Genomic DNA, 58,734 nt, shown 5'->3' with positions numbered 1-58,734 from the left:
TACATTCGGATATACACACATTTGCTTAAGGGCTGCAAGTTATTTGTATAAACAGAAACATTTCTATCATAGTACTTATTTAAACTTCCACCAGTTTAGCCTGAATGCTGGTAACCCCAGGAGAGCAAACAGATACCAAACTTTAGAAATAATTAATGAACCGAATCTACATGAACAATTCACCCTTAAGGAGTCCCTTCAGCTAAAACGAAATGTAGACTGTGGCTTGAAATTTGCAAATTTGACTTGTAGAACATCCGCGTTGTTGGAAACCACTAACTTCTGGCTTTCCTTGCCTACTCAAGGCAGAATATCTGAATATGCTTTTGTTACTAATGAGAAAAGATGATTTCTTTTGTCTTGTAAGTGTTCAATGTTTCAAGCAGTGTTCCTTTTTAGCTCATTAACCAGAGACAGAGATCGTCAGATCTTACCTTTTTGTCAGAAAATTTGTCTGCTTTTGTGTTATTAATTTATCTATATGGTATTTCTAATCCTTGCTATAGATATTAATAGAAAATTAACATTTACGTTGAATAAGTCGCTTTCATCATAGAGATTTTCAGCTTAAATTTATAGCATTTGTACCCTTTTTTAAATTGGAATGAGTAAAATAGCATTTGTATATTATTGGAAAATATTGAGCTCCAAAAGCATGTAATTCCTTTCTGTATCTGTGAAGGGTTTGTTTCAGGACCTTCCTTGGATATCAAATTGCAGATGGACACTCAAATCTCATATAAAATGACATATTATTTGCATATAACTTACACCATTTTGTATAATCAAAATCATCTCTAGATAACTTACACAGCATACCTTGTTTTGTCCCTCATGTCATTGCCCTTCACAGACAATGCATTTTTTACAAATTGAAAGTTTATGGTGACCCTGTATTGAGCATCTATGTCAGCACCATCTTTCAAACATTTATGTACTTTGTGTCTCTGAGTTGAGTCACATATTAGTAATTCTCACAATATTCCACATTTTTTCAGTATTATATCTGTGATCAGTGATCTTTGATGTACTACTGTTTTGGGGCTTCGTGACCTATATCCATGCAAGATAGAAAACTTGTATGTTCTGAATGCTGCACCAACCAACCATTTCTCCATTTCTTTCCCTCTTCTTGGGCTTCTCTATTCCCTGAGACACAATGATAGTGAAATTGGGCCAATTAATAACCCTACCATAGCCTCATAAGTGTTCAAGTGAAGAGTCCTATGTCAGTTGCTATCAAAAGCTAGAAATGCTTAAGCTTGGTGAGGAATGCACATGGAAAGCTGAGATAGGCCAAAAAACTAGATCTCGTTGTGCCAAACAGCCAAGTTGTGAAAAGTTCCTGAAGGAAATTAAAAGTGCTACTCTAGTAAGTGCATGGATAAAAATAAAAAAAATTGAAACATCCTTCTTATTGATCTGGAGAACATCTGAGTGACCTGCAAAGAAGATAAAATGAATCACAACACACCCTTAAACCAAACCTGAATCCAGAACAAGCCCTTAACGCTCTTCATTTCACTAAGGCTGGAGAGAGGTGAGAAGGCTGCAAGACCAGAAAATATCTGACACTTTATTTCCAGGTTTCAGGTAAGATGATGGAATAGAAGTAGCTTTTGTATTACTGTGCAAGGAAGAAGAGTTAAAGCAACAACGAAGGGACTATATTCCAAAGAGAGAGAGAGAGGAAGAGCTCCAGGAATCAAGAAAAAAGAGATCAGAAAACTAAGCACAGAGAAGCAGAAAGCTATTGAGAGAAAAGTATGAAGTAGTCTGCAACATCAAGCAACTTCCCAGGGAGGAGAGAACCCAATCTGCAAGCAGAAGTTAAGCCTGGAGAGGACCAGCAGCTCTAGGATAAACAGACTAGTAGACAGAAATCCGTGGGTGTTGCATATGTCCTGCAGGGAGATTTGGTCTGAAAGTGACTTCTCTGAAAGTGACCTGGCAGAGTAACTTTGAAGACGAAATCACTGCTGCACTTACCCATATGTTGGAGTTTATCACCAGGAGCCGTGTTGAGATGAAGCTTATTGTTTAGGACTGAGCTGCTCTGAAGATTGAAAATCATGGAACACCCACAACTTAGAATCCCTTGGAAACCCTACTGCAGTGACTCAGTGAGAAACAGCCACTCAAGGCAGCTGTGGAGAAGAGGGGGGTCAGTCAGATTCATGGATTTTAAACAACAGGGAGCCTAGACAGGGTGGTTAGTGGCACCACCCTCTGTGGTGACAAGTGAAACCAATCATATATGGTTTTTTGAGGGGGCTGAGTCTCAAAGCATTAGGATCAAGCCCAACAGATTGCTTAGTTCCGATAGCTGCTCTTCTTCAGCACAGAGGTCAGTGGTCTGCTTGCTTAGCCCACTTTCCAATGGACAGCTCTGCTTATGCATTTGCTATGTGTGCTTCTAGTTGCATTGGGTGAGGGCCGATGAAGGGAGTGGAACCCTGAACAGGCCAACATGCCATGGAGGTAATGGAGCTGGCAGTAGCTGTGAGGGTACAGAAAAAACAAAAAAAAACAACAAAAAACAAAAAACAACCTCTGGAGTGAATGCAGATGTTACACCATCAACCACAGCCTGCCTAGAAATACAGGCCGGAAGGCAGCATTCCAGAAACATCAACCTGGTTGATGGGAACAAAGGTGAAATACAACAGGCCTCCAGTGCAATTCCTTACCTCCCCTCCACACCTGGTAAATTCTAATATTAGAGGTGTTGGAACAGAACACTTCAGCATGGAGGAATATTCTGGACTCGCTTTTCTTTTTCCATTTTTTTGAGTTTTATTTACATTTTCAGTACTCTTTTAATTGAAATTTAAAGTCTACTGCTCCTTTTTCTTTCCCATCTCTTTTGGCCTTTTAAAAATTATTATGTTTCCTTTTTTTGTTTGTTCTTTTCCCCACAACTTTCGCTTTTATTACTTTATTAATATTTTTACCTTTATTAATTTTTAGTATTTCAGTTTACTCTGTATTGTCTTTGTCCTTCTATTATTATTGATGTTGTTGGTTTTAATTGGTTGCTACTACACTTACATGTCTGGTTTGTCTTTGTGTGGTCACTGTTACCACAGTTCATCATTTCCTATCTGAGAAATACTATGGATCAAATCCTCAAGAGAAGCTGCTCTCTAAAAAGACCCTTATATCAAAGTGAAAGAGATACCTATCTCAAAACTTTTACATAGCTTTCAATGATAGCCCTGAATATAAATGGTCCAAAATTTCCAATCAAAACATGCACGCTAGCTTATTGGTTGTAAAATATCAAAATCGAATTGTTTGCTGTTTGTAACAGCCTCTTCTAAAACGTAAAGACATATGCAGACTGAAATTAAAAGAACGGAAAATGACAATCCAATCAAATGGATTCCAAAAGCAGCCAAAGTAAATAATCCATATCTGACAAAATAAACTCCAAGCCAAATTTGGTCAGAAACGAAAACTAAGGTCACTAAATGTTGGTAAAGAAAAAAATTCATCAAAAAGATACAACAATTATAAATATATAGGCACCAAACTTCAGGGCATCCAATTTTATACAAAGAATATTACAGGACATAAATACCACAAGAATAGTGGGTGACTTTCTTTAATAACTCCCTCTCACCAATAGATCTTCCAGACAAAAGTCAGCATCGGAGTTAAATTACACCATACATCAAATGGACTTAACATCCATCTGCAGAGTGTTTCATTCAATAGCTGCAGAATACACATTCTTTTCATCAGCTAATGGAACTTTCTACAATGTAGATCATATTTTACATAAAAACAAATCTTAACAAATAATAAAAGTAATTTTATGAATCTTACCAGACCATAACAGAATAAACCTAGAAATCAAAAGCAAGACAAACTACAGAAAACACAAACACATGGATATTGAAAAATACACTTTGGATCATTGAAGAAACCAAGGAAGAAATTAAAAATATCTCCACAATTAAATAAAAATGGAAACAAAACCTACTAGAATGTATGTGTCACAGCAAAAGCAGATATAAGAAGTTTACAGCTATAAGAAAAATAGATCTCAAATAACATTTATATTTTGAGGGCTTAGAAAATCAAGAAAAAACAAACCCAAAGACAGTAAAAGGAAAAAAAATAAAAAGAGGAAATAAGTGGAAAAAAACCCCCTAAAAGAACAACAAAGTATCAATGAAACAGATCTTTGAAAAGAAAAACAGAATAACAGTTTTAGCTAAACTACTTCAAAGAAAAAGAGAAGAGCCAAGTATATAAAGTTAGGAAGAAGGGGTACTACAACAGACACTACTGAAATGTCATTAGAGGATATTATGAAAATGTCAATAAACTAGAATAAGGTAGAAGAAATAAAAGAAAAATAAAAAGAATAATAATAAAAAGAATAATAATAAGAAGAAAATAATAAGAAGAATAAGAAGAAATAGACAAATTTCTAGGCACATATGATGTACCAAAATTGAACCAAGATGATATAAAAAATCTTCTGAAAAATCAACGTGGTTGATGCAGTAAAAAAGTTTCCCAACAAAGAATAGCGTCAGATAGAATGCATGTTCTGCTGAATTTTACCAGATTTTAAAGAAGAGTCAAAACCAATGCTCCATTCCAAGTAATTCTATGGAACCAGTATTACTCTGCTACCAAAACCTGACAAGGATAAAACAACAATAAGAGAAAAAGAGAAAATTGAAGAAGACTGCAGACTAATATCCTTGAAGAAAATAGATGTAAAAATCCTCAAAAATACTTGCAAATAGAATAATTCCACATCACATTAAAAATACTGTACAGTACAAGTAGGTTTCCTCCTTGTGATAAAGGAATGCTTCAACATACACAAATTAATAAATACAATTCACTATACAAATAGAGTTAAGGATAAAATTACATGATCATTTCAATCTGTACAGAAAAATTTTTTTGAAAAAATTCAACATCTTTAATAATAAATCCCTGAATAAACTAGGTAGAGGAGAATCATACCTAAAATTATAAAGGTTACATATATAAAATCTATAGGCAACATCATAACGAATGAGAAAAAGCTGACAATAAGATAAGGGTTTCCATTCAATACTGTACTGAAAATTAGCCAGAGCTATCAGGCAATAGAATTAAAAGGGATACAAACAGGAAAGAAGTTAAATTATTCCTGTTTGCAGATGCTATGATTCTATACCTAGAAAACTCTTGAATCCACTGAAAGTCTCTCAGAACTGATAAGCAAATTCAGCAAATCAGTGAGATACAACATCAATCGACAAAATAGGTTGCTTTCCCCAAAGCAATAATGAATCTGCTGAGAAGGAAATCAGGAAAATGATCCATTTAAAATAGACTTAAAAACTAAAACACTTAAGAATAAACCTAGTGAAGGAGGTGAAAGACCTCTAAAGTGAAACTTACAAGATACAGAAGAAAGAATTTGAAGAAAAAATTATATGAAAAAGTCTGCCATGATCACATATTGGGACAATTAATGTTGTTAAAATAACCATACTTCCAAAAGTAATCAAAGTCAATACAGATTCAATTATTTTTTTCCCAAATATTTTCCATGCATGGTTGGTTGAATCTGGGAATGTGGGCATTCCAAATACAGAGCCAAGTATATGACAGAATTCCAGTTTCATGATACTCTAGCCAAGAAGAATCTCATAGCAAAGTAAGGAAAATTTTATCTTTATGATAAATTTCCAGTACATATGACCATACTGAGGATTGAGAGAAGCCCTGAAATGAAGAAACCACTTCATCTTTGTTATCCACTGCTTCTCAACTTTGTTTTCCTACCAAGACTTTTTTATTTATTATATCATTTATTATTGCATTAAATAATTTTTGTTTGGAAAACTCTGGGCTATCCCACAGTACAAAGTTTTCAATTCATAAAAATGAGATCATTTGCAAGTTACTTAAAGCAAAAATGATAGTGGTAGCATTTCACCTGTAGGACACAGGGTTACCAGAAACTCACCAATGTGCTGCCTGACTTGGCTCCTGAAAACAACATAATCAGACCTTTTCAATGGAGGATTCTAGTCTTTAAGCCATATTCTATTTTAGGCGATACTGTATAGATCCTTCCTATTTGTCAGATAACTTAATACTTTTAGATAACCCTCATTAAAAAATCTCTTCTCTTTCTGATTTTATTTTTGGTTTTTTGAAATAGGGTTTCGCACAGCAAAATACCAGTGCTTTGGAGGAACTACAGGTAGTGGGATGCTCAGATGAAAGTAACACGCACTCTGCTATAACTATTCCCTTTCCAATATTCACTCATGGTATTTACACCATTCCTTTAATTTGGAGTTCAGCAAATTTTACATGGGGTTGGTGCTTGGCACAGAGGTGGGTGTGGTACAGGAGGGACACTATATCTGAAGGTTTCTGAACTAGACTCCAAGAATATCAGTATATGCATTTAGTTTACCCAGCAGATCAGACCTGAGGGATAAGGTCAGAGAGATAGAATGGAAAACACAAACATGGTGTGCATTCATTCTTCACTAATTTCCCAATCTGCTCTCTGGAAAATCACCAACCTAAGATTTTCCCCAAGGCTCAGGCTGACCAGAGCTGCCTTTTATTCCACAGAGTTACTCTGTTACTCTTTCAGAGTCTGAAAAGGCTTGTCAGGAGCTAGGCCCATGTAGCCTTACAATCAATCTCCTGGCCTCCACATTTTCTCAGGGGAATACTCTGAGTAATAAGAGACATGGAAAAAGTTACACATTCTTCTTTTTTCTCTCCTAGTATACAGAGTTACACAATTTAGCTACAGGGGGTCCTTCATATGCATTCTTTCTCAAAGTCCTGGCAACTTCAAACACTCCTTTCATTTGAATTTGCTAGAAAAATCTAAGAGTTGAATTTGCCACATAAGAATATTTTGGATCTTTACTCAAAATCTATACTTCCATTCTGGCTCCACTGAAATAATTTCAGATAAATGGCACCATTAAATAATTATTTTAATGTGGTAACCACATCTATGTGACTCATAGGTCACTCCTTGAATCACACAGTACTGTTTTGAGAGTAATTTAAAAATATTAAGTCAAATACTCTTAACCATCGTAATCCATGTAGATAATTGATAATTTTTGATCCTTTACAAGAATTACAGGTTTTCTAAAACTTGTTTTAAACTTGGTGGTATGAGAAAATACTGTGCTACAGAATAAAGACAGTAATAGTATTCTAAATGCTTCTGAATGTGCATGTTGAAGGTATTTGCCTTGAAGAACAGACTACAAGATGGTGTAACAAAAGCCTAGTAGTGGTTAACTCTGCAGTCTTGGAAAATAAAAATTTCATTTTGTCCTTCACATGTCATCTACACATTCTGAATGTTCTCCACTGATAAGCCTGTAGTGTTTTCTGATGAAAACACTCAAACACAAAAAATTAGAAAGAATGATGACTGCACACATAAGCCAGAATCACTAGTTATTACACGTAGTAATCAGCATATGGTCAATATTGTTTCTTTTACTTGTACCCTTATCCTCCATTTATCAAACTTAAATTATTCTACTAGTTTAAAGTAAGTCTAAAGTTGGGCATGGTGGTGCATCCTGTAATCCCAGCACTCAGGAGGCTGAGGCAGGAGGATCGCCACAAGTTTGAGCCCACAAGTTGGGCTACACAGTGAGTTCGGGGCCAGCCTGAACTACACAGCAAGACCTTGTCTTAAAAAAAAAAAAAGCACATCTATGACATTGTATAATTTTATCTAAGTTCCTTATAGTTATCTCTGAAAGATTAGAAATCTAACAAACCACATTACTGTCTCATTTAAAAATTAACCATTTCTTAATAGAATCAAATATCTAGCTAACACCTGAATTCCATCAATTTTATCATAATTTTTCCCTTATTTAAAAAATCAGGATCAAACAAGGCCCACATATTAAATTTGATTGTTTTAAATCTCTAAAATATTATTTCCCTTTTCAGTTTTTCTTTTTCTTGCTATTCATGTGAAGAAAAACTAGGTATTCTGTCTTACATAGTTCTGCATTCTGGATTTTGCTGATTGTATCCTGTGCTGTCATTTAACACATCACTCTGTTCCTTGTACTTACTATATAAAAAATAATCTTGTCCTTCAAAGTATGATATATGCATGAATGAATCCCATTACATTGTCCAATTAATATGTCTTAATAATTATTTTAAAAGGTAATATCTAAAGGCTTGACCATATATAGGTTTGATTAGGGGGAGCAAGAAGACTTGGCTGGCAGTAGTATGTTCTTCATAACTGGATCACAGGAAAAAAGCCCATGAACTAGCTGGCTATCTTTTAGTGATGCTGAGTTATCAGTGGTTCACTGCCATCAGTCTGAGCCATGTGTTTTAAAATTCCACCTTTTACTTTCACCAACTCACTTAAAATTATTAATGATTACTGCTAAATCCACTACAAAAATCAAGTGAACATTTTTGAAGAACTGAAATTATTACCTAATGGCACATTTGCTTTTCCATTTGAACTGAACTATTTGTTTCTTTCACAAATGTAGTCATTAAATAACATTTAACATGAAAACCTGATAATAGGCTCTTTCCCTCTCTTTTAGTAATGTGAGATAGTTTTGGAACCTTATGAAAGACATTCAAGGTGCTGTGCTTTTACAAGAAAAGCCAAAATGTTGTTTTTGGAGCTGTTTTTGTTGTGTGTATGTGTACTTTTCCACCATGATGGTCAAGTATGATTTTAACCTTACACAAGTGATCTGTTGATTTGAAATATCATGGGAAAATTTTGACCTAGAACATTTTCAAAGAGGTTAGTTACCGGAAAGACAAGAAAGCTAAGGACACTTGGCAAGGTGGTCATATTACATGCTTTACATAACATTCTTCTTCCTCAAATTTTTTCATTTTAAATTTGGTTCCTCAATTTCCTGTAAACTAAATTTCAAGAACCCTAATTGACATTCAAGGCCTTCTTTTATCTGGCCCCAATGACCATTTCATTACTCTGTTTTGTACATACTGACTTTCAGCCAGAGACAACTATTTCCCTTAGACCTGTCTCCCCAGGAATAAAGCATTTGACTCTAGATAGCAACTTTAGCTCTATTGCTAAAGGTGCTTGTTTCTTTTCTTACAGATTCCCACATACACATCTTATTAGACTTGCCACAGACAACTGTTTCTTGGCCAACACAAATGTTTTCTTACTTTTTAAAAGAAATTGGTGCTTTTGGGAAAATACACTCCCCCACATGGTATCCAACACCAAACAAAAGGTAGTTGTAGGTCCCAAGCTAGATAAATTAAATGACATTTATTCACCATAAAATTTTAATTATGTTCAAAGTGAATGAAAGACTAATAATGCTTCAAAGTGATTAACTGGTACCCAGAGGAGGTTCTCAAGAATTAGTAGCTAACATTTCTTAAGTGCCTGTCAAGTAATTCTTTATGTTATGTATAGAATCCTGGTTGTAAATATAGCAGGCTTAGGTCTTACGTATTTATTTTGTTGTTTTCTGGGCATATCCCATCCTTTCTTCTTTCTCACTTACTGTTAGTTGGCCATTTTTGTTTTCATCACCAGTTCATATTCATTCAAGAACATAGATGCAAAATCAAAACCAAACTCTTAGGTCTAAATTGCCAAACAATTTCTTGAAGGCATACCCATAGTTGATTTTAGGAAGGAGGGAGGGAGGAATAGCAGGAAGGAAGAAAGGAGAAAAGGAGAGAGGAAAGGAGGGAGGGAGAGAAAAGGAGATTAGAATGCAAAGTCACACTAGAGAGGGAGAATGGACAGAAAAAGGAAGGACAAGAACTTTCAGGGTTCTGGAAGAGAGAAAGTTTCCTTGATTTTTCATTTGTAAGCAGGCTGTCATTCAATGGTCCTAGTAATCTATGAGTCCTCCTGAAGAAAGGAGGAAGGGAACGTGGATACATGAACATGAGGGCATATCCAAAACAAAACCAAACCTCTACCTAACCTTGTTAAACTGGAACTGAATAAAATCAGTGAGGAATCACCTACAAATGAGGCAGTACTAGACTCAGTCTTTGTTAACTTTATTTCTTCCTTTCCAGTTAGCTACACCTATCATATTTGTTTTATTCCTAACTGAACTGGTTTCAACTTTTACAGCAATGTTAATGGGAAATGGTTGTGGAAGCCATCTTTGTTATATTTTTAACTTCTATTATGTGTCCATTAAACACAATATTGGCTATTGGTCTAAGATACCTGTTTTCATGTTGAGAAATCATCCTTTTTTTCCCCGATTTTTAACTGCTTTTTTTGACCTGGGTCAATTTCAAAATGTCTCTTGGTGTGTTACTGGGATTAATAAATATCATTTTACTGGTTTTACCAGAATGATGTAATCAGATTTATTAAAATGTAACTACCCATGATACAGCTGGGCACTTTTATTAATGTACGAAATCTGTATTGTTTGTTCACATCTATATTCATAAATGACTGGGTCATAATCTTTAGGTTTTAATTATCAATCCTATTTTCAGAAAATTATGTCTGCTGTGATGTGAATGTGTTCCTTCCCAAAATACGTATGTTGAAATCCTAGCATCCAATGTGTATGAAAAGTTAGGGACTTTGGGAGGGGATTAGGTGGAGCCATCATGAATGGGATTAGTGCTCTTGTAAAAGAGGACCAAGGGAGCTTACGTTTTCCTTCAACGATGTGAGAACTTTATGAGAAGGCAAAATCTGTGACTCTGAATGTGCTAGTACCTTGAAATTGGACTTCTTGGCCTCCAGAGGCATGAGAAATAAATGTTTGATATTTATAAACCATTTAATGTATGGGATTTGTTAATAGCAGCCTGCACAGGATAAGACAATGATGGTACAATATTGTTGTCAATGATATAGGCTACACATATTCACATCCTAGTGTTTAGTGCTTGCCAACAATGTGAACTTTAACATGTTACTTGACCCACAAATTAGAGTGATGGCACAAAATGTAAATGCTATAAGCCTTTACAAAGTAGACATACCATAAGTAACAAATATTGAAAAGGAAAGGAAGAGGTAAATTTGTTATTCATATTTTCACAGCTGGAGACAAAATGCATAATTTAAAGCATACAAATGTATCCATGTATCTATACTTAGATTAATCCATACAAATATCGAAGTCTAAGAAATACACTATCAACTAATATTCAGTCATGGATACAGGGGGCTAAGAGGAAGACCTACTAATTTGATCATTACTCAGAAAAGCCTGTAAGTAGATACTGTCTAAAGAAGGGGTTAACAGATATGGAGCACAGGCTAAATCGGGCCCTCACCTATATCATCTGCAGGTAAAAGTTACTGAAACATAGCCACACTCATTTGTTACATATCTACAGCTGCTGTTCTATAATATCCAAGTGAGATTTAGATTTTAAGAAAATCTGTACTTTAAAATTTAAAGGGTTAATTATGAAAGGAAATTACAAACTAGCAGAGAAGAAAAATTGGGAAAATATCAGAAGTATAATTGAACAAAAGGTATGAAAAGAGAAAAAATAGCCTAGAAATTACAATGTTATCAAAATCTGTGGGATAAGGCTGAAAGGGCACCCAAAGAAAAAATGTATACCTCACGTAAGCAAACTGTTAATTAATCTAGAAAAATTATAATATATGCAAAATAAGAAAAAAGTAAAATTACTCCAATTTGTAGATACAATTTAGAAGAGACTGTATCATTTAGCAGCGAAAAGTATGTAACAGACGAAATGGTTATCTTTTAAGAAAAATGTAAATTGAGTTCAGATGCCAACCTAAGCAGATAAATTAATATAGAAAAAACAAAGTTGTCAAAATGCACCAAGCATGGATTTTTTAATTATTTAATTAAATCTTAAAAAAAGAAAAAATACCACATGACTCTATTTATAGATGCTTAAAAAGCATTTAGTAAAACTTGCTATTATTCTGAAATAGGAAAAAAAGGTCTAAAGGAGTAGGGGAAGTGGGAGGAGTAGGGGAAAGGAAAGAAGGGAGAAAAAAAATATGAGAAAAGGAAAAAAATGGAAACAAAGTCTTTGTAAATAGGGAAGGGTGGAGGGGCTGAAGGGATGGCAGGGGAATGGGGAAAAAAATAAGAACCAAGATACATCATATAAAGGCACAAGATTCCAATGATGAATGTAACTGTATTGTATACCTAAAATGTACCAATAAACTTAATGGAAAAAAAAAAACAACTTGATATTTCACTGAAAGCATTCTTACCACACACAAGAAAGTACAGTTTCATGCTATTTATGTTTTACTAGGTATTTTATGTGGTACTAGGATTTGAATCAGGCAAGGGAAAGAGTTATAAAATAAGAGGAACAGGTAAATTATTAATATTTTAAATGACAAAATTCTGAACCTAACAGTGTGAGAAATAATTAGAAGCAGCAAATAATCAGCATGCAGAAGGTCATAGCCTTCGAATACACTAACAATAATAACCAGGTGGGGGATAAAAGACCAAATACCATATGTAACATGACAAAATCAAATATAGTGTTTGGAAAAAAAATTAAAACGTCAAAAGACAAATGACAAAGTGAAAATTCTTTCAAAATCATGGTAAACAAAAGGCTAATTCTTCTAACATATGAAAAACTCCTGCAAACCAATTTAAATAAAAACAAAAGCCTTAACTACATAAAAGGTCAGAGAAATAAAAACATAAATGGATGGACTGAATGTTTTCACAGTAAATTAATGACAGTAAACCTCAAATGGTTACCAATGCTGTCCAGTAATCATACTGCTTTATCTCAATCACTCTACTATACTTTTCCTAGAGGATTACTTCATATCATTTTCTTTATAATAAAATCCCCATTACTTTCTCTCCTATTCTCATTGTCAACTGCTAACATCCAAGTCCAGGTCACCTTATTTCTCACATGTATCACTATAGTATACTTCTAACTGGTAGCTATATCCACTTGACCACATGAATCATTGATAAACTGTAAGCATTTGTGTATATCCGTATTTATCCAAATATCTGTAGAACATTCAATAAGAAAATACCTAACTATGTAAGTTATACTGTTCAAAGAGGGGATATGGCAGAGAAGGAAACAAATTTCATGCACTTCCAAAGGTTGTACTTTAGGTAAAGGAGGCTGACAACAATATAAACTTATGTCAGCTAAATAATACCATGGAAGAAAAGTAAAGGGAACAGGGAACAATAATCAGTTGGTATTTGATCAAAGACCTGCTCAATTTGGGGAGGGAGTCTTTGGTTATTGAAGTGTACAAAATAAATTCAAGTACTCAAAGAAAGTAAATTCTAGGTATATTAATGTTGCAATTATATTGGTTATAAGTCCTTAATAGTATTAAGGATATTTAACCTTTTCTTTATCAAAGGTGGTGCCTATAATTTAAAAAATCAGAACTCACACCTATTTCAGACATGAGCTAAACTATTTACTGGTAGTATATGTGAAGGTTATGAACTTCTGTCCATGATGGAGCTAAGCTAACTACTGAGTATTCATGCCATGTTTGGTTTAAAAATAAACACAAATAACTCTCCTCCCTTCATCGACCCTCCAAGTTTTGGCTGGCTTTACTGAAAAACATCCTTTTAATTTTATCCTGAAAATAACATGGAGAAGGACTTTCTTTCAAAACAAGTTCTCCCTTGAAGAGAAACACATGTTCAAAGCACAAACATCATTCCAGTATCCAATTTAGGACTACTTAATTTCTGTAGGGTGATATCATCTTTAGGCTACTGAATCTGTTCCTCTAAACACTGTTCTATAATTCTATAACTTAGGCCCATTCACAGAAGCAGACCCAGTTTTTCTATACAACTAACTGGAGAACAACAAAGAGAACACATTTGAAAAACAAATTCCCAGGTTATAAATAATTTCTAAGAGTAGTCAAAAATAGCACCCAACATAATTTTAAAGTAAAATTTGTTTTGTTTTTTTGGTACCCGGGATCAAACTTGGGACTTTGCGCTTGTGAGGCAGGCGGGGGAACCACTGAGCTAAATCCCCAGCCCTAAAGTAAAATTTGATAGGCTGATTTTAAAATTTATTTATAAAGAAAAGGAAAATTTGGGGGATAAAGATTTATGAGTAAGTCAGGCTACTAGTTATCTAAGTAAAATATAAAGTCATGATAATTTAAGTGTAATATTAGGTGAGGTAAAGAGATAGCCAGAAAAGGTCCAGGGACATTTCCATAATTATACGGTAACATATAAGGGGAAGGGGGATAAGTAGAATAAAGTTATGCTATGTACAGAAGAAACCTAATAACCTCAAGAATATGAACACTACATGTCATAAACATGAGTTAAGACTAATACTATCAACAAGAATGAAAATGGGGAAGGGGGATTTAGAGGAGTGAGGGAGGTGAGAGGAAAAGGGAAGGGGATTAAAAAAGAAACAACCTCACGTACCCACTCCCCAAGATGGCTGTAAACTGCATGTACTGCAAACATGAAGCTAAAAAAAAAAAAAAAACCCACAAAAAACAAAAACAAAGATTGATAAGTAGAAAGCAAACAAACATACAAAAAGAATCCCAAAAAGGATTCACCAACAATGAAGGGTTTGCTGCCACAAAGAGTGGGAGGATCACTGAAAAAGCCACAATTACAAGATCCAGTCACAATTCTGTAAGAATCAAAACCACAGAAAAAAATTTAAATAACAAGAGCTCAAAAAATTCTATGAGTTTTTTTTTTTTTTTGAGGAATCTGTTAGAAAATAAACAATCTGAACAAAAGACTGGGGAAACTTTAGAAATTTAGTACTTGATATACTTAATTGAAAATCTAAGATTAAAATAGGGACAGGTAGAAAGATAATGTATAATATAACAATGCTGTTATGTTATATGTTCTAATAAGTAAAAGTAACAACTAAAAATAAGAAGGGAAATAGAGGAAAGTAGAATAAAGTCATTAACTGGTATTTAGGCAATAAAGGAAAGTTTAAGGATTTCATTAAAAGTGGCTAATTCTAGATTCTAAATTCTAAATAGGGAACTAAGGGCATTAAAACATATTAAGCATAAAAATGACCTCATTTGGACATTTGGTTGTTTCTTCTCTTTAACTATTAGGCTATGTACATTCATATTCAAGTTGTAATGTGAACACGTTTTCAATTTTTTGGATACAGAGCTATGAATCACAACTCTAGGTTCCATGTCACTCGTATTATATCTGTATCTTTCACTTTTTTTTTTTGGTCACTGTGAAATTATATCAAAATAATAATTTAAAAGAAAAAAAGTAAAAACAACCTACACTCAGCAAAACAAAATAATTTTCTTTCTGCATATTCTCTTAAATTCCATTCTAGTTATCTAAATTTTTAAACTCTTAAAAAAGATAGAGGTGACTTCTATATTCAGGCTAACCAGATGATCTTCCCTTCCATGAGCAGTACTGACACAGTAAACATGGAATTTAGTTAGCATTGTTTAATCAATAACCTTTCAGATCTTACAGAGTAGTAAAAAATAAAACATTTCAAGTTAAGTTTAAAATCTTGTTTTCCTTTTAAGTAACAGTACTGTAAAATATAAAGCAGCCCTTAGGAGTAAGCTCATAACTTTTCTGCTCAGCCATCAGTGGAAAGGCTTTCAATTCCACCCCTTTCTAGAATTTGTTCTGCAAATTACAACCTACAGCTCTTCAAAAAATGTTTCTATGAGACTAAATGGTCAAATAACTAGATATTACACATTCTTGATTTCATGGAAATACTTCTATACAGTAAAATGCAAAACCGATTTTTGGCTGTGTTTGTACATTTAAACAATTTGCCTAAATGACTGAAATATAATTAAGAAACCAAACATTGTTCTGAAAAACTATTTTAGGATAGTGAAAATGTATGTGAACACAAATAATCAAAACTAAAATAAAAATATTTACTTACATAATATTATCTGTACACCCAGAATAAAAGTTACTGTTTTTTGTTTGCTAACAATAAATTACAACAAAGGTGATCTATTTAAAATAATTATGATTTCATGTATATCTATCATTTCTTTTGTTACCGGGGATCGAACTCAGGACCTTGCGCATTCTAGGCAGGTGGTAGAACCACTGAGCTAAATCCCCGGCCCTTATCTATCATTATTTTAACTATAGTTTGATATTTCAAAGCTGAACTAGGAAAATATAGTTCACAATAAGCCCAAATGAGAAAACCTTAGATTGATTGCTACAATCTCCAAAATCTCTTAAGAAAGTAGTAACTTGGGGCATACCATTAAAATAAATTTAAGTAGGCACTCAATTTATAAAAGGCCTCTATAATCACAAACTCATCTAAAAAAATAAAAAGCAAGCATTCTATAAGCCCTCCAGAGAGAATAAAAAATACAATTTAAAATAATAGATTAGAAAAAAAAAGAAATAATCTATTTGAGATAGGTAATTCACAAAAAGAGGTACTAATCAGTCATCAAATTTAATTTTTTTCCCCTGAAACACAGCAATTTTAGACTGCTGTTCTTTTCGTTTTCTGCTTGCTTCCCATGAAGGATGAAGAGGCGTGTTTAATGGCTGTTTTGTATTTTTAAGTCCTCTTTGTGTGCTGTTTTTAAACTGGTTCTTAATTGGAGGTTCATTTTCTGGAAAATCTATGAAGAGAAAGGAAAAATAATAAAAACTATACCAAAACAGTATGTAAAAGAAACAGATATCATCTTCACCGAAGTTATTAAAGGAAGAAATTTTATTTTAAATACTAAATTTAAAATTGAAATCCAACAGAGAAGTCTGAAATTAAAATTTTACAAATGATCAATAAATTTTGGGACACAGGCTTTCCATCCCTTATAAACACAGGTTTATTGAAGGCCTCCTGACAAATGCTATGCTGATGTTTTAATTATACTGACATTAAGAAAGAGTCTCGCCAAATAAAAGAACCAATACAAATTTTAAATTATACTGATAATTATATGATCTTTTGTTTTAATTTCTGTGGGTACAAATTCATCCAAACTATTAAGCCATTTTTAATGTTTCAACTTGCTAGTTTGCTAAACCATTGCTCATTGTACAAGGATGTCCAGTAGCCATTCATACATACCTGAGATTTTGCTTTTTGGAGCTTGTTCTCTATGCTCCCTAAAAGAAAAAAAACCATCATTATGATTTTTAAAAAGATAAAATAAATTCTCTGAATCTAGGAAAATAACAGAAAATAGATAATAAAACTCATGCACAGAATTATTAAGCTCCCTCATCCAACCAAAAATTAATAAAAGAACCTACATTTTAGCTACATCAAAGATTTGTTAGATTTTAATATTACAACAGATACACAGGGACTATTTCCTTTTCCACTCTTACAGGCACTTCTGTTCATAACTGAAAAAACTGTTCTCTTTTGGTTATCTTGTTCCGGCTCTAAGGGACTATTTAGATGAAGAATTTCACAAGTCTTCTTTTAGGGAAAATGAGACATATAAAACAAAAACTAAGATTTACATTTTGATAGAAGGGTTAGTGGTATGTTAATTTCAAATAAGGAAATACTATAGTCTATTAAGGCAGAATTAGGTTTAAATATTGTAATTACTTTTAAGGTTCCAAAGGTGGTTGTGTTTTTTTCTGTACTCTTACTTTAGATAATATCTCTACCAGATTTCTTATTCCATAAAAGAATATCTCTGACCCATACATAGAAAACAGTTTACTGGAGAAAATAGTTGTTATTGAAGAAATTATCTAACCATGATGTTTACTCCAAAATATGAAGATAGCCTCACTCAGCATAGAATATTAAATGAAATTAAGCTTACAGGTTTATAACAGAATTGTTATGACAAGTGGTGGTTAACGGCAGGGAGGAAGACAGCAATATTACCAAATATAAAGCAGCCTGGAGGAACTCAGTGTTAAGACAAGCAGTATTATGTACTGAAACAGGATTATCTAGTAAAATGATACACAATAAAATTGATGTTTGCAATAATGGTCCTGGGTTATCAAGAAAAATGTTTAAATAGACATGTAAAACATTTTTTTAAAAGTTCTTCGGGGGCCTGGGTTCAGGGGTGCCTTCCTGGCAAACACAAGGTCCTGAGTTCAATCCCCAGTACCCCCCCCACAAAAAGTTCTTCATCTAAAATTAACTCAGAGTTTCAAAACTTTGCTCACTGAAGAAATAAAACAAGTTAGCCAGGCATTTGGCTGTAACATCTCATTTTATGATGAACTAGGGAGAAATGTGGCATTGCCATATGTGTATTTTTTTTTTGGTACCGGGGATCAAACTTGGGTCCTTGCGCTTGCGCAGCAGGCGGTGAAACCACTGAGCTAAATCCCCGGCCCGCATATGTGTATTTTGTATATGTTATCTCACCATAAATTTGGAAAGGCCAAGTCTAAGAATAGGATGAGGTACAAACCGTAACTATCCATCGGAAATAGTTTCCTGCCTCCCTGTTGAAAATATGTAGCTATTTCTTACCTTTAAAAACGATAAGAACTAATAATTATTTCAGAATGAAAAATTACCTTCTAGAACTTTTAGATCCAGATAAAGAGTGAAAAAATACTGATTCTAACTTCCCGGCTTCTGTACTTGACTTGTTTTTGTCATTTCTATTTTTTACATCGCAATCCCAGTTAGTTTCACGGATATCTTCTTTGGGTAACACTTGGTGGAGAGGTTTTTGTTCCTTAGCTGAAGTACGGCAACCACTTTCCTTTTTTCGTGTCCGTCTGGCTTTTCCAATGAAGAAGTCATCACCACTATCACTGTCTTCAGACATGGAAGACTGTTGGTAGAACCTTTCTTCTGTGCTATCATCAAAATATTCCTTTTCTTCTTCAAATAATTCTTCCTCGCCATCACTGTCATCACCAAGCAAGTTATCAGACCCTTTCTTTTTATTTAATGTTCTCATGTGTGGGTCAGCAGGTGTCTTCTGGAACTGAGGGGTAACTACAGAATTGTTTTCTAAAAGCTTTGATAGAGAATTTGGAATGTTCACTGCTTTCGGTCCATGTTCCATTGTGGCCATTTTTTCTTTTGAATTATTTATTGGTTTCTTTGCCTGTGTTTTGGCTTCTTTCAATTTCTGCTCAGTGGTCTTAGTTCTTTCATGCTGTGACTTACTTTCTTCATCATCTGAATACAAAGTGTCCTTAGAATGATTTCCTTCTGTAGTATTAACTTCAGTAGTATTTTGTCTTGCATCTTTAAAGGCTTGGACAGCAGCTGCAAGAAAATAGTACATGACTTGTTTAAGCACTGAAACATATAAATATGAGTTTCAGTATAGTATTTCTTAATTATTGGAAAGTTTTAAGAGAGTAGTTGGAATTTAAATTAAAACATGTTCAAATATACCTATTTTTAAGCTGCCAAGTAAAAAGAACTCTCCCTTTATTCATGTGTTAGAATTAGGGAGAATAGTAAAAATGTCACTGAATATAAATAAAGTAAAATGGTATCTTTAGTATCAGTGGCAATAATGTATTGGATATTACAAAATATGCTTTCATGGGCTGGGGATTTAGCTTGGTTGTTCTGCCACCTGCCTTGCAAGTGCAAGGTCCCGAGTTTGATCCCCAGTACCAAAAAAAAATAGTTTCAGACATAAAAATAATCTGTAATAATAGCACTCAATTCTGTATTATATTTTATATTGTATATTTAAATAAATGTGACACTGGCAGAATCAAAAGTAATGAATTATATCAATATAAATTTACCTTGTATTTGACTTGATCATGTATAAATCACATACAAAATTTATTTTATATATTATACAATATGTGTTAACATACTAAAATTTAAGAAAAAATATGGATTTAGTTTTTCTTCAGACATCAGACACTTCATATTTGCAGGGACTTTCTCATGTATTAACAGTTGAAAGAACTTTATGTTTATAATACAAAATAGTCTAAAGAATTGAAAGAACGAGAAAATATTTAAAATCAATGAACCCTCATTTATTGAAAACCATCTACACAAATGCTCTAGGTATATGACTTAAAAGTCAATTAATTCGTACCTTTTAGTATACCTATTTTTTTCTTTAGAAGAGGATGTTCGGCTAGTCGGGCAATTGCCCTTTCAGTTGCAGAAGAATCTGGCTACAAAGTGAAAAAATAAAAACACAATGATATCAAAACAACTAGTGCTGACAAATGTTATGCACTCCTCAAGAAACTGCCTTTCAGGTTACAAGAGACAAGAAGATACTACTTTGCAGAAGCTGTTTATCCTTAACTGATTCTCACAGTTTCTTTTTCCTGCTTGCAGTTACTACATATTCACTTCAAAGGTAATCTGCAATATAGGAACATCTCTATGTGTAAAACAGATAAATGTGGTTAACTATTCTCATTACATAGGTTAATCTCATCTGTTTTAGATAAGAAATTTCAAAAATGCCAAACAGATTTTGATTAAAAAGTATTCTTACACTATTGTTCAAAAACACATCTACTGTTACTTCTAAATCCCTGCTTCTTAGTTTTAGAAGAGCAATGGAAATACGTGAATGTCTAGTGTTGACTCTGAGTAAAAACTATTTTATTAATCATTTTATTGTCAAGATTTCCTGCCTTAGAAGATGCCTCAGAATATCTGGGATTTAGTAACCTCATTTCAGTAAATTCTATTAAAAAGGCTGTAAAAAAAAAAAAGGCTATAGCATGGTACTATAATTCTAAAATTATGTATAAATACAATAAATGAACATCTTCTAATCTGTTCTTACTCTACAACTGTGGTTTTATGTTGAAACTTTTTGTGGAGAATTATTAATAAGTATTTTGTTGATGGGATAGCTGCTTTTAAGGAGATATGAAACATATTCTGAGGTTTTACATTTCTTAGAAATGTGGCTTATTCATCAGGAAAAGGATGAAGCCTGAAGTTTGGGCATATGACTTCCTGTAATATATTTTGTGTCTCTGGGCAAGTTTTGAATAGCTATAAATCCAAAGTCCAGTTTACATTATGTGTTATAACACATAATTAAACTACTTAATTAAATTACTTCAGTAGGAATATAATTCTGTTTAAGAACAACAGGTAGAGGTTCTTATTCATTTAACTGGGAATCTAACAAAAATGTTATCTGGTTGTTATGTACTATATCTACTTTGCACCATAATGGCATTTGTGTTCAAAGAGTGCTTCTCATTAAAATTAGTGCTTCTAATTAAAAAAAAATTGTTAGTATATTTGGAATATATAATAAATACAATCAGCACAGGGGCTGATTATGTATGTGTGTGTATATATATATGTATATATCGCATCTTAATCCTCTTTACTTCCCCTTTCTCTCTCTTTCCTCTCATCTTCCCTCTTAGATCTCCTTCCCATCTCCACAAAGTCTATCTCCCTGCTTCCTACTCTTATCTGCTCTTTAAATAATTTTTCCTTTGGTGTCAAATCGGAAATTTTTTTGGCTACCATACACCATGGCCAAGCATCTTAGAAAATGAACTATTCCCCTTTATATCAAAATGTAAAAAATACAAAATAGATGAAGGATAAAACTCTTGTTTAGTAGGGCAAGGTTTATGAAACTAACTTTTTGGGCAAAATTAGTATTAACTTCACAGAATGAGCTCTATCATTTTTATCTGATGCAATGACTGAGGGGAGACTAAAATACATTATCAAAACATTTGACTTGGAAAAGTTCCTTGCTACTGAAATGGGGAAAAACAACAGCCAGAGATGGTAAGTAATCTGTGTGAAAGTAATGAAGCTAGTGCCAAAGGAACACTAGTTGAAATGCAAGCTCTTAGGAAACAAGGCTTTTCCCTTTACTAAACAGGAATCTTGGCAGATAGTGAGAACACAACCAATAACAAGAATAGTATCAATCACTTACTAGGAGTGTATAAAAATTGTCAACATAGAAGGAAAAAGTTATGCTCAAGTACCAATTATAATACTATTACTATAACAGTGTAATAAATTATTACAAGTTATAGTTTATATAAGAATTTGTTATAATAATTGAAGCTTTCACTGAAATGAAAATTATCTAATCAAGGCATTCACAAACATCAGAGGTAATTACAATATATATATGTATTTCATATATATCTGCTCTTCAAAGTTCCTTATATTTAGCTGCTAGCTATTTTTGTTTAATTCATATTTGTTCCTGACGGCCTATTACTGATTTTCAAGTCTGAGTTGCTTATAATCTGGAGAATAGAAAAATATCCTAATGGGGAAAAACAGTACAAATGTAAGAACTTACTCACATATGTACATAAATGCTTTGTAAATATTAAGAATTAAATTTTACATTCTTAAAAGACCATACAAAATGTAACATGCATTTCTCAATGTGTTTGTTTTTTTAAGTCTTAGAATATCAATTTTTTAGGTCTTTAGAATATCAATTTTAAATTATAGCAATTATTTAAATAACCTTTTAAAATTCTTCCTGAGTAAAAAGGTAAAATTTAACATTTAAGTCTTTAATTTTAAGAAACAAATTTAACATTTTAAACTTTTCATTAATTTTTTTCTTAAGAAAGCAATTTTAATTTTATTCTTAAGAATTTTATTTGTAGAAAATCCTGCAGTTAACTTTTTAAATTTAAATTTTGACAAGGGCTAAGGGTGATACAGGTCAAAGGTTTTATCTATCAAAAAAGACTGACAATCCAGACTTGATTTCTAATTATTTAGCTAGTTAGGATCAAGATCAGTTTCTGAATTTAGTCAGATGTTCCTAAATTACATTCTAGCCACTTAACTTTCACTTATTACTCAACTCTAAATGCTTCTTTTACATTACAAATTCTGTAAAGCCTTCTTCAAAATTCTTTGGAGGGAAATAAAAACAAACATTAACATAAATAAGCTTGTGAAGCAAGTGGGCTGAATCCTTGTTTTGGCAAAATTTGGGTCTTTGCTGCATTACATAGTGCCTACATCTTTCTCACCAGCTCTGTTAAGCTAAGTGCAGAACTCACAAGAATAATAAGAGCAAACAGTACTACAAGAGACTTCCCTTTCTTTTTTCCTCCTTATTTCTCTCCTGTCCCTTTTCTTACCTAACATACATGCTCTTTAAATTTACTAACCCCCTATCATGTAAAGGCATCATCTTACATATGAAGATAGAACTGCAATTTATTGAGGCTCTCGATGCATTCTAATTTAAAAATTAGACCCCAGAAATAAAAGATGCAATCAAAATTGAATAACTGAAATGTACAGATGCTTTTCAAAAGAAGAAGTACAAATGGCCAATAAGTACATGAAAAAATATTTAGCATTTTTGGCCACAATAGAAATGTCAATCAAAACAACAATAAATATCAAAATCATATCTGGAATATCTTCCAGAAAGAGTAAAAAAAAATCATTTAAAAATGATACATTCATACCCATGTTTATAGTATCACAATTCATTACAGCTAAATTTTAGTTGTAGTATATATGCCCACCAACAGATGAATGGATAAAGAAAACGTGGAACATATCCAACGGAGTGCTACTCAGCCATTGTAGGAAAATGGACACATCTTGAGAACTTACATAAATGATATAAATCAGACACAGAAGATTAAACATCACATGGTTTCTCCTACATGGGAAACCCAAAATATAAATACTTTAAAGAGCAAAATAAAAGAGAGATGACAGGAAATGGGAAGGCAGACTCTGTGGAGATAGGAAAGGAGTTTTGGAAATGGTAGGTGATAACAGGGCTAGGGCGGAGGGAAGTAAAAATGATCAAGATGTGATATATTCACATCTTATCAAATTAAATTTGCTATTTTATTTCTGTATAAAACTATTCATATATCCTAGCTCAGTATTTTTTAATATTTCATCCAATATAGAAAAATTCGGTAGGCACAATGTAAGAAAGTACAGTTCTTTTTATAAGATTGATAAGATGTGATATATATGTATATTCTTCAAGATGAATAAAACTAATATATATTATAAAAATAATACCAAATAAATAAAAGGCTAAGACAAATACACAAATGATTTGCGCAAGGCAAAATGTGATAAATTTCATTTAAGAGAGAAAACGTTATGGAGCTATACAAGGAATACAATTAGAGTGATACATCTTAAATTTAAATAAATTTATTTTGAACCTTAAAAGCTACTAAGTAGTCTCTAGGAACAAACAGCTTTTACACCTGCATGAACAAGCGTTCACAATATTGGGAAGTATGAAAGAAACCACAGCTTTCCTTACTTAAAATTGACCCAATGTTTGCCATGGAAAATTCTCAGGAAACTGTGGTTTTCACATACCTCCAGCTTCAAATGAAAACATAGAAAACAGACTGTCTTTTAATGGAAAAATTTTATTTTGGCATATGGGTGTTTATTGTTATCACAAATGCATTTAATGTTCATTTTGCAAAGAATTTTCAAAATGTAACCCTGAATGTAAACCACAGTCTAAACACACACACACACATACGCACCAGCCCAAAAACCTAAAACCCAAAAATACTCTTAATGTGCAGTATTAGTTCTTTGAAATCTTGCCTAAAATGACTCTAAATGAACTGGCAGAAGTAGAATGCTAATATTGGTACTTTTAAAATTAATCGGGCTTTATTTCACTTCTGGGTTTTATCTAAAGTTATACTGCAAGAATTAACAATTGCATTTATCCAAAATATTCAGCAAGATAAGTGGAAATGGTCCATTTGGCTGGACCAGAAGAACTGTGGCAAACTCTGCATGGATATTTTGGAGGTAATAAAATTTTTCAAGACTTAATTATTATCATATATAAACTCAACTAAGATATTTTAAATTACTTCCTGAAAACAGATGAAGTTTTTTCCACAGAAGGGAAAAAGATCTATACTTTCTTATATTGTACCTACTAAATTTTTCTACATTGGATGAAATATTAAAAAATACCGAGAGCTAGGATATATGAATGTAGTTTGATACAGAAATAAAGCTTATAGGAAATTTAATTTGATAAACACACGCAAGATGTTATATGTAAATATCTCTATGAGGGGCAAGGTAAATAAACATAAATAATAAAACCAGTCATTTAAAGGCTATAGAGATTTTTTTTTTTTCAGTACCGGAGATCGAACTCGGGTCCTTGCGCTTGTGCAGCAGGCGGCGAGGCTATAGAGATTTTAATAATACAAGCTAACTTTTTCTCAATCAACTGGAGAAAGAATTTGCTTTATGGTATGGGTATTATTTCTCTTCTTCTTCTTTTTTTTTTTTTTTTTTTTTTGGTACAAGGGATCAAACTCAGGACCTTGCGCTTGCGAGGCAGACGGTGGAACCACTGAGCTAAATCCCTGGCCCCTCTCTTCTTCTTGAAAGGAGAGCCCTACTGAAGTTCAATTTCATCAAAGTTGTCAGGTCTATTTTTAGGGGACAGTGTTATTTATCTTCAGACAAAACTTGCATTAAATCCCAATTACACTGTCTTTGGATCCTACTTCCAAGAGTAGATCAATTCCTAAATTTATTGGCCTCAGAACACAGAATGTGCATATCCTACAGTCAACTAAGGAAGAAGTCATACAAAAAAATAGAAAAATGAAAAAGTGGAAGTAATATTCAACTCCATTTACTTATAATGAATGCTAGGCAAGCAGTAGCTAACTCTAATAAGAGCAGGTTTTAAAAATCTATCCTTTTAATACTGTGAAGCCGTGGAGAGACCACAATGCTTCAAGAACTTAAGAAATTACAAATATATAATATACTAAGAAAATATCAAATAAAAATAGTTAGAAAGAGATGAGAAGGGAAAAAGAATATACTCCCCATAATGGAAAAGAGTAGTTACATATACCATGTCTTAGGATATAGTACACCCTCTTAATTGCATATATTGGTTGCATGTAAGGCTAGGGAAATAAATGACCTAAAATACCTAAGTTGACTGGTGTGACAAGGAAAGTTTAAGCTACCCAAATGCATCTAGATTTTACTTAGTTTTAAGGTAATATTTAATTCCTGGTACGATGCATGGTACGTGGTGCTCATCAAAAATATTCATATAAAGATTGACAGGAGAAAGAAATGTAAATTAGAGCAAAAACCAGTGAAACCAAAAACATAAAAGCACAGAGAAAAATCAGTGTTCTGACCGGGAACTGTCTTGTTGCGGGAGTTACAAAGAAAAGAAAAAAGGGGAAACAAGGAAGAAACAGCAGTGCCAAGTCTAGAGCAGAAGATCTAGATAACAGTACTGACTGTGCCATGAGATAGTTAACAGCGTTAAGCAGTGGAGTTCATTCTTTTTTGATCTCTATTTCGCTCAATTATAAAAAAGGAGTTAAAACAAATCTCTGACAAGGTAAAGCAGAAATTAAATGAGGAACTTAATGAAAATCTGGAAAGGATAAGAGTAGATTCTTAATTAAAAAGAGTAAAAATAATTTTAAAGACATATAAAATATGAAATACTGTATTAAGTTCAATATCACAGCAAAGAAAAATTTATAAATTATCATAAAAATATTTTCAGTGGCAATTCTAAAGCTCAGTGAGGGAAAGTCATATACTAATAGTAAGTGGCTTCTTGATAAGTCTTCTCTTTAATGAAAAAGGTGACGGGAAAAAAGTAAGGAATAGGGCCAGGGATTTAGCTCAGTGGTGCCACCTGCCTCGCAAGCATAAGGTCCTGAATTCGATCCCCGGTACCAGAAAAACAAAAAAGTAAAAAAGTAAGGAATATATGTAAAAAGCTTTTCAAAATTAAATACAGTCTATTGCAGATATACCTTTTTGCAGATCTTTTCAAAGTTGATATCATCACCAAGAGCAGATTTAGTTACTATATCAGGTTTCAATTCCTATGAAAGAAAAAAACCCCCACAAAACTTTTAGTTATGAGTCTAATTTTAGCTGTCATTGTAAGTTAAATTCCTTTCCAGGACTTGCTTTACGAAACTTGATACTAATTAAAATCTTAATTTTTTAAAAGGAATAACACATAGAAATTTCCATGCTACTGAGAAAGCCGTAACAAAATAGTTTTAAGTGCTAATTTTTCTAAGAATGTGTACAAATCAAGTACAAAGATTTTCAAGGAACTCCAATACATAATCAACTGTAAACCAAGGACTTTATGCCCAAGCAGCTCTTTAAATATCAAGTCTAGGCTGTGGATTTAAACATCAAATCTACAGGAAAAGTTCTGAACGTCAAAGAATTTAGGGAATATTACTCATGTGTACTTCTCCAGAGGAATATTCTAGAGGAGGGACTTTAGTCAACAGCAAATAACTTTGATAAAAGGACTGCTGGCTTGTATTTGTAGAGCTAGAGCTAAAATAAGTGTATGGGTATAGAAGAATGTACATAGGTAAATGCTACATGTTTGGATTGAAGAGAAAAAACTAATTGAAAAGAAGAGTTAGAGGAAGGTAGAACAAATAGACAGGAGTCAAAGGATATCACTGAAAAGTGGACAATCACACTAGATCTAGGAGGAACACTTCCTCCTGCCCCATTCCCAGGGTGTGCAACAATTTTTTAAAATAAACAATTTAACTTGATGGGTTATAGTATCTCTCTTTGATGCCCTCTTAAGAAATAAAACGAGTGCCAGACTTCACCGAACAATCAGGCAGGCTATTCAAGCACCACTGAATTTCCTTATACACTGGTACTCCAGTCTGACATAAAAAATGGAAGGAAGAAGCAGCTGGTCACCACCTGAGCTTGGCATGGTGGCTTCCACAGGAAAGTCATACGGGAAGGAATCAAGGGATGGCCTAGGAAGGTAGTTTCCATAAGAAACAACCCAAGCACTGTGGCATACACAACAGTGAGGGACCTGGTGGCAGAGTCCAAGTTACGGCATTATAACCTTATATATTCTTCTTGCATGCTCTTTTTAATACATTGCTTCCATTTCCATTTATACTTCAATCAAAAATAAAATGTAACAGTGCAATAAACAAAATAGATTAGAACATGCAAGACTACATAAAAAATAGAAAAGGTCACTAAGTGTTACAAGTACAACAGTAGCCATTATACAAAACATACAGTTCTACATATCAAAAGAAATTTTTTGAAAATTGCAATGATGACACATCTAGCAAAGAAATAAGCAGTAACTATAACACAGAATACTCAATAATTAGAAAATATGAGAGTATAAACATCAGAAATATAACTGAATGTAAATTAGTTTAACCTATCTCTTAGGAGAAAAAGATCTTTAACTTGGATAAAGAGTAAAACCCAACTCTACGGTGTAAAGTATATAAGAGATACATAAGAACGTGGCTATTTCAAAAGGCTAAAAACAAAGTGGTGGGCAAAGATTTACTAATCAAATTGGATTCATTAAAAAGCAGATATGATAAAGCTGTGTCATGCAAAGAAGAAAAGTTAAGATTTCTGACAATACTGCCAATGCATTAAATAAAATATAGCAATTAATTATATAAAGAAAAAAACAACAGAAAAAGAAAAATATAAACACTATTATAAACACTGTTAATAGGAGACTTTGACACACTACTCCCAGTTTGAGAAAGTTCAAACCTGAAAAATTACTTACCAAGACATTACTAGCATAGTTACTGTTATGGTTTGGATCTAGATATCCATCAAAAGCCTCATGTACTCATAAGTGGGGCTTTTGCAAGAGGACTGGACCATGAGCCCCTATAGCTAACTTTCAGTTAGGAGGTGGGGTGTTGTCAGTGAGGCAGGGAGCCTGGAAGGGTATCTCTCCTACCCAGGCTGCTTTATCTCTCTGCTGCTGCGGACTGCCATAACATGAAGAGTTTTCTGCCATGCAGGCCCTTCTGCTATGCCCTTTTTAAAAAATTCATTAAGTTTATTGGTAATTTTAGGTATACATAATAATCACATTCATCATAGGGAATTTGTACCTGTAAATGATATATCTTCTTTTTTCCTATTCCCCTTTCCTCCCTTCAACCCCTCTTTCCTTCCTTTACAGAAGCTTTGTTTCTGTTCTGTCCTCATTTTATTTCTTTTCCTTTGCTCCTGCCCCCAGTTCCCCTTCCTGTTTGAACATTTTCTTCCCATTTCACATTATTCATTATACATTTTGGTCCTTATTTTTACTTTCGGTTTCTCACACCAGAGAAACAATACAGTATTTACATATGTGTCTGATTTATTTCACTTAAGAGTATGGTCTCAAGGTGCATCCATTTAGCTATAAATATCTCAAGTTTATCCTTCTTTATGGCTAAGTAGTACTCCATTGTATAAAAAAACCTACATCTTCTTTATCCATTCATCAGTTGGGCATTTAAGGCTGTTTCCAAGATTTAGCTATTATAAACTGTGTGGCTATAAACATGGGTGCAGATATATTGCTGTGGTATGATGCTTTTAATTCTTTTGGGAAGATACTAAGAGAAACAGCTGGGTCAAATGGAACCTCTAGGTTAATTTTTTTTTTTTTTTGGAGGTATCTCCATACTGATTTCCACAGTGGTTGCACCAGTCTGCACTCCCACCAACAGGAGAGAAGGATTGCTTTACCCCACATCCCAATAAGCATTTGTTATTGATTTCTTGATAAGAGCCATTTTTTGTGGAGATGGAATCTCAGCGTTGTTCTAATTTGCATCTCTCGAATGACTGGTGATGTTGAACATTTTTCATGTATTTATTTCCGGTTTCTACTTCATCTGAGAAGTGTCTATTTGTTTCAGATGTCCATTTTTTGATTGAGTTTTTAAATCTGGGGGAAGGGTCTGATGTTTCTGAGTTCTTTATGTATCCTAGATATTAGTCCTTTGTTTGAGGAACAGCTAGAAAAAAATTTTTTTCACCACACTGGGGGTTGTCTCTTCACTCTGTTGGTTTCTCTTGCTGTACAAAGGCTTTTTAATAACATCAGATCCCAGTTGTTGATTCTTTGTAATATTTCCTGTGTAACTGGGGTTTTGTTCATAAAGATTTTGCCTACACCTATGTCGTCAACAGTTCTATTTTTTTTTGGTACTGGGGATCGAACTCAGGTCCTTGTGCTTGTGAGGCAGGTGGCGGAACAGGTGAGCTAAATCCCCGGCCCTTCTACCTATTTTATCTTCCAGCAAATTTAATATTTGTTTTAATATTCAGATCTTTGATCCATTTCAATTTAGTGCACGGTGAGAGATATGGGTCTAGTTTTAATCTCTGGCATGTGGAAACCCAGTTTTCCCAGCACCATTTATTAAAGAGGCTATCTTTCTTCCAGTGAAGGTGTTTGGCTCCTTTGTCAAAGATAAGGCGGCTGAGCATGTTTGAAGTAGTTCCTTCTAATCTGTTCCATTGATCCTCAGGTTATTTATTTATTTATTTTTGCCAGTACCATGTTGTTTTTATCTTAACTTCTCTGTAGTATAATTTGAAGTCAGGGATTGTGATGCCCCCTGCCTTGCCTTTGTTGCTCAGAACTGTTTTTGCTATTTTAGGTCTCTTCTGGTTTAAATTTTAGAATTCTTTTTTTCTTTTTTTTAAATTTTAGAATTCTTTTCTCTAATTCTGTGAGACAGGCTATTGGAATTTTGATTGGGATGGCATTAAATCTGTGTAACAACTTTGGAAGTATAGGGGTTGGGGATTCAGCTCAGTGGTTTCACCGCCTGCTGCACAAGCACAAGGACCCGAGTTCAATCCCTGGAACCAAAACAAACAAACAAACAATTTTGGAAGTATGGCCATTTTCTTCATATTTGTTCTTCCTACCCAAGAACAAGGGATATCGTTCCATTTTCTGATTATCTTCTTTGATTTCCTTCTTCAGAGCACTGTAGTTTTCAGAGTAGAGGTTTTTTACTTCCTTCATTAGATTGATTCCTAGGTATTTCATTTTTTTGTATGCTACTGTGAAAGGTGTGATTTCTATAATTTCTCAGTGAGTTTGTTATTTGTGAACAGGAATGCTACTGATTTTTGAGTGTTTACTTTGTATCCAGCTACACTACTGAATTTGGTTATTAAATCTAGGAGTCTTTTGGTGGAGCTTTTGGGGTCTTCTATGTAGAGTATCATGTCATCTGCAAATAATGATAATTCAACTTTTTCCTTTCCTATTCTTATTCCTTTTATTTCTTTCTCTTTTCTAACTGCTCTGGCTAGTGTTTCCAGAACTATATTGAATAGGAGTGGTGACCGTGGATGTCCTTGTCTTGTTCCTGATTCTAGAGTGAAAGCTTTCAGCTTTGTCTGTTCAGTATGTTAGCTGTTGGTTTGTCATAGATGCCTTTTTCAGACTGATATAAAGACCATCTATTCCAATTTTCTATAGCGTTTTTTTTTTTTTATCATGAATGGCTATTGGACTTTGTCAAACACTTTTTCTACATCTACTGAGATGATCATGTGGCTTTTGTCCTTAGCTCTGTTAATGTGGTGTATTACAATTATTGATTTGCATATATTGAACCATCCCTGTGTCCCTGGGATGAATCCTACTTGGTTCTGGTATATAATTTTCTTGGTGATTTGGTGCATTCTGTTTGCCAGTATCTTATTGAGGATTTTTGTGCCTATGTTCATTAGGGAGATTGGCTTGTAGTTCTCTTTTTGGGTTGGATCCTTTTCTAGTTTTGGTAATGCTTACTTCTAGGAATGAATTTGGGAGTATTGCTTCCCTTTCAATTTTCACGAAAGAATTTGAGAAGTAGCGGCATTAGGTCTTCTCTAAATTTCTTGTAGAGTTCAGGAGTGAATTCATCAGAGCTTGGGCTTTGTTGGTAGGACTTTAATTACATCTTCAATTTCACTGACTGATACTGATTTATTTATAGAGTTTTTATATCTTCTTGATTCAGCTTTGGTAACTCATATGTATCTAGGAATCTGTACATTTCTTCTGTTTTCCATCTTATTAAGAATACAGGTTCCCAAAGTAGGTATTGATCTAGATTTTTGCAGGATCTGTTGTGACTTCACCCTTTTCATTCCTAATTGCATGGACTTGAGTGTTTTCTTCCTTTTTGGGGGGATAAACCTGGCTAAGGGTTTGTCAATTTTATTTAATCTTTCCAAGAACCAACTCTTCAATTCACTGATTCTTTGTATTGTTTTCTTAGTCTCCATTGCATTACTTTCTGCTGTGATCATTTTAATTTCCTTCCTTGTATGAGCTTTAGGCTTGACTTGCTCTTCTTTTTTCTAGAAGCTTTAGGTTCAACATTTATTTGTTTATTTGAGCTCTCTTTCTGATATGGGTATTCTCTGCTATAAATTTCTCTTGTAGAACTGCTTTAATTGCATCTCATAAGTTCCAGTATTTGTATTGGCATTATTGTTTAATTGTAGAAACTGTATAATTTCTTCTTTAATTTCATCTGTGACCCACTGGTTGTTCAGGATGGTGTCATTATTAAGTTCTTGTGGTTTCTTTTTTTTTTCTTGTGGTTTCTTTTGCAATTGATTTACAATATCACTGCACTATGGTCAATTAGTTCTAGTGTTCTATAGCACTAAGATCTATCATATATTGAAAGAAAAATAGAACAGTTCAAGGCTTCCAACACATAAAAACGATATATACATGTGAAGGAATACTAATTATCCTGATTTGATCATTATACACTGTATACATGTGTCAAATTTTCATACTAAATTCCATAAATACGTAAAATATTGTATTTTTATAATACAGTATGGATACTGGAAATAATGTTTTGCAATACCCAATGTCAAGATCTTCATAGTCTGTTATTTTACCCTACTCGCAAGCTACCATGTTAAACTGGTAGTTTCATGAGTGTCGGTAAAAAAAGAGTCCTGGCTCAGAGACAGAGGACAATTTATTGCTCATAATAAGTGTAGGTGCCAGAACATCAGCATTTTAAAAACACTCACATATTTTTTCTTCTTTTTAGAAAAATGAAGTTCCAGATACATGGTAGAAATTAAATTTAACAAGTTAAATCCATGTAATCAAAACTAAAGAAATATTTTAGAAGTATATTTTTTTAAACAGGCTTTTAAGTGGCAAGTATCTTCCTGTATTGAGGAAGAGAAAACCACCTGTCTTTGTGGACAGCAGCTTTTGTAGTCTGACAGGCAAACATGAACTAGAGTTACAACATCTATTTTCAGAACACAAGCATCTATGTGCGGGGCTGAATTCTTCAAAGTAACCCATGTTCTCAACAGCAGAGGCTTTAAGTGTTATCTTACATGTCAAATAAAACTTTGCTGATATAATTAGGATGTTGAGAAAAATTATCCTGTTTTATCCAGGTAAGCCCAATATAGTTGCAGGGCTCCTTATAAGAGGGAAGAGGAAAGGTTTGAGTTAGACAAGATGAGAAACCACAAGTTAGAGAGGAAAATGAAGGAGAGAAGAAAGCCATTATGCTGCTAGTCTTGAAGAAGGGTGTCTTCTGGGACACACTGATTAAAAGTTTTATACTACAGAATTTGAAGATAATAAAATCGTGTTGTATTAAGCCATCAACTTCATAGTAGTTTGTCTTAGCAGCACTAGGAAATAAATGAATATACTTTCTATCTTCTACCAATCCTCATATTTTAATTATACCATTTTTTTGATAAGTACTATGTAATGTAAGTAATACTACGAATATTTCTCAGTAAGAAGTATCTATCTCAAAACTCAGTACATTCCTTTGGATGGCTTAAACTGTCCTTATTATACCACTCATATTTCAGTATTTTGGAAGAATTCACTTATAGCTTTAAATATAACCATATGTGTAAATAAAAGAAAATGCTATCTCCTAAGATACAGATTATGTAAAATTCAAGAAGTGAGTTTAGTTAACATGCATAAATAGGAATGCTGTTGTGCAACTGGAATTTGTGTCAGTGCTATTCTAAGCATATAGCGAGGAACTAAGTTTTTTAGACAAGAAAAACTGCAATACATGATATAAAGTTATTTCTCCTCCACTCTACTTTCATTAAGAGATCAGATACTGCCTTTCAGAATAAGGCTCCTTTTGACCTGTTATCATGAAAGGAGAGGGGACCCTAAATGGTAATATGAGATATGATCAAAAACTATGGTAAATATTTAAATTAAAATATAATTATTACAGTCAAAGACACACTGCCAATAATCGCTCTGAGAGGAGGACTCCTCCTCACTTCAAACACACCCCATCATTCCCACTACTTTCAGTGGGAGTATTTTGTGAGGGATTAATGGCAATGTGTCTTTTTGCTATAATAATTCTTTTTAATTTAAATGTACACCATATTTTTTGATGAGCTCTTATAGCATTCCCTTCAAAAGATAAAAAGATAGCCAAGCATGGTTGTGCACACCTATGATCCCAGCATGCTGGGAACCTGAGGCAGGATGATCACAAGTTCGAGACCAGGATAGGCAACTTAGTGACTTAGTGAGACCATGTCTCAAAAGGAAAATAAAAAGGGTTGGGGATATAGCTTAAGGTAAAGACCCTGGGTTCAATCCCCAATACCACGAAAAGAAGAAGGGGGGGAGATAGGATTGAAAAGCCATTCTGAATTCTTGGGAGTTTGCCTAGAGTCTAGCTGGGAAGTTCATACTAGATTGCCAGGATTTACAAATTGATTTTTGGTGGGGTTTTTTTGTTGTTTTTTTTTTACTGAAATGTATATTTACATTTTTTCGGAAGAAGTTTTAGGTAACTACTTTCACTATTTTAGGATTAAATTTAAGTTTCAAGGATAGGTTATAATTTGGCCAGAAAATTTATTTCATTTAATGTTTTAAGAATACATAAATTACTCTTCAAATTAATAGCAAAGTTCAGTAGGAGCCACTGAATTAGTAATCCAAAGTGTAGGGAAGATAATGGGAATTGATTTTTCAAGAACTGAAGTTAATTTTCAACTTTGAAAGAAGGCCTGAGATGACAAACAGTTTCCTATGAGTTGAGGCTATTACCTTACTTCACAATACATCAACTCCATTATAAATGAATGGTTTCCTACATGAGTAGTGGAAAGCAAGTAAGATTTCTCAAGCTCTATGGATAAAACTGAAAAATCCCTGATTTTGTTACAGAATAGAGAACTCTGAAAGATAAGAGATACTTAGAGGCTTCTAACAACAGTGTAATTTGGTTCTGTTATTTAAGCTTTCAAATATTGGGGTTTTTAATCTATCTGAAAACTAAAATAAACAATTATATATTTTAGTGGGTATGCAGCTGAAGTTACTAATCCACTCACAAAACAAAGGAGTACAAGAGGGTTCAGCTAGGATATAATTCCACACTTACTGTGTGGGAAAGAGTTAACTTTCCAGGTGTGAGTTGCTCAAACTCAGCACACATCTACTGAGAAAGGCCTCTCTTCAGGAGTGACCCTTGGCCAGCTCCTGGAAAATGACCTCTGAGAATGTGGGCTACAGGGTACTTATGATCAGAGGGTTCATGTTAACAGTGAGACTTAATGTGAATGTGTCTTTGCTTTCAGAAGCTGGAGTCAGAGTACTTCAAATTAGTTGTGTAGAAAATTCACACTGATGTGACTTGTCCCCAGTTAAAACCTCTGGGTCTGAATGGGAATGCCTTGTACCTGCTGTCACATCACTAGTGGGAGTGTGTCCCTGCGACTCCACAGTAGAGGACCTCTGGAAACTTATGCCTGGTTTTTCACGAGCTTCCCCCTTTGCTGATTTCAATCTGTATTCTTATATAATGTTAAACCATAATTGTGAGTTTAACAGCCTTTGTTGTAGATTCCACTAATGAATTACTAGGCCTCAAAGTGGTCTTGGGAACTCAGGATACATTCATTTTACAGAAAAGAATCATTACCACAGAAAGTTTAAGAGACTCTTTTCAAAGTATCTCAGGAGGGCTAGGACAAGAATTCTCATATATTGCTTTTTGCCGTATCCTGTTGTCAGTAATAAATTAGACATCTTAAGTCCTTCCTAATTAAATTAACATAATTCAAGCTTTCTACACTAATGATTGTCACAATTAAAAACTAGATCTATCAGAAAAACTTCAGTTCCCTTATTCCACACTGTGCTATTAGCTACTGCTTGCTAATATGCAAAATCACAAATTTAATTAAAATTAGGTAATCTAAATTTTGTTTATTTGGATATAACCTTGTTTTTCTCTCCAGATATTTGTTTGAACAATCTAAGATACTTAGAACTATTAAGCCAGTGGAGCGTTGGTTCTGCTTCAGCAGGAAAAGTTTGTTTGTAATCAAACTATTTGTATCAGACCATGAGGAAGAAGATTAGGATAACATAAAAAGTTACTGCAAGGTAGTTAACCATGCTAACTTTTTTAATTCCAAGAAGATTTCATTGTGGTTGGGCTTTTAACTTAATAGAATACAAGAGACTTTTGCATGCAACAGATGGAATGTGATGTTTAGGCTGAGAAAAGAAATTAAAAAATGCCAGGAAAAATATGAATGCTAGATTTTTGGTATATGTGGAAATGAACCAAATAATGTATTTCTCTGAAATAAAGAATCTGAAATAACTCATGAGAGTGGTATTGATATCCCAATCTTCATGCTTTTCTACAGATAGGAATTCTCATTATGGTTACCCTTCAGTGACAATAAAAAATTAATTTTCTAAATACTGTTCTGCGCTTTCTTAAATACATTTTACTACAGTAACCTTGAAATAAAGCTAGACTCTACCATTACACTGGGAAGGTGTTTTTCCAGATAAAATATCACTGTCTTCCTCCTACCCCTATTCCTATGTTCTTTAATGCAGCCAATGGCATCTCCATCCTCTGCTGCTCAGCTCTGAGTCATCTGACCCTTCAGAGCCCCTTTATTATGATTCTGTGACATTGTCATACTATTAAAGACAGCTAAGTTAAGTAAAAATATTATAGGCAGTCAGATAGGGCTGGGCCCTTGACAGAGTCAGAGCACAAGATGAAAACACATTACAACTGTGGCCAGGGACACATCTGTGAGAGCCAGGCCTCAAGATCAAGATGAAATGACTAGGCCTGCATACTTCCCCAAAGGACAAGGTAAGTGCTAACACCTGGCCTAATGAAGTATAAAGAGACATCAGTCACCAGACCCATCATTTCCTAGAAAACCTTTTTGTTCTTTTCATATACATTTGTTACGTGACTTGTTCCCCCACTGAATTTCTATTACCTAAGTGACTATAATTGTAATCTTATGCTTTAACCATGTGGTTTTTGCTCTATAAAACTTACTCTGAAAAGTGGGGTCCTTGGCTACCTATTTGGGACTCCTCCTGCCTCTCAGGAACTATCTTCTCAATAAACATTTCCTACTCTTAACCTCTGTTGTTCCTAGAATCCATTCGTTGATTTTAGAGGACACAAATTCAGTGTATCAGACATCTAACAGATTGGGAATTATAATATTTCCTTTGTATCATTTGGAAGCTCTATTTCATCTCCTATACCATCCCTGTATTACTACTCCTAGGCTTAGGACTTCCTTATGGATTGTATGGATTATAATAACCTGGTTTTCCTGTCTGCAGGACCAGTAACTCCAAGGCCTATTATGTCACTGTCCCGAATACAGAAAGAAATCAAAGATCTTCAGAATGACATTAAAAAAATCTTTGATTGTCTGTCATAATATATCTTTTTGCTCTACTGTTGTAATACTTTTCTTCTAGGAATCTTATAATCAATCCATGCTGTTTTGAATAAATTTTCAAAACTGAATAAATTTTCTATTTTCCTACCACATCATCTTTGGTAACTTTCCTTTTTATTTTTTGTCTTTAGAATGCTTTCCATTAACTGGATACCTACCTTTCTCGCTTCTTTTCCTTTCAATCAAAACCTACCCACCCACTTCAAACTTTGGTTTCCAAATACCACTAAAACGAAGCAGGAAAATTATACATCCTACCGTTAATTTCCTGTACCAAAAAAGACTAGTGGGGTTCAGAACAGACTCAAAAAGGTTGTGCAAGTTGGCTTAAAGGGACAACCACTAGTTGAATTTTGGCGTGAGAAGGAATAATGACAGCAAAGGATCATAACCACGTTGACCACATAATTTGATGTTCAAACAAGGACTCATCTGAGTATCAAATAAGACATTAATAAATGTGCTGGAACAAAAAGTGAATGCAAGAAGAGTCCCAAGGAATTTGGTCATATGGCCACCCTAACCACAACACTTGTTAACATCTCCAAATGCTCTCTATTTTCTCTTACACCTACTCCACAGGCTTTAGACTCAAATTATTACTCCAGCAATCTCATTAAGTCACCAACATTCTCCAAATTGCTAAATTTAAGTCTCAGTATTCTTCTCAATAAAGCAGCAGTATCTGACTCGTCCCTTCTTGGCCTATTAAATAACATCTGATGTTATTCTCTCTTTCTCCTTGATATACTTTCATTATTCCACTGAGAGTACCCAGACTCTTGGTTATTCTTAGTGACTGTTTTTTTCTCTTAGTGACTTTTGCTAGTTCTTCTAACTTAAGAATGGATTAGGACTCTGCTGTTGGTACTCTTCAGTATTATTCATTACCATGTTAGTGATTTTATCCAGTCTCATGACTTTATATATCATGTATTTATGAACTACCAAACATCTCTCTCTCTCCTCTGAACTCCAGACTTAGTATCTCCAGCTATCTATTTTATATCATCCTTCCTAAACCTTTCTGCTCTGCTTTATTTTTTCCATAGCATATCATTTCTATATGATTAATATTGATCATGTTGATTTGTTATAAGAATGGAAAATGAAGTTATTTTTCCGTGTTAGATATTATAAGTTGCTACAATGAGTATCTCAGCTATCTCAATATTCAGATAGCATAAAGGAGACCTGACAATAAATACTGCTGCTATTCAGGAATTATGGCAGAAACAATTTTTAATAAACATGTCATTAATTCCCCCACAGCTAATCTTTATGTTCATCTGTACCGAGATTTGAATCCTAATACTATCACACTTAATAGACTTTTATATAGGGAAATTAGTAAGATAATATAAAAACTTTGTTATTTCTTGGTTCTATAGATAACTTCCTTTATACCCTTTTTAAAGATTTGAAAACTAAGAACCAAACAAAATAAAACAACATTCATTTAAGTACATATTCTGCTCTATAATTTGTGAAGTTTCACTTACCTTTTAAGACTCAGCTTCCTGCTACAGGAAGCCTTGCTTGGATCCTGAACCAGTGCTACATGCCCTTCATTTTTTAAAACACTTTACTGAAGGTCTATGTTCATGTATCCATTTCTCTCTTTAGATTACAAACTTCCCAAGGGCCGGTAGAATATTAATTTCTAATATTTCTGCATAAAGTAGCATGGATTATGGTACACACAAAGTATAGACCTAACATATTTCTGTTACAGTGAAGCAAAGTGATGTGGTCATGATTTAAGAGTGTATGGTCTTTTCTTGCAAAGTAAAAGAGTAAATAATATCAACTAAAAGTTTATTTATTAAAGTATATACTAAGTAAAGCCTGGAAACAGCCCAAGTGCCCATCAACTGGACACTGGATAAAGAAGATGTGGTTTTTTAATAAAATGGAGTACTACTCAGCCATAAAGAATGACAAACTAGAGACATTTATAGCTTAATGGATCCACATTGAGGCCATACTCTTAAGTGAAATACACAGGACACACATGTGTAAATACCGAATAATTTCTCTGGTGTGAGAAACTGAAAGTGTAAATAAGGATTAAAATGATTAAAATCAATAATTGATAATTAGAAATAGGAAGAAAAGGTCCAAAGCGGTAGAGGAAGTGGGAGGGGACGGGGAAAGGAAAGAAGGGAAAGGAAAAATTATAAGAAAAGGAAAAAATGGAAACAAAGTCTTTGTAAATAGGGAAGGGTGGAGGGGGTGAAGAGAGGGCAGGGAATGGGGAAAAAACTAAGAACCAAGATACATCAGGTACAGGTACAAACACCCAATGATAAATGTAAATGTAGTGTACACCTAAAATGTACCAATAAAAGAATTGAAGGAAAAAAACAAAGTATATACTACTTACCAAATATCTCCGTTTCTGGCCTAAAGTTACAATGCAACCTGGACAGTGATGACAGATTGTTTCATACAGTAGATCCCCAAAAGATCTCCTTTCTGGACCTGAATACTTTATTACTGATTACTGGTTTATTACAGGTTACTGAATATTTTATTATAACTCTCCACAATGGCACTGAAGACAATGGCCATCTTATTATTTCATCTATGCCATTTAAATAGAGTAAGATGACAGAAATTCAAATTCTTAAGAAGTTTATCCAGAGTGCTATGCTAGAAACACCGATATTACATACTTTGTTTAGTCTCCATAAAAACAAAATCAAATAGGAATTATTTTTAGTTTTAAGATGAAGAAATAGATTCTAGGGGACACAATTAATGATACAAAAGGAGTATCAGTACAGATGTTCAAAATTTCAGGAAATGTGAAACAAGTGGCTTTACTCTTTGCTTTTATAATGACATCCTTCTACATCTTGAAAGTCAACATTGTTGATTTTACTTCAGTAAAATTGATATTTGAAATTCAAAATTTAAACATGAAATAAAGATAAGCTAATAGCAAAATTTCAAGCATTATTATTATATGGAAGACAAGAAAAAGAAACTAAAATATTCACAAACAACTTTAGAGGGAGATTTATCTGTATTTTGATTAAAAGGTATTTTGCTATAAACCCTTTAAAAATCTATAGATGTAAACATTAATATTTGCAACACGTTGTTTTCTATGTGCAGAACACAAGCCACTTTATAGTAAGACAACTAAAACAGAGTTTAATTTTTGAAATGGCATGCAAGTAACCCAAGGAAGATGAATTAATAATAGACTATTAAAAACTAACTACCAAAGCACCGTATAGATGAGGTAAGCAGGGTAATTTCTTCTTAGTACAGTAGCTCTCAAAGGTGAGAACAATGCAAAGATGTCCAATTTACCAGAGAAGTTTTTTTACATTCCACAAACTCCTTACCATTATGTTATACACCCCCTGGCATAAATCCTCAAGCATGTACCCCCATATTCCCTAACAAACTCACTGTTCTAGAGACTGGCAAAAACTGTGACAATGATTCACTCTGGTTTTATGTGAAGTGGTAGTAAATGTTGCCTTGTTATTACACAAAACTATAGAAACTTAAAAACAAGAATACAGTAAGTGGTGTAAGGGATAATGTTGACTATAGTATGTAGACAGAAATGAGGAGCAGAGAGAAAGCTGGTGAAGACAGAGAGGTAAATAGTGAGAAAGCCTTCAAGACTCATGAAAAATTAGCTCAATCTGTATTTTTTTTTTTTTTTTGGTACCAGGGATCGAACTCGGGTCCTTGCACTTGCAAGGCAGGCGGCAGAACCACTGAGATAAATCCCTGGCCCTAGACTCAATCTGGCATGCAAAAGGAAGCTAATTTAAGTTCTTGAATAGGACAGTGATATACTAAAACAAAGTAAGTTTACTACTAGGAAATTATATTGGTGTCAGGATTTTGCTGGCAGCCAGTAAAAAAAATTACTAAATGTCTACAAATACTACTGTCTCACTTTACTTCCAAGTTGAATTTCATGTAAAAAGTTGAATCTTCACATACTAAAAACTAAACTGAACATATTTTCAACAATATTATCATTGATTTAAAAAATAATTACTATTTCATTGGGGAAAAATTATGTAAATATTAATACAATTCAATAGTCCAAGATCTGCATTTTATTTTAAAAAATAATATGAAAACAAACAGCAAATTACTTAATAAAAATAAGTTCTGAAATTTTGAAAACATATAACCCTATCTCTTAGAGTAGAAAGTTTTTTAAAAAATGAGGCAAAATAGTTTGTTTAACCCAAGCAATTATAAACATGATCACATTTTTATGCCAAATCAAAACATCTAAACTGCTCTTAGTACAGAAAATTACTCATCTCTATGGTCATATTCAAAGAGGTGGGCAGAGAAAATGAGATCCAATCATTACTTTAGTTTGAAGATTCTACATAGAACACACAGATATTTTTCATTCTGGAGATTCCATTCTCACAAAATGGCTGGCTGGCCTTGGGGGAAGAGTTAATTGCTTTTGAACTGCAATCTCAACACTAGTTTTAAAAGGACAGTTCTGTGACAAACTCTATAAAGAGAAAATAAAATCTTTAAAACAACTTTATTTTCATGAGTCTTCTTAGGATAACACATTAAAAATAAGAATTAATAGGGATACAAACCATGTAGCTATGAAATCAAAATATATGGTGAATGTTTAAAAAATTACTATGGTAAAAGATATATTGCTACTAATCTCCTTCAAAATACTGTCCACTATGCCTTCAGGTTTATTGTTCTAGAAAACATCTGATTATTTAAAATTCTTTGTTGTGTCCACATTTTCTAAAAGTCTTTAAAATGTAATCTCATCTAGTGTTTTAGCCACTACTTAAACCCTTTATTTCTCCATTCATTCTGTACTACAGCTATGATATTTTTCAATATGTATGCCTTAGGCTACATTAGTATACAAAGCATCAAGATAGAAAAAAGAAAGGGAAATATATTTTTAAAAGAAGAAAAATTTTGTTCAGTGTGTTACAATATTCAATATGCTTTAATACTCAGCAGTATTTTCAAATCATGTCATATACTTATAGGTCTAGATCTGTATGCTTTATTTATGGTGTATTCTATTTACCGAGAATGCCTTTTCCTAAACAGTTAATAATTATTCTTAAAGTTCTAACTTAGTGCCCTGACTCTGAGAAATCTTCCTAAAATCATGTAAGAAATTAGACTCAATTAACTGACCCTTTCTCTAGGTTCCAACAACTCTATTCTCTCTCATTTGTATTTAAATTTTCATTTATGTTTACAAATTTTTATGACTAAGAAGATCTATGACCATTAATAATCTGTGATGCTTGGATTGGGATGAATAGAATATAATAAAAACTTCCAACTTCTACTTCAACATACTGTCAACAGAAATCAGTAATTAAAAAAATGAGCATTTCACTCCTCACTCTACCCATACTTAAAACTGATACACCATGTAGAGTTTGGTTATCCTTCACAGAAGAAAGAGAATAAAAAAGAATATACAATTTAATTAGAAATTGCTAAGAAGTATAATTAATGAGAACAATTATTTCCCTTGGAATTATAGTATTTTTATTTCACAATTTAATGACAAGTAGAGAAATGGAATATTTTTCAAACAAGAAAAAAATGGAACACTATTCAATTTGTTATCACAAACTATCAATTCTTTGACATGTTAATACACTGACATTTCTAACATACAGAGAACACAAAAGTACAGTTTCCATTACAATAAAAATCTAACAATGTAAGATGTGTTCAAGTTAGTGCTAATGGTTGAAATAAAAATATTAACAAAAAAGTTCATGTGACATTGCTTTCTTACTTCCTGCTCCTAAACCTTCTTTATATACTCAGTAGCCCTTAAAGTAGGTTTATTTAGAAGAAGCAATTCCAGAATCAGTTATTTATTCAAAAACTATGGTATACTATGACTCAGTAAATGATAGCAGCATTTTCATCACTTTTGCCCACAGGTCCTGCAGCTCTTTGTTTTCAAATAGGAGTAGGTAGGTTCAAAAGCAAAGCATGGATAGCACTTACATTAAAAGTGAAACACAGCTAAGCATTTGAGATACGTGACCTATTCAAAACACTGACTTCAAGCTGCAGAAGCCACAAGGCAGGAAGCAAACTGGGATTTCAGTGTGATGACCTGTTTTTAAATTTTGTTGAAAGGGAGTGAGGAGATCAGTATATACTGATCTTCTAAAACACCACTAAAATTTACTGTTTATTCATTTAAAGGTCACAAGTAGAGTACAGAGAGCTATTAAGCTAAGGTATCTTGCTCCACTTTTACAAACATTGAATTAGAAGTTATATGGCCTTAGGGCACTGGCTAAGGGGATCTTAAAATGAAGAGCCCTTTTATTCTTCTGTGCCTGATACTTAACATTAAAAATAACAAAAGCCAAAACTGTTTGGTCACAGGCTCTTAGTAACAGTTCAGTAGTATTCCATTTATGTCTAGAGATTAAGAACCTCAACACTGTAAGCATACCAACATAAGTCACTGAGCCAGCTAGCCAGGGGACAGCTACTGTGTACCAAACAAACTACTAGGTGGTGGAAAAATGAATTGAATAAAACAACCTATTATCTTAGACGTTCTAAGTAACAGAAATGGCATAAAAGTAGTCTTATACAATAACAGAGTTATAACAGGCTGCATAGAAGAGGTGGTGAATTATCCTGGGACAGAGTGGTAGTGCCAGGGAAAATGTCCTACTGGCAATAACATAAGTAGATGTTGAAGGAAGGTGAGTCTTAATTATGAGGAAGAAATGTGCTAAGTTTAAAAGTTCTGATAGAAAGATGGCATGAAACAGACTGCTATGGGTTCAGTATAGCTGAATAAAAAGTACAAGGTAGGTGGGGTATATAGGGGCAGTAGAGAGATAGCTAGAGCCAAGATAACAAAACGTCTTGCATGCCAGGTAGAAGAGAATCCCAATCACATGTGCATTTTGGGAGGGCCACTGGATTTTAGTGCAGAACATGATTTGAAGGGGTGAGATCAGGGACAGCAAGTCCATGTAAGAAATAATAAGAACCTGAAGATACATTCTGTAGCACATATTTTTAAAATTAGAAATCCTCAGTCAATAGTTTTAATGTATGTTGATCAATCTCTGTCTGGAAAGAGTGTAGCACTTTTAATGACCAATGACAGTGAATCAGACTTCCAAATTACCCATGACATAATTGATCAATTTTAAAAGTGTACACTAGAAAAGATATTACCAGTAACTACAGTAAGAGAAAAGTAAGCCAAGGAAGAAAAAAATAAAAGTAAGAGAAAATGTGATGAGATGAGGAGAAAGAAATGAAAAAAGTTAAATATTCATGTAGGTGAAGCCATTCTCATTTGGATAGGGACCAAAAAACTTTTTTTGGAGAAATGTGTATTTGTCTTGTTCTCAGTGATAATATTGTCCAGAGTGAAAAGTATTTATTGAAGATCTTCAAAGTTACCAACAGGTTTCAATATTTACTTGGTTTCTACAATGCAGACAAGAAAAAAATAATCAATAAGTGCAGAATTATGAAAGGGACTTAGAGATAATAGCACTGATTGCTACAGATTCCGTAGCCAAAATAGGCTACAATGTGAGTATGCTGAAGGAGTATTGGGAATAAACATGAGGCAGAGAAACACTTAACTTATTCCCTATTTAGACCATAGTTTCCAGGTCCCTGACTCAGAGGAAGAAAATACAATTCTAAAACAATTTTGGACCCAAAACTTTAGTTAAAATACTTTTATAGATTAGAAACCGCATTTGGAGGGCAAGTGAAGAAAGGCATGCTTCACATGTTTAGGATACATGATTAAGAATAAAAACCATTTTGTTGTATTAGTACAGTTCTGTAAACCAGCCTGTGCTGGAAGAAACTTCAACTTGACAAATTTATCATTAACCAACATCTAGTGAGTTTGTATTTTGAATAAAATAATACTGTTTATTTTGAAAACAATACCTAGCTCACCACTTCATTCTCTTTTTTTTTTTTTTTTTTTTTGAGGTCTCCCCTTATAGTTCAGGCTGGGCCTGAACTCACTATGTAGCCCAGGCACTCACCATTTCATTCTTGAAATAGTTTCTTCACTTGGCTTCCTACCCTCACGGGTTCTTTCTCTTTCATTGGCTGCACTTTATTAATCTTTTACATAAAACTTCAACTCCCTAAAATTTAAACATTAGACTGTTAATCTCTCAACTAAGAGACTAACAGAAAACTTGATTAAGTGGTCTTCCTCAATCCTGAAAACATTCATAAGACCAGGCCCTACTACCAAAAGCTCTAATCTGAAAGAATTGGACTAAATAAAAGCAAACAGATTCTGATGAGAAGTCCAAACTTATATGGCATGAAACAGACAGAAAATTATACAAGTAGTCACCAACTTTTCAGAGCTTCATCTAAGGTGGTGTAATCTTCATAACTCAGGAAAATGGTAGAGGTGGCTTTGGAAAAATGAAGCCAGGATACCTTATCACCTCAGAGAACAAGGTTACCCAGAAAGGAGAGAGAAGGGACCTAACCCACTCACACAGAGACAGATGTTAAGCAGTTTGACAAAAGACAAAAGATCTAAACAGACTGGTGCTACTGACCAAGAAACATAGTTTGAATTTAAAGGCTAGCCAAGAAAATGAACTGCTAAAATCACCGTTTAGGGAGGAATATAATGAAATCCAATCGGTACAACTTAAATCTTCCTAATGCCAGACTACAGTGCAAATTTATCCAGTATATCAAGAATAAAAGATATTTTTCTTCTCCAAAGACAAAAATGGCTATTATAACTTTCCTTAATGATATTTAACAAGAAAAATCCTCTCAATGAATAAAAATCTTAGAGAAACAGATAATCCCCACAGAGAAATAGAAACAATAAAATGTTTTAATGGATTCAACTATATCATCTATCACTGGGTTTTGAGAGACTAAAGAATATTCATATAGTTTCAGTAGTATTTGACAGATTACTTAATAACTGGAAACAGGACAAAGTAACTTGTAGATGCAGAAATCTCACAGACAACATTTAAACCACATGACCAAGTCAGAGGTGCAAATAAAAAGAACAAACATGGATAGGATACAATGTATTTTTTATTTTTAGACTGTAATATTCTCATTTTTCTATTGGTTCAAAATACTTTCCAAAAATTTAGAGGGAAAAGTATAAATATTTATATGCTTACAAGTGGTTCTCTTTGTAGATAAGCTAATTCCCTTTGTTAGGAGTAAAATCCTTATTTGAACAATGATCTTAGTATCATGCCCTTGATAAGGATGCTTATGATAAACCCCAAATCTGTGGGTATAATGACATAGTAGAAGGTATCATGTAAGCTATACAATATTAGGGAAGGGAATGAAGACATTTCAAAATTTAAATACTTCCTGCTATGAGGTAATAATCAATCTTACTTACTTTGGAGACTCTAGGCCAGAGAATGTGGAAAGGAAAACTAGAATCAGAGTGCCAGATGTCCCACTGCTTTATCTGTGCCTTCTGCTTACTTATACATCCTTAAATCTATTAGCCTAAATCTATTGCATCTCTCAGATGCAATCCTGATTTGGTAATATGATATTTTGTAATGATTCACAAATAAAAGATAAAACTGTCAAAATAATTATAGTGCAAGATTAATACTACTTTTAATTTGATTACTTTAGCAGTATAAGTGAACTAAATGTTAATTTGACACATACTAAACATAATATACGATGTAATAATGCATTTTTATCCTACACAACAATTTAAGTACTCATAGAAAAAACTCAATAATTTGTTTAATTAGCCTACATAACTCAAAATATCAAAAATTCTAAATATGTATATAATAAACCTCCAACCTAATGTGGGTATGCAACCTACAACATCTCTGAAAACGTCCTTTGAAATAGGATTCTGCCTACTTTACAGTATTGTGTTGAGGTTCAAATGATATGATAGTTACTACACTATTATGATGTATCATTTTATTTGATTTTTACATAAAATCTCTACAGATCATATCAATATTGTTTTTCCTATTTATGATACACTAATAACAACTCCTTTGAAACAAAATGAGATAGGGTGACCTGAAAAGCTGATATGTATTCAAAAGATGGTTTCAATAATCGACGTGGCATATAAAAGTAAACGAAGAAAACAGAAAGTTTTAAAATAAGTAAACTAGCAGGGAAAAGTTGCACAGAAGAATATGTGAGTCCAGATCACAGTCCTCAGCACAAGGAGAAGTAATGACGGGGATGGAGGACACAGACATAGGTAACTGTGTATGCCTGGCTGGGAGGAATTACAGGGTTTGGATCACGGTGCAGAGCTCTGGGTCTTGCTTTTTATTTATTTATTTTTCCTAGAGGGTACCATGTTATAAAACTCATCCACTCTTTGGGAGTGGTTCTAGGTATTTTTCAGTAAGTCTGCATTTTACCAACGGAAAGGAGTGCTGTAAAGTAACATTGCAAGCTCTACAGTCAGTTCTGGAGTCCACTACTTAACAATTATTCAACCTTGGGCATGTTTCTAAGCTTCAGTTTCTCATTCTGTAAGACACAGATAATAATGATATCTACTGCATGAGATAGTGAACAGGAAATGCTCAATAAATGCTACTTTATTACCGAGGAGAGGATTTCTCGCACATTTTGAGTAATGTCAATGTATTCTTTAAATTACTATCTCCTTCCCCAGTTAAATAACTTAGAGATTTGTAAGACTTGATAACCTACTTCAACTCTTAAAGAAACTATTTCACTGGTATCAAAGTTAAAATTATAAATACTATTAGGAAAGGTATCAAAGAGTAGAGAGTCAAAGATTATATCCTATAAAATTAGAACCTATGATTCTATGGTATCATAAAGGTCAGGCTGTTTTTACCCCCTTCAACAGAAAAAAAAAAAACCAACCAAAAAGCACATACACACATTTCTAAAAATACCTTGGGTTTTCTTCATGAGGATGTCATCTTGAAATGAAATACCCTATTATCAGAGAAACCAATATAGGATAGTATATCATAAATAAGACTATAAAAATCTAGTGGTATATGAGCCAAGAAAAAAACTCCCCTAAAAAAATGAATAGACGTTTTCCTTCAAATTTAATTGAGACTGTGGATCTACTATTTAGTGACTATTTCTTTGATGCTCCCTTACATATGAAAAATACTTCCTTTACAAATGACCTTTCAATTAAGAAAAATGCTAAATGTATTTGTTTCTTTTAGAAAAGACCAATTCTGTTAAAGCACTATAAGTAAAAATGAAATTTGACATTCAAGGGAAGCACACACATAGTCTTTCTAGTACTCTTTTTGTTCTGTTTTTAATATGTTAAATTTAACCTAGTGTCTGAAAGGTATTTTAAATAAGCTGAAGTCAGACTGACTAACCCAGACATACTGAACCCCTGCCACAAATTCAAGGAATACACATACTATACATTTTATGAATTAAAGAAATATAAAGGCCATGTATTTTGGCTTTCTACAAAGCAACAATTCCACAGTGGTTTTTTATAGTAACAGAGAAAAAAAGAATGAAAAACAAACTATGATAGTTACATAGCAACCTTTATCACTAGGCCTGATTTCTCTCAGATAATGAGGTTTAAGAATAACAGAAAACAAGACTTACAGTTAGAACAGACAGAAAAACTAAAATAAACTAAATAAAATTATTAGGAGTTACAAAATAGAACTATTCCAAAGATTATTTGTTGTCAACTCTTCATACACTGTATATAAGAACCTCCCCCTCATATATATATATATATAGAGAGAGAGAGAGAGAGAGAGAGAGTAGTTTTTCCATATAAAACAAAATCAGCAATTATATAGAACCCCAAAGCCTATGAATAATTTAGGACCATAAAAATTACTATTCAGAAAAAAATTTAGGTATGTGGTGTAATTTAGTAAAGACTTTGGTTAAGAGAAAGTAAATGAAAAAGATAAATCATAAGTTCCTATTTTAGTGCTATCTTCAAAGTAAAAATCTCTAAAGATTTTTTTCTTCTCATAAGTGTATCTGACACACAAAAACACAGGGTATTATTTGTTAATTTTTTCTGAAAAACTGGATAAAAAGAAATTATAAATTATAAAAATAGATCAAATGGATTTCATGAATTTTGCAGTACTATGGGGAATGCTAATTCAAAAAATTGACACACCTCATACATAAGACTCATGTCCAATGCCTGTGTTCAGATTAACTGGGACAAGACTATCATTCAACACTTTACCCTTTTTTTAAAAGGAAGACAGGGTGAAGAGCTTTCATAATCTCCCTCAATTAAAATACTGTTAAGAGAATTCTCTTTCTCTTTTATCTAACTCAACACATGGAAGATACACCAAATTATAAAAGTCAAACATACAAGCAAAATTACCCTACAATTAAGATAATCGCTGGTAGCAAATGTTGTTTTTAAATTCTACAATAAAACCATCTCCCAGACATATAATGGTATGTCATTTGGTAAATGAAAGTTTCCATAAAGCAAGAGGAGTGAGACCTAAAAATTAAACTAGTGAAAAGTCTGGATGAAAAAAACGAAACTATGATCATGTTGGTCCAACACTAATTTTATTTTAAGTTACTACAGCACTGAATAAAATGCTGACACTACCCCATAAAAATTTATTGAGTTGGCAATAGACAAAGCATGATGTCAGCCACCAAAATCACCATCCACATTCCCAAATAACATGAACACTTTAATTCTTGAACTTCATTCAGGTTACATCTCTAACGTTACAGTAAAAATAAAATCCTTGGGCATGAGGCATTATTGAACATAGATGAGTTTTGTTTGGCAGTTTTGACTCAAATTAGTCTAATACTTTAACAAATCCAGTAAAAAAATGGGAAAACACAAGTTTCAACATATTACAATTTTCTTAACATGCCACGTTGTTCACAGACTCATATAAATAAGACTTATCTCATAAATATTCATATAGGTAATACCATGCATACACAAAATGGAGTTTGACAGGAGTGACAGAAACACACATACATGCGCATTGGCACACAAATCCTTACCTTCATGGCATGGATTTCTTCAAGCAATCGTTGCGCCCGTCTTTGGTTTTTTAACAGTGCATCTTCAGAACCTCTGCAAAAAAAATAATATATAACCAAGTGAAGCATTAATTTTAGTTAAATCATAATGAAAAGCTTTTAGCCTATTATACTTCCCCTTCTTTCCCCACCTTAATACAAACCTCAATTTCATAAATAAACCCAAGTGCTTGAAACTAGTAAATAAGCACTGTCTTGGTATTATATCAGTGATTGATTGTTTGCCTTCTCCAGGCCCTTAACAGTAAGGTTAGTAACACTTTTTAATCACTCAATTAATCAATTGTATTACACTGTATTTAATGTAATCTATGCTTCAAAAACTATAATTAAGGATTAGATATGTTTATTAAACGAAAACTTGTTCTCTAGAATTAGTGTTAAATATCTGATTAGAGAGAGGAGCGATTTCTGGAATATTTATTAGAAAAGAAAATTAACCAGAAACAAAACACATTTAAGGCTTTGTAAATATTCAGGCTTAAACCACAAGAATTTTAAGTCCTTTTTTACTGACACCGTTAATACTGAAACATAAAATACTTTAAAAAAAAATTTCATGGTACACAATAAACTGATTAAACATGCCACAGGATACCAAAGGTTTCAAATTTCAAATAGTAATTCAAGAAAAAATAATATAAAATCTTCACAACTGACTTAAGATATTACTTGACTTAAAATTGTTATTGCCATCTTAACGTATTCTGAAAAAACTAAATGCAGGATTAAAAAAAAATAGAAGAATTCACTATGTCTTAGGCAAAGACAGTCCAAACCATATAAGGACATGCTGACACAGCACATTCTATATCACTCACATCATCTCTATGTATAAAACAAAGTACTGAACAAGACAGTCAATTATTTCTCCACATCCCACCCTCAAATTTTGAATATTTTAAGTAAGAACATTTCTTGACATTTTATTAGTCATAGGATGATTACTTAAAGCGACTGACTTTTTTGACTTCAGCCTGCCAACACTCCTGACAAGTTTTCTGATGACCAAAACTCGTATTCTCTTCACTTCTTTTCTCATCTTCACAACCTTTAGGAAAGAAACCCAAAATTAAAGATACAACTCAGAACAAATACAATTAATTCTGAGTTTTGATATATACTTGGTTTACTACTTTCACCAAATTTTTATCTACCACATTCCTAGTTTGAGGAAATCAAAGTTCTTCTATAAACAGTGAAGGAATAAATCAACAGTCTAAAAATGTGTCTGAGGGCTCAAAAGAAACAAGTTTTTTAAAACAGTCCTGACAAAAAGTCATGACATTCTTAATAATTAATATTTTAGTATTTTATACTTATATTTTGTTGAGCTTGGAACATAACTATAAATTGCCTGAGATCACATATGATGATAGGAATTATTAAATGAACACAGGAATTAACAAAAGGAAATGGATAAAAGTGATTTCATTTTATTTACTTATAAAGCACTCCTTGCTCATTGTTAGTAATAAATTATTTTAAGCATAATTTTAAAAGAAACTCCACAAACACAAATGCTTATTATGTATGTGTGAGCACATGCCTACACACACATATAACCTTTGTATCATCCCATTAGGGAACAATGTTACACTCTTAAGAACGAAAAAACTGAAGGACAGGTCAAGACATGGAACAATTCTAACCATAAAGAGTTACATACTATAATGGTCTGGTATTCAGTATGACATGTTATTACGGAGTTAATGTTTTATCTATCATAGTTAGGAGTGAGACGTCTCATAATTCCACTTGGAATGTTCTTCTCCCCCTTTTGTATTTTAAGAACTACATAAAATTGAGGTGCAATATAATTTTTCCTGTGAAATCATCAATGTTTCTTCACTTAGAAATAGTCATTCCATCCCTGGAATCCTCACTATACTTTGTAGGTTCTATTTTTAAGCATCTATCTCATCATACAAATTGTTCATGGGTTTGTCTTTCTCTAGACTGTGAGCTCCTAGAGTTGTCACAAGCCTTGTGACACAGTATTTAAACCCTGCAAGAGTTCTTGGTACACACAATCCCTCAAATTCTTTTTGCCAAATAACAATCATAATTCTGTCTCTTCAGGGCTTCCAAATTTAGCCATATCACCTTCTCTAACTTTTCCATTAATGTTATCCCCATCCCTGGCCAACTCCCTTTTATTGAAGATACTATCAACCAACTTAAAATTTTTTCATCTTGTCTTCCCATCATTTTAGGTGGTTTAAATGTCCATTTGAATAATGTGCCCGATATTATATCCTTACTTTTTGACTTTTTCTTTTCTAATGACCTAAAAGTCATTACCTCAGTTACTCATTTCAAAGTCATCAAAGTATTCCATTTCTAAAACCATTAACACAAATGTTCTACAGTGTAAACACAATTTTTATTAGCTTGCTGTTCAACTCCACCCACGACAACCATCTTTGTCTTCACTGTAACCAACAGTCCGCTAACCCTAGTACTTAATATTCAACATAGTCCTCATTTTAATCTTCCTCCCTTTCTCCAGTTTAGGTACACGATCAACCTTTGCCAGTATCTTGGCCTGACCCTCTAGTTAATAAGACTCATTCACTTATGTCCAGCTATAAAATTTTAGTGAGTTAAAGGGCAGTCCTATGCCAATTCTTCTTTTCCACAATATACTTTTCTTTTTGGGGGGGGGGTGCTGGGGATTAAACTCAGGAGATTGCACTTGCAGGGCAGGCATGGTGCCACTGAGCTAAATCCCCGGCCCTACAATATACTTTTTAAACTTCAGTGACCTTATGTGTACATTTTGGTTTAATTTGCCACCTAAACAAACATGACTCAAAATATTTTATCTTTAACTCAGATCTCTCCATGTAACTCCAGACATAAATGTGAGAGTGGTTGCTTGATATTTCTTTTTGAGTATGCTCAAAATCACCTCAAAAAGAGAGTTTTTAGAGATAGGGAAGGAGAGCAATAGGAGGGAGAGGGTGTCAGGGATGGAAAATGATCAAGATATGTTAGATACACATATCAATTCCCTAAAACAAATGTAACCATTGTGGGTTGCAAACATTCACACACATACACACATGTAACAAAAAGAAAAGAAAATCATCACAAATTTACACTTGAACTCATGTTGTTTACTCTGGATCTTTCTGGCTTTTGTGTTTCATATTTCAGAGATGAGAACCCTATTAATTATAAAATTTGGGGTTATTACAAGTATTTTCCTTAAATCCCTCACAATGAATCTACCACTAAGTCTTGTTAATTTTATCTCCTGACTTTCAAATTGTACAATCTGACTTCTCAGCATTTTTAGCTTATACTGTCAACTGGTTTCTGCGTACCCATTCTTGCCCCTCCCAAATTATCCACAATGTAGTCAGACTAAAACTTTCTAACAGAGAGATATAATGTCACAGCTTTAACTCTCCTCAGTAGTTTTCCTTCTTTTAGGATGGCCTTGTTCTCATTTTGCTCATTTATTACAAAACCTTTACATTTACCCTTCCCTTGTGTAGGTAAGTTCTATCTTTCTTGGTTAGCTTAACATTTATTGATCCTGACTTTGGCTACACTGTCATTTTCTTTTTTCAGTTTTAACTTTTTTATTAGTACATATTTTCAATACATAATGATGATATTTTTCTTGGGGAGTAGGTACATGTACATCACACACTTTAATTCTCTTTTCATCTCCTCCCCTTCCCCTGGCCTCCATCTTTTGGTTTCCTACCTTTTTGCAAAAGATCTAGGTCTCTATCTCCTATTATCTTTTATTTTGTTTATTTATATTTTGAGTTTCTCATATAAGAGAAATCATGCAATACTTATGCTTGTCTCATTTATTTCACTTAACATTATGGATTCTAAGTGCATCCAGTTTCCTACAAATGACCTGTTTATTCTTTATAGCAAAATAGTCGTCCATTTTATAGAAATACATTTTCTTTATTCACTCATCTGTTGCAGACATACAGGCCACTCCCAAGATTTAGCTATTATGAACTGTGCTGCTATAAACATGGGTATGCATATATTACTTTGCTATGATGTCTTTAACTCTTTCAGGAAGACACCTAGAAGAATAGCTGCACTGAACAGAAATTCTAGTTTTAGTCAGGAAAGTGACTGCTAGCTTCTTTGAGAGGGTCAGAAATTCTTCATTATAAACACTTAAGAATACCTAGTCCTCTGGTACTTATCATGACTCTTAATATTTTTCTTTTAATCTTATTATATTTAACATGCCCTCCACAGGTTATAAATTCCATAAAAGTATCTGGTTTTACACAACACTGCATCTTAAAACTGAAAATGCAATGATGCATAAATATGTGCTCAAGGAATATTTGTTAAATACATAACCCAAAATGTAGTAATACTTACTTGTCAATTCACTGTTCCAAATCAAATGCATATTAAAAGAACACAGGGCCGGGGATTTAGCTCAGCCGTTTTGCCGCCTGCTGCGCAAGCGCAAGGACCCGAGTTCAATCCCCGGTACCAAAAGAACACAAATAATCAGGGTTTTCTTCCCATTAGATACATCAACATCTCTGGAATTTGTTTCAAAGTTAAATATATTTAGGAAAAAAATCATTAAGATGCATAAATGAAAAGTGTTTTAGATAAGGTTTAAGTGACAAAAATAACTATAATGGGCTTATAATACATTTATAAGTTAATTCATAGCATAAATGACTAAGTGATTGATTATGCATTAAAATAGGGTAATAAATGTTTCTAACTGCTGAACTTTGCAGGTACAACAGATTACAATATACCATTTCTAACTACTAACAACAAAACTGATAAATTGCACTAGGCATATTAAGTCCTTAAGTCCTTGGTTACATTCTAACTATGGAACAATTAGGCTCTAATTCCAAAAATTCAGTATGAGAAGTATTATGTTTGCCATTACTGCATAAGAGAATTCTAAAAGCAAAAAGAATGCTTCATAACTTAGTTTTATACAATACCAAAAAATGCTTTTCTAGTTTAATTTTGTCAGTATTTGTAAAGAAGCAGTAGAAAAATTTGAAAAGTTTAGTGTATAAAGAAGCATATTCACTTCACATAAAAATGGAAATAAACATTTTTTCTCACATTTGCTCCCTCCAAACAGCTTTTTTATTTTTTTATTTTTTGCAAAACTGATGACTAGTAACTTTAGTTAGAGTTTTAAATGTTGTGATTCATTTGTCACCCAGGAATTATGAAGTTGGTTGACAGACAACCCAAAGGTCAACAGACAGGTCCCAAACACCCAATATTACCAGGAAGCCAAGGCAGTGCATGAAATCAATACACTTTGGCAAATTTTCTAACCAAAAGCAATCAGAATTATCATTGCTAGGACTGTGGAAAGCGTACAATATCGTTTGGGAAGGAAAGAGAAATAAAATGAGCAAGGACAAAACAGGCATAATATCTGACAGAGAAGGAACAAAATGAAAGAAAAGTGGAAAGAGTTTGAAGACAGAAATTCACAGAAAAATTTTTATGTGATCATAATTAAGACCAATAAACTTAGTTGAGGGACTCCAAACAGGAAAGGAATGCATTTCATGAGATCAAAAGAGAAAGACTTAAAACTGTAACAGTTAAAACTATAACAGAGACTGTAGGTGCTGAGAGAAAGATGTCAACAGCCTACCCAGAGATAAGCCAGTAAATTCTGAATACAGTCAGGGAAACCTGGATCACTTCTTGGGTAAACAAAACCAAAAGCATGATCACAAATAAAGGGAAAACCGAAGACACCTACTGGAAAATGATCACGTGAGCAGATTTAAAAAGAGTCAACTCAGACACAGGAACGGAAATTACAAAGAACCAAAAGCTGGCAGTATCCAACTCAGACAAATTCCTAAGAAAGAGTTCTCCAGCTCCAAGACTTGAATAATCTAATCTTTCCCAAGAAAACTAAATTCTGTGGAACAATGTATCATAGCCCAAGAGTGAATCATGCACTAAACCTACTTTCAGAGGAGCTGATGATGATCAGTAGACAGGAAAATAATGTGTTTTACAATGCAAGTATAAGTTTATGTTAATGGGAATTTGCTTTTGAGAGAATGAGCTATTCTGAGTGACAATGACAGCAAGTTTCTGATATACAAAGCTGACAGCTGACTTTGAACCACACACAAAATTAAGTCCTTTGAATTGACTCTTGCCTGGTCAGCTGCTAGCCAGTCAATTAACAAATGCTGGCCATATAGTGACTTTGCTACATACCTGGGTTAACCTGTAACAAAAAATCATGGTCATCAGGAAAATCTGCGTATACATGTAACACTCAAAATACATTAGAACTTCGGATTATTCATTCACCTATAATAGTGATGGTGAAATTTTTAGAGCTTCCAACAACACAAATAGCCTGCTGCACCATGTGCCTCAGGTTCAGCACCATTGACCTGTGTAATCGGCAAATACAATAAAAAATATGACAACATATTCTGATCCTAAAGCTGTGAGGAAAAAGGCACTCTCAGTGCTTCTTTGCTGGTAGAAATGCAAATTGTATACTCTTTCAGGAGGAAAATTTGGCAGCATTTGGCAAAAATCCTACTTCTAGGAATCTATTTAGAAAATATACATCCAACAATACAGTATACAAATGATTTCTTATTGATATAAAGCATATACATATAAGGCATATATAAAGGATACAAAATGAGTATTTTAAACAAATAAATGCAGAACGTAGAACTTTAAATAAATAAATACAGAGGCTCTGCATGCATTACCACGGATAAATCCTAAAATGTTTGGTGAAAAAGTTACAGAATACTATGTACATTACATTAAACAATATAACACCACACTGAAAATTTTAAAATATACACAACAATACTGTGCTATAGATACATGTTTCAAAATTATGAAACCTACAGATGAGAAAACACTAGAAAAATAATAACTCCTAAGGTGGAAAGGAAAGTGATTGGAATAAAAATATGACAAAACATTTGTTAACTGCTAAACATAGGAAGTAGATACAAGCATATTTGTTATATTATTTTCCGTGTGTTTGAAGTATTTCATAGTCAACAAAATTACAGTTTTATACAGAGGATCCTAATTTAATCATTTAGATAACTTATGGTTGAATTACAAATCTTATTTCTCCTGAGCTACAATTTAAAACATCTAGAATGCTTAGTAATTACCTAACAACTATTATTGAGCATATGGTGCCACCTAGCCAACTTACCAGAACAGTTAACAACCGATGACAAGCTGGTTTTTCTAATTTACTATTTCAGAATAAACTATCAAAAAGTACTATGCATCCAATTATGAATGAGTTTTGTAACTTCATAAACACATACAACATGTTTCTTGACATCTTTACCTTTTACAGTACATGGAGGAAAATCATTTTGTTTTCTGGTATTCTTGTTTCTACCTTTACCACAGTACTCCCTTATTCAAGTAATATATATTCCAAGACTAGCACTGGATGAAACTATAGATGGTGGTGAAACTATAGATGGCACCAAACTCTGTATGTATTGTGGTTTTTTACACGTCTGCCTATGATAAATTTTTATTTATACTGATTAAAAAATTAGACACAAAGATTGACAAAATCAACTATTTAAAATAGAATAATTATAACCACATACTATAATAAAAGTTTGCACTTATGGCCATTAGTAAATAGGGGTTATTTGAACACAAGCACTGTGATATTGGTAACAGTCAACACGAAGGGCTGCAGGACTAATGGGTGACAGAACGTAAGATGTAGAGATATCCAGGCCTAAGGGATAATTCCCAACCTGGGCTGCACATCGCTATGCTCAGAATGGTGAGCAATTTAAAATTTCATAAATTGTTTATTTCTGAAATTTTCCATTTAATATATTCAGAATTGCACTTGACCTCGGGTATCTGAAATGACAGAAAGTAAAACCAAGGATAAGGGAGGACTAATGTACTCTCTTATAAGAAATGATAGGCAATTTTCTAATGGGCTTACTGGTAATTTTCTATCACAGAATAATATTCTAGTTTTCTACAAAAGACTTACAGCCCTTCTATGGAATCAAAGTA

General features: G+C 33.3%; 1 protein-coding gene across 2 annotated transcripts; it reads right to left on the bottom strand.

Annotated features, from left to right (window-relative positions):
* Nucleotides 1-3,591: 3,591 nt before the first annotated feature.
* Srfbp1 (serum response factor binding protein 1) lies at nt 3,592-51,856 on the bottom strand. Of its 2 annotated transcripts, XM_087180501.1 has the most exons (7): nt 51,639-51,856; nt 50,638-50,710; nt 26,769-26,840; nt 20,054-20,135; nt 18,546-19,251; nt 17,113-17,150; nt 3,592-16,657 (listed from the first exon to the last, which is right to left on the bottom strand). In XM_087180501.1, the coding sequence occupies exons 1-7, from the start codon at nt 51,716-51,718 to the stop codon at nt 16,473-16,475; spliced, it is 1,236 nt and encodes a 411-aa protein (XP_087036627.1). In that variant the 5' UTR covers nt 51,719-51,856; the 3' UTR covers nt 3,592-16,472. The 2 variants fall into 2 exon arrangements, with proteins under 2 accessions (XP_087036627.1, XP_087036628.1); XM_087180502.1 differs by lacking the exon at nt 26,769-26,840 and having other exon boundaries at nt 51,639-51,853.
* Nucleotides 51,857-58,734: the final 6,878 nt, after the last annotated feature.

Source organism: Heterocephalus glaber, unplaced genomic scaffold (genome assembly GCF_053883595.1).
Source record: "Heterocephalus glaber isolate CG9 unplaced genomic scaffold, H.glaber_assembly_v1.0 deba00001463, whole genome shotgun sequence".
Lineage (NCBI taxonomy): Eukaryota > Metazoa > Chordata > Mammalia > Rodentia > Bathyergidae > Heterocephalus > Heterocephalus glaber.
Note: the sequence above shows the minus strand (reverse complement) of the source record. Positions and strands in the feature narration are given on the sequence as shown.

Excerpts from the sequence above, each read along its gene's own strand:
- Srfbp1 (XM_087180501.1), bottom strand. The coding sequence starts at position 51,718 with ATGAGAAAAGAAGTGAAGAGAATACGAGTTTTGGTCATCAGAAAACTT. Across the intron at positions 26,841-50,637 it reads AAGAAATCCATGCCATGAAG|GAATTGAAACCTGATATAGT; the intron begins GTAAGGATTTGT and ends TTTCTTTCATAG. Across the intron at positions 16,658-17,112 it reads TCCAAAAAGCAAAATCTCAG|ATTTTCCAGAAAATGAACCT; the intron begins GTATGTATGAAT and ends TTCTCTTCATAG.